The following is a 72089-nucleotide window of genomic DNA, read 5'->3' on the forward strand; positions in this document are numbered from 1 at the left end:
CATCGCACGAGGCTATCGGCAGAGGTTCGCCAGGACATGCGCATTTGGTTGGCATTTCTGGCGGATTTCAATGGTCGAATTGTTTGGAACAAACCGGCGGTGTCCTCCGAGGAGCTGGGGCTGTGGACAGATTCGGCTGGGAGCATTGGTTTTGGTGCCATATTCGGCACACAATGGTCGGCTCAAAGATGGCCGTCGTGGTGGCATGAGTGTGGACTGACAAGTAACATTGCTTTTCTGGAACTTTTCCCCATTCTGGTGGCCCTGCAAACTTGGCCCGAGGGATTCAGAGACACTCTGTGGTGTTCTGGTCTGATAACATGACCGTGGTTGAGTGTATCAATAGCCAGGCAGCACGATGCAAATGGATTCTGAGATTGCTCAAAGAAATCGTGTTATTGTGTATGCAATTGAATGTGCTATTTAAGGCAAGACATGTGCCGGGGGTAATGAACAAAGCGGCTGATGCGCTTTCTCGTTTTCATATGCAGGCCTTCTGGGGTTTTCTGCCCACAGCGGACCCGGTGGCGGCACCCTTTCCCGAAGCTCTCTGGTCTCTCGGTGCCCCGAACTACAAAACCTCGTGGGAGAGAGTTTAGCACCCAGGACGAGGAAGGCATATGAAGGGGCGTTCCGTTCCTATTGGGCCTTTTTGGGGGTTGCTAGGGGGGAGCTTTGGGGCCAGGAGGAGTTGGTAGTAAAATTTTTGCTGTCTTTACATCAGGCAGGCAAATCAGTGGCTACGGCCCAGAGGCACCGGGCCGCCATTTCCTTTATGGCAAGGGCTCATGGGATCCAGGACCCGACTGCGTCTTTCGTTGTGCAAAAAGCGCTACGTGGGTGGCAACGCCTTGAGGGTCGCAGAGTAGATGAAAGGCGCCCGATAGGTCTGGATAGGTTGGCCCTGTTATTATCTGTACTTCCTGCAACGTGTTCATCCCAGTATGAAACAGTGTTATTCCGAGCCGCTTTTGCGCTAGCATTCCATGGGGCTATGCGGGTGAGCGAACTAGTGGCGAAGAACAAGCAGGATGCCATGGGGGGACTGTGTCGAGAGCACGTTCAGGTCAGGGGGGAGACAATGACTGTCTCGTTTGTCAAGTCCAAGACCGATCAGGGTGCGGTTGGGGACTGCATAATCATACAAAGGATTCCCGGGTCTTCCATGTGCCCTGTAGTGTGCGTAGAGGAATATTTAGCGCAAAGGGTGGCATCATGGGGGGGGACCTTGTTGAGACACGCTGACGCCATCCCACTGACGAGGTTTCAGTTCCAGCGGGTGCTTGCGATGTCGATTTCGGCTGCGGGCTTGAACCCCGGCGAGTTTGGGACCCATTCCTTTCGGATAGGGGCTGCTACAGAGGCTACAGCCAGGGGTCTGAATGTAGAACAAGTAAAACGTGTGGGGCGTTGGTCCTCGAAGTAAGAGGTATGTGCGGTTGCATATGTTGTGAAGCTGTAATGATGTACTCACGCTTCTTGTTTTGTTTGGTTTTCAGTTGCGCAAGCCTGCGAGGCGGGGCGGACTGTGCAGTCGACCCGACACCGGGGGGCCAGCGGTCAGACATCACCGGCTGTGAAAAAGGAGGTGTGGGTCGTGGGCCACTCATACGTGAGGCGTGCCGCGGACGTATTCAAAGCAGGTGACATGATTCATGTGGCTGGGGAATACGGGTACAGGGTGTCCTTCTACGGAAAGGGCGGGCTCTGTATTGACCAGTTTCAATCATTTTTCGAGGGTTTGTTAGGGCGGACAAGGTCACTGCCGTCTGTAGTTATAGTACATCTTGGGGGCAACGATTTGGTGACCACTGGTAGATGACTTCTTCTTGAGGTGATGCTTTCCACTGTAAGTTGGTTAGCGAGAAGAGTTCCAGGGTGCACTATTGCATGGTCCCATATGATCCCACGGAAAGTGTGGCGGGGGCTATTTCGGTTTCTGCTCTGAATCATTCAGTAAGGAAAATTAATAATAAAGTGAGTAGATTGTTCCGTTCAAGTACACTGCATTCTGTTTCGCATGGTTGTATTAAAGGGGACAGTATGTATTTGGGGGATGGTGTTCATTTGTCCCGGATGGGGAACGAGTTACTCATAGGAGACCTGATAGCTTGGCTAAAGACTTTATGACATGACCTTTAGGCAGGAGTGTTGTGGGGGGGTCCGGATAGCCGGTCAACTATCCGGCCTGTGGCGGTAAGGTCATGATCGGTGAGCAGTAATTGGAAGATCCCTATGGGTGGGCATCACCCATTACGGATGGGAGCGCTCGGGGGAGGTGGCCATTGGCCCCTCAACGGGGAGGCGGTCCCTTCTAAGGATGGGCCGCCGAAAGGAAAGGAAAGGCGGTCAAGGCCCCTTCCTGGGTAGGAGGGGCTACAGCCCCCTCCTGGGGAATTTCCCGGGGCCAGGACATCTGCGACGGCAGATGTGGTAAGTTGTGTGGGGTTTGGGAGGGGGTTTACGCTACCTTCTAGACACCTCACACGAGTCCTCGGACGACCTTTAAATGGCGTCGAGTTTATTGGGGCCCCAGTCAAGTCAAGGGAAATTGGTAGATGCACTTGAGGTACACCTCTGTGCGGTCGCCCCTCACAAGTGAGGGGGATATTTCTGGTTTAGGGATCTGACACCGGTTACGACCTTGCCGTTGGCCCTTAAACGTTAGGATGTACAATTTCAAGTTAAATGTCTTGTAGGATGTTAGTTCGGCTAGGTGAACCTTTGTATTAGAGAATATGTTAAGGTTAGCCAAACATCGCAATGTGGAAATGAAATTGTACATAATATGAAACTGTTATTTTAATGTTTTATTTTGTTTAATATTTTTAATAAATACGGCCGGGAGGGTCACTCCCTCCCGTCTTCCAAAAGTTCAGAACCGTTTCCGGTTTCCCATCCTTGGGGATTGTGTTGAGAGGGGGTGGCGGGTATCTCAGCCATGTGGAAAGGGGCGACCATTCGGTCCCCCCGAACGTATGGTGGAGTACCACGATCCCCCCGGGAAGCCATCTTGGGCGGGAGGCGAGTCTCGGCTGGTATGCCCGAAGCGGCGTAGCCGGGGCGCGCCTTTTCCCGCCCTGGAGTGGGCTGGCCTAGACACTGACGCGGCCGGCCACGCCCTTGGGGCAGGCAGGGGCGGGTTTACGCCCGCCCTGAAGACGGATAAAAGGAGCAACAAGCCAAGGAAGCATCCTCTTGTTCCTGTGCTCTGAAGCTGCACCTCCTCGCTGCACGTGAGCTCGAGACGGAACGAAGAGCCAATTTTGACTCACCCACCAGCCCCTGAGGACAGCAAGTGGTTTTTGAATAAAGTTTTGATGTGGTAACTCTATTTCTTGCAGGTTGTGATGATTATCGTGATAACTTTGAATATGCAATAAAGAATGGTCAATTTTAGTTTGTTTTGCAAATAAAGTAATTCTGCACTAGTGTTGATCAGTAATCATGCCTTTTAATAAGTGGTAATTGTTACTGTCATGTAGTAATGTAGTCATTTAGAAATTTAGTTAGAATTGTCGTATTTATTTTGGTCGGGCGGTAAGGTCATGATCGGTGAGCAGTAATTGGAAGATCCCTATGGGTGGGCGTCACCCATTACGGATGGGAGCGCTCGGGGGAGGTGGCCATTGGCCCCTCAACGGGGAGGCGGTCCCTTCTAAGGATGGGCCGCCGAAAGGAAAGGAAAGGCGGTCAAGGCCCCTTCCTGGGTAGGAGGGGCTACAGCCCCCTCCTGGGGAATTTCCCGGGGCCAGGACATCTGCGACGGCAGATGTGGTAAGTTGTGTGGGGTTTGGGAGGGGGTTTACGCTACCTTCTAGACACCTCACACGAGTCCTCGGACGACCTTTAAATGGCGTCGAGTTTATTGGGGCCCCCGTCAAGTCAAGGGAAATTGGTAGATGCACTTGAGGTACACCTCTGTGCGGTCGCCCCTCACAAGTGAGGGGGATATTTCTGGTTTAGGGATCTGACACCGGTTACGACCTTGCCGTTGGCCCTTAAACGTTAGGATGTACAATTTCAAGTTAAATGTCTTGTAGGATGTTAGTTCGGCTAGGTGAACCTTTGTATTAGAGAATATGTTAAGGTTAGCCAAACATCGCAATGTGGAAATGAAATTGTACATAATATGAAACTGTTATTTTAATGTTTTATTTTGTTTCATATTTTTAATAAATACGGCCAGGAGGGTCACTCCCTCCCGTCTTCCAAAAGTTCAGAACCGTTTCCGGTTTCCCATCCTTGGGGATTGTGTTGAGAGGGGGTGGCGGGTATCTCAGCCATGTGGAAACAATGGGATACCATCTGAGGTGTAAGAGATTTTTTCAAAAGAACTGCTCCTGTTCCTGATGAAATTATTTAATTGAATTAGAGAAGGACCTGCTATATCATCCACCTTTACATGGTGCTCAACTATCTATGTGGCTTGGGGTGCACTATTAAAATATCTGTATTAAATGGTAAAATTCAAATGACACATGTTCTCCTTTTTTAGCCTGCATTTTTGCTATATTGGACCCGTAAATCTTTTATTTCTTCTTGCAAAATGCCCACTCTCTTTTACACATATACAACATTTCACAAACACTCAAATTCAATAAATGTGCCGGCAACATTTGATGCAAAATACTGCTTCATAAACATTGTTGCCCAGTACTGAGGTAATACATATGATTTATACATATTCGAGCAATGCCTGATCAGAGACATTTTAAGGAATGGGGAAAGTAGGCAACTGCACAGGCCCCATCCTCAGTGAGGCCCTCTGAGAAGACAACTATCTCTATATTTGATCTTTGTCTATTCTATTTCTCTGTATGAGGCTCTCTCCCTGTCTTACCCTATCTTTACGCCTCAATCTCTCTCCCCAGTCTCATCTGAAAGATTTTGGATCTCCATGCACAACGTATTTTAACTGTGTATGAAGGTTTCTGAACATTTAACATATAATTTACTACTTTTTGGCACCCTGTGGGCTTGTTACAGGAAATGGGTAAAAGAGATCAAAGATGCTCTGAACAGGGCCCTCCACAATAGGTTTTGCCCAGGGCCCCCAAAATCCCTAAGATTAAACTGTGTACTTTGGAAGTGGTCAGTACAGAGAAGAACCCATATTAGATACTACATGTATGACACACATTGAACATCAAGCACCATGGAGAAATGACAGGCCAAAGTCAACAGGTGTGATCTCCACTCAGTTACCTACCACAGGAGACCAGTTTTAAGAAATGATTGAATGAAACAGCACTTATAAAGCACACATCTACTCCGGAGAGTGTCCCGGTGCTGACAGGTAGTTTGCACACCTAACTGGATTAACTTATTTCATTTGCTGAATAGCCAGGTTTTTAGTTGCTTCCTGAAAATGGACAGTTCCGAAGTGGCCCAAAGTGCTAGCGGTAATTGATTCCAGGCTTGGGCACCATGAAAAGAGACAGATCTACCATTGGCTCTAGCCGGCGGACCCTGGGAATGGTGGCCAGATGACTAGAAGACAACTGTAATGTCCTAGGAGGGACATAGTGAGACAGCCTCCTCCTAAGGTAGATGGCACCATTTCTATGTAGGGCTTTATGTGCCAACACCAGTGCCAGAAGACCGTGGTGGATGACAATTTTGCAAATCCAAAGACCTCCAGCAGAACTACAGCCACCATGGGAGGACTATTGACTTAACCCTTTGACTGCAGGAGTTATTCTCCCGCTGTGCTGGGAGGTGTGGGATGAGCACGGCGCCACGGTGCTTGTGTGCTCATGACGAGCTGAGCTCGTCACGGCGACACCCATTTCCTTAGAACGCTCAGCACAGCAGTGGAATTATCCCCGTGTGTGAGCGTTCTAATGGCCATGACGAGCTGAGCTCGTCATGAGCATGGGAGGGGTTAAATGTTTTGCCATACTCAAATTCAGATATGTAGATTTATCTCTTTAAACTTGCTGGGGATAGACCTTTTTTACTCCTGTAAGATTGTCTGTGACATGATTGTAGTGTGCTGAACTCCACACAAATTATTTGTGAAAGGTGGCATGCTACATGCTGATTGCCCAGACAGCAATGTGTAATCTCTGGAGGGCAGAACTGAATACAGAGGTCGACACTGACAAAGACTCACCATTGATGGACTAGGAGACAGGAAATCATTCAAAATGTATTTACTTGTATGTCCTGCAATTACACTACCAACATCTGTTTTCCTGTGGTGCATGCTGCCACATAAACCGACAAATATAACCATGATAACTCAAATTAAGAGCAAATAAAAATTTCAGAGTCACATTATATTTTATGACAGGACTCTGTTCTATTTGAGGACTTACAAGAGCATTTGCACCATGCACTCCTATGTGGAGCAGCTTGATCCTCTACACTAGCATACCCCTCCTGAGTGGATGTTGAACCAGAAGATGGATATGGCTGTGCTATATGTTGTCTTAGAATCCGTGGGAGAATGGGTGGGTTCCATCACCTCCAGCACTTCAGCAATCTAGTGAAGGGCTAATGTTATACCCCCTTGTGACTTGGCTATCTGTGTGATGATGGATGCATTCTATCTAGATATGGCATGGATTGCCACCGTGAAGGTACTATTCTTGGTGAAGGTACTATTCTTGGCACCCAGTGCCCCTTATGATTTCCTCACATCAGTTAAACGTTTTGTAATGTGCATGTGCGGTAGCAAACCTTCCCCTTCCACCTTTGTAATATGATCTTGCAGTCAATGATGTGATGGTCAAAGTTGAGGTTGTCTTCCTTTTTTTAGGTGACACCATGAATATTTGGTTTTAGGGATTTTGACAAGCGAGGTGTGATTGAATGTTCATTTAGAAGCCCATTACCCTTCCAGTTTGTGATTAGTAAATGTATGGCCTTAGTTTTGTATATCCGTGATGTTGTACGGTTTACCTTTCACCCTAGAAGTAATCTTTTCTGGAAGGAAATCAAGTGCTAAGCAGAATAGAAATGTAGAGTCAATCCTAAGTCTGAATGCCATCTCTTTGTAGTAGTGCATATTAAGGCTCATAACATTATGATGTCATAATGTGGAATTAATCACTTTTGAACTACATTTTAAAGCTGTTCAAAATTCCACCAGCAAAGCAGTCAATAAGTCTAAATGAAAAGATGCTTCCATTTAATGTGTCCCATACAAGTATTCAGTCTTCAAATGCAAAGTATTATAGCCCAAATAAAAAAGGCAGGGCTGAAATATTTTGCAATGAAATTCATGTGTTTGCTATTTACATGTTTTATTTTAAAAAAAAGAGGAGCGCCTAGGACATTTAACATTATTAAAGTTTTTATATAAATAACAAAACAGTATTACATCATGTCGTTCTGGAGTTTTTGGTCCTTTTTCAGATTTCCACGCATTATTCACAGAATTTATCCTAGAGCACACTATTTTAAAAAAACGTGTTGACTGAAATCCCTTACCTCTAACCAGAGGTGCAGTGGATCGGTGATCCCATTTTCTCCGCATGAATGTTGGACCCATGGTTAATAATTAGATAGCTGAGCATAAGTGGAATTGGAAGGTGGATGTCCTGGAGTTCGATCTGCATAAAAGACTTCTTGACAATCCAACTAATTCTATGTTGGCAATAATATATGTAGATGCATATGTGATATGTCATAATAGGGAAAACATACTCTCACCCCTATCTTTAGGGCTTTCTCCCAATGCACATATGCATTCTGTGATCTCTAGAGAAAGCCAATAAATAAATGATTATATCCTATGCAAACCAGACATAGTATGTTGTCTGTTTCTATACGTGTTGCAGGTTTTTGCCAGTGTTTTTGTAATGCACTAGCCGAGGAGCATGCAGATAAGTGTGGTGAGGCTGTGGGTCCGGGTGGGGTGGGTTTTCAACCGACGACAAGAGAAAATAAATAAATAATTAATTTTCCCTTGTTCTCATCTGTCGAAATCACAATGTACTTTATAGAAAAAATGAAAGGTGAAGGAAGGCCACACATAGAGGTAAGGATATAGTATTATTGGGTTAAAGTGAAGAGAGTACAAAAGTAAAACAGACTGAGCAAAGAGAAGGAGCGACAGATGACAAGTCAAACTTAGAAAACGATTTTTTTTCTTTAACTTAAATTAGGAAATCTGATGGGTTGTGTGTAAGTTTCTTCATAGCGCCAGGCCACCGCGTTATTTCATACTTTACAAATGGCTTTAATCTGTCAATTAATCAATTAATCAATCAATCAATCATTTGACTCGATAGTTAAGACCCGGGGACTAGACTGATACAAGTACATAGTTGAAACAAGTTTATGGACACATGGATAAGCAACACAAACAAAAGGGGAGAGGGAGATGCAAGAGTTTGAAGGTCGACCATAATGGGATGAGTGAAAAGGTGCATCTGGGCCCTCTTTATCCATCCAAAGAAGCAACATTATAAATCCGGTTTATGAGAACACGCAACACGCTGTTATGTGAGCCAGTTCACGTACTTTGCAAAGGCAGCACTGGAGGAAAGAAACGTGTAAAGCACCATCTGAATCAGTACAGAAAGAAAATATTCAAAAAATTTGGATTAAGAACTGAGGATGTTCATTGAGAAGAGCAGAAAACATAAACGTTAAATGTGCTTTTGAAGACTTACATCTTAATGCCCAGTTTAAGTAACAAATGTTAGCCTGCAGCTAAAGCATGCCCTGTTTTTGAGTGTGTCAGTCCAAAAACGACCTAGCTCTTTTTAAAGACTTCCACACTCTCCTTAGAAGCCAAGCACTAATCTGATCTAAGAATCACAACCTCTTCTTAACAGAAATAAGATTACATTATGAAAAGTGCCTTCCTCCACTAGGAGTGGCTGGAGTGTTTTAATCTGTTTCTGAGAATGATGAATCACAAAATAATTTGTCATTTTCGGGAGCCAAATCCTCCTCTGTGGTTACTGAAAATGGCGTCTGGCATCATATTTGAGGTTAAGGACCACAATAGGTGCCCAGTGCTTTGCAGCATGTCCCTCCTGCATATGAACAGCATGTTACAGCATTCTGATTTGTCTTCTTTTGACCAATCATTTTGGTCCCTATCTTTTGCCAATTTAGTTTGTTACTGAGCAGCCAATCAAAATTGCTGATTTCTTAAGACTCCCGAGCTTATCTTTGAGGTTCAACAGGATGTGAGGACTCACATAGCACTTTTGAGTGCTACTGCATAGGCAGATCGGTTGGGAATTCAGGATCGTATAAGAATAGTGTGACCTAAATATTGTCTACTACAATATTGCTCCATTGATAATAAAGCATTTTGCCCGCACCTGCACAGTATGCCTCCTCACTCCCTTACCTGTGGTGGTAAAAGGTACAAGTTACTATTAGTAAATTTAGGGGCATATTTTAGGCGTAAAGCTACCAAATATATTTCTACATAGATTACGTGGAAATCTCTGCCTAGCTAGTTATACCTACAAATTGAAAAGAATAGGAAGTATATATACACACCTGACAAATATTACAACTGGCAGCACTCACACAGAGCTAACAACCTGTGCTCTGTCTTCTTACCCTTGTGCTGTGAGACGCTGTCGAGCAAGACAGCATTCACAATTGTGTTGTCTGTCATTGTGTTTGCATGTGTGTGTTTCGGGCAGGCAATATGGTATGATGTGTCTTTGAGCCTTTGTAATAATGCTAGACGTGAGCTTAGTCGTGTATTTTTAAATCCCTTCTCAATTTCCAATTTTTCATTCATGTTCATCAGATTCTTTTATATGTTTTTTAATGAAATTTGAATAGTTGTCTGCAACGTATGTAGTAATAGGATTAGTTTTTACATCATGTTGTTATTTGTATTCTTTCACGTTTTGACAATAAGATTTATTCGGTTGCCTGCAATATAAAAAACTTATATTTCCATTTTTTTCTTTAATTAATTGTAATTTTTAAGTATAAGGCTTTGTGCTGGTAGTGTATTTCCTGTCTCAATTGATTTAAGATGCCATTTTTGGTGAGTGATTTATCCAAGGCTTGACTGGAGAAGATGCAATCCTTTGGGGGCTGCCATAGTTCTGGAGGAGATATGGGTGTAAATATAGTGAACTGTAACTGACGCGCGTTTTTGCATTTGTATGTCTCTTTCTGCACCTCTGTTTAATTTGGTGAAATAGTATTACTTGTATAATTCAACACATATCGTGTCTTTGCGAATTGTACCTTTTATTTTTAGTTGCAGTAATTAAGCTAGCTAACCAACACTGTCCAAACACTAATGTGTTTAGCACAGATGGAGGGATGGTTAGATACATTTGTTACGGCGAGTATCTAAAGTATATTTGTAATACAGAACAGTTGCATTTTTCACTGTTTTGACAAAAAGTGCAGTAGTTTGTCCCCAAACCACTAACAAAAAATTTGAGGGCTAAAAGGGTCGTCTTCTGCAACAATTTCAATCCTTAGTTTACCATAGATTTTTATTTTCATAGCAATAACATTTTGCATAATCCAAGAACCTCCGTAGAAAATAGCCATGCTCCCTAATAGGCAGAAATGTCCGATTTGCATTAAAAATCACATATTTGTTTGAAACACAGCATCGACTTGGAACACAAGGGTACATTCCTTCAAATGTCATATGCAGGAAGCCCTGGAAAATCAATCGCAGCTGATTTTGCAGATCGGCTTCTGACAAATAGAAAAAAAAGTCTCTGATTAGTCTGAGAAAAAAGGCACCCTCCTTCCTGCTCCCTGTGCCCTCTCAGCTTTTCTTAAAAGGCAGTGGATGGCAGAAAGGGGGTGGACAGCGGTATGCAAATCGCGGCCTCCATAACCAAAGTAGCCTGCAAAATTAGGTGTCAGCATGCAAAGCTTATTGATGTATGAATTCGGAAAATGAAAGCCAGCAGCAGACTGACAGGGCTAAAGGTGAGACAGCCGCAGCGCGAGCGGCTGTACATCTGCGTCAAGGTGCTGCTATGTGAGAACGCTTTTCACTGGAGGGCCGCAGCCTAACAAGCTTTGCTTGGCCATAAAATGTTGAAACAATGCATTGAAGCTGCACTCGCTGTGAATACCAAATAAACAGACCTGGCCCCCTTCAAAGGTACGCGTTCATTAATAAATTCATACTCTGCGTTTTCAATAAAGGCAGAAAATGCAGTGTAAACTGGAGTTACTTAGTGACACCAGCTCATTGCTTTTTATTGTTGCTTGCAGCTACGAATCCTTCACGGTGCACTAGCAGAATTTATTACTGTCTGTCTCCGTGGCAAGTTGGCGAAGTGCACCTTTTGAAGAAAATTGACCGGCACTTCATGAATATGATGAAAAATGCCAATAACACTACAATGACTAAACTCTTGACATTAGCCGGCACAGAGCTAAGAGACAGTAATGAAAGTGTTGCAATTATATTATTGTTTGCTGTGGAAGCTTGGAAAAGAATCAGGGCCTTAAGATATTGAAGTCTGAAGCATAATTTGTACTCCTCGATTTCAAGCTGTGCTCTGGAAGCCAAGGTTCCCACTGAATTTTAAACATTTAGATTTTAAAGATCTATTTTCCTTAGGTAGTGTGCTCTCAAAAACACATCTAAAGTTGCCAGCTAAAATTCATATTGTTCAAGTCTTGTTCTCTCTCTCTCTCTCTCTCTCTCTCTCTCTCTGTCTCTCTCTCTCTGTCTCTCTCTCTCTCTCTATATATCCATACTAATATAATAAAGAGAGAGCCAAAACCTTTGAGGCGGGTAATCTCAGAAACCACAGCACCAATCATAACACCCAATACAGCGTTGGAAAGGGCAGTTGCAGCAGAAGGACATAGGCTATGCAGACGCCCACCATATACATTTAAAAGGTAAAAGAACCGTGCCAGCAGAGTAGTCCCTTGTGGGCGTGTCTGCGTTGTGCTGTGTGTGTGTGCTGGGGGCGTGACAAAAGCTGGGGGCGTGTAGTACGTTCCGCCCTTCATGCCATGTCTCATATCGTGTGCTAATCCCACCCTGCTCCCTTTAAATACCCCTGCACCCCATAATAATAACCCACCCTTACTCCTTAAAATGCCCCAACACCCTTAAACACTAATCCATATTAACCCTATAAATATAAACCTGTACCCCAAAACCCAAACCTATCCCTAAACCCTAAAAATACCCCTGTACCCCAAAACCCAAACCTAGACCTGAACCCTATAAATATCCCTGTACCTCAAACCCCAAACCTACCCCTGAACCTTAAAAATACCCCTGTACCCCAAAACCCAAACCTAGCCCTGAACCCTAAAAATACCATTGTACCCCAAAACCAAACCTACCCCTGAACCCTAAAATACCCCTGTACCCCAAAACCCAAACCTAGCCCATAACCCTTAAAATACTCCTGTACCCCAAAACCCAAACCTACCCCTGAACCCTAAAAATACCCCGTTACCCCAAAACCCAAACCTAGCCCATAACTCTAAAAATAACCATGTACCCCACAACCCAAACCTAGCCCTGAACCCTAAAAATACCCCTGTACCCCAAAACCCAAACCGAGCCCTGAACCCTTAAAATACCCCTGTGCCCCAAAACCCAAACGTACCCCTGAACTCTAAAAATACCCCTATACCTTAAAACCCAAACCTAGCCCTGAACGCTAAAAATACACCTGTACCCCAAAACCCATACCTATCCCTAAAGCCTAAAACCACCTCTGTACCCCATAACCCAAAACTATATCTGAACCCTTAAAATACCCAAGCACCCCAAAACATATACCTCAGTACATCAAAACATATACCCCTATACCTGAGGTTCCGTGACAATTATTAGTGGTGTTTTCGACTCGCACGAATATGGTCGAGTCTAGTATCTATGAACCGCAAATGACGAGTTTAGTAAGTGTGCGCAGTTTCGCTGTGCTAACTTAAACCGTTCGTTTGTTATGTGGGTTTTTTCATCTGTACCCACGGGTTCCATCTTAGATACGGCATCCATTTTGTCTCTTGCCCTCAAGTAGCCAGCGAACGGACGCTGTCCGCTTCGCGACCCTGGGACTTCCAAGATATGGCGGAAGACACATGTTCTTTGTAGGTGTCTTTATGACGAGGGGGATGCTACTGTAAGGCAGATGGCGCCGCTCGAGGCTCATCTTGCCGCACGGGCTTATTGTCTCAGCCGTGCATCTCATTAGGCACGTCCCTTTGATGCCTGTATCTCGTGCTTCTCGACACTCCCCCTTTTTACACCCTTCCCGATCTCCCTACTGTCTCCGTCTTCCTCTGCACCTGTCTTCGTTCCTGTTTCGATCTACTTTACTGCTGATTGGAATTTGCTAATGGTGGGAAGATGGGTTTTTACAGTTGGGAACCGCCAAATGTTTCCGCACTTATGTTCCGGACCTTGTGTGTTTCAAAGTGATCTAAGCGACCCCTCTGAGAGCGACTTGTGGGAACCAGGTTGTAAACTATTGTATAACATGTTATCCAATGGGTAAAAACTGTATAAAAGGAGCGATACACAAATACAAATTTGAAGCAGTCTCCCCGAACTACACTCGATGTACTTCCTGTGACTTCTGTGTTCCCTGCAGTAAATAAACCTTGACTCTTTGACGCCGAAGGAAGTGTCCCGTGTCTCTGTGACTTGTACGCCGGAGCAGGTTACCCACGAAGGTTTCAGGTGTTGTGCCCTGGCACCGCTGGGTCCAAAAGAACCCAGTCCTTCAGTTGGCGCCCAACGTGGGGCTGCATCAGTGGTACCGGTCCAAGCCCGACGATCGTGAGGAACTTCGTGTGAAATCTCCAAGGGAAGGTGCACCCCGCTTCATCGATCCTGTTGTCGAAATAAGTGGCCCGAAGACTTTTCCCGCGAAGATTCCCGCCTCCTAACGGCTGCGACGGACTGCTGCCCTGACTGTAGACCTGTTTTGGCGCCTGGCGTAGACCTTGGTATAGCGAGACGATTGACGGGCCTTCCTGAGGACGCCATTGTTCTTTGAGTTAAGTATTTGTGGGTCGCTCCCAGAGTTCTTGGTTGTAGACACTTTAGCGAGTGTCTTTGTTGTAAACACTAGTGTTTTTGTTGTACACGCTGTGTGAGTGTTTTTGTCGGTGACACTTTGCTAGCGTACTTTGTTGTTGTTGTATTTGTTTGACGACTGCAGCCGCCAAAGACCGAGGGTTTTGTCCTTACTGGGACTTGGTAAATCCCGAAATCCCGTAACCCTTGAAGTTTGTGAAACTCGGCTAGTGTGCAAGATGCCTGGTCGCAGTACTTTGTTCAGTTGCTTTAGACCTTGTGGTGCGGATTCCCTGCTGGAGGACTCGTGTCCGATACCTCCGGTTGGAACTCCTACTTATGATTTATATAGCAAACATGGGCTAGGCCCGATTGCTTTTAACGATTATTGGATAAAATATACAAAGAAAGACGGCGATCTTCGTTGGCCACCTCACGGTAGCTTCGAAGCGTCGATCTTAGATAATCTAGAAATAAAGTTGTTCGAACGTAAATCAAGGCCGGCCATGTTTGATGCCTTTCGGTTGTGGCGTAAAGAAGCCCGACAGAAAGAAATCAGACAAAATAAACGTAGTGAGCGAGATAATGTTGCTACTATAGTAAAGAAAGCTGAGCAGTTTCAGCGTGATAAGGAGGATAAGGATAAGGAAGTGTTTGAGAGGCTACAGCGTATGTCCATAGATAAATGCTATCCTGCTTTGCCTACGGAGTCGGATAAGAAGGAAGAGGCAGTTGAGGATTCTTTAATGTCCTATCTTATGAAGTCGCCACCTCCGTACGTACAGGGTATCGCAGTTCCTGTGGTCCCTGCCGTACCTGTTCTTCCACCTGTTATTCCTCCACCAGTTCCTCAACCTGCACCCGCTCTTCCGACTGTTCCTGCTCCTTTGCCTGGTTCTATTCCTACTGCTCCTCCGCTTCCACATACTCCTGTTCCCGCTACTGCTCACGCTACTGCTCCTGTGTTGTTAACCCCTGTTGTTGCTAATGTTTCTACTCCTTCTCTTGTTAGTCCTGTATCCTACTCTTCTCCCTCTACTCGTAATCGTAACTCTCCCATTGCGACAAACTTCTTTCAGTCGCTCGGACCTGTTTTTGGGTCTGCTGGTTCTGATGGTCCACAGAGACGTAGCCAGCTTCCTGGTAATAGAGAACGTGTAGCGCTATACAATATGGCGATGGGTTGGATGATAAACCCTGTTAGAAATCCACCACGTGTTGTCCTCGAAACGTTTGATCAATTCAACATACCTACTCAGAGATATGTGTTTGATGAAATGTGCAAGTTCTTACATGATCAGATAGTGGCCTTTGCGCCTGACGAGGTGCTGTCCGCCCTGTCCGAACTTCGGCTTCAGTTCGCAACTGGACTGATAGTCGACACTAATGTCCGACGTGCTATTGAGCGGTTGCTATCTCTTCGTCCCGCTCCTATTCCTCATGCATTGTTCGTTGAGGACATTGAGAAAGGAGATGGGTCTGGCCAATATCCTATGCGTGAAGTTCCGCCAGTTTGGGTACCCGCTGATAATACTAATGCTAATGCTCCAGTGGCGGCGCATTTCCAGAGAGTGTGGATACACCTCCCATGGAAACGATCGGAAGTGCTTCAGGTGAAACAAACTTTGCCCGATCCTCGCAAAAATCCTGCTGGGTATTATAAGGAATTGTCGCAGCTTGTGGATGCTACGATAATGAATCTGGCCGATATCGACATGTTGTTTGGCAATGTCGTACCGCAACCGGTATGGGCCAAGATTCGTCACCAAGATCACGCGAATGAATTAGGTGGTGATTGGGCTGCCATTACAGCGGCTGACGCTGGACAAGTGGCTGCTACTAAACCCGATCAGTTGATTGAACTTCTTCCCCAGCGAATCATTACATTAATGAAAACGCTTATGCCAGCTATGAGGGTAAATTGGGACAAGTTGTCAGCCTGTAAGCAGAAGAAAGATGAGAGTGTATCAGACTTCTTTACGAGGTTTGAGGAAACATTCGTCGATCATAGTGGACAGGATATGGGTACTGAGGGTGGACAGAGGTTGTTTGTGGATAAATTCGTATCGAACTTATTGCCCGACTTGAGCCACAAATTGAAAAATTCAGAAAGTGCGTGGGCTGTTTCTACCTCAGCTCAGATATTGGCTACGGCACAATATTACGAAAATAGAGAAAAAGAGGAAACTGACCGTGCTGATAAAAAGACGAAAGAACTAAAAACTAAAGTGTTGTTACAACAAGCATATCCGCCGCGTTCTAATCAGAATGCGCCTCAGCAGAATAGATCACAGTCGCAATCGAATCGATCGCAGCCGCGTAATGATTCCTCTTTCCAAAGATCCTCGTTAGGGTATAATCAATGTGCTTATTGTAGACAGGAGGGACACATTAAATTCAATTGTCCTGCTTTGAATGACCGTACTAGTGGTACTTCGTCTAGAGGAGGTCGTGGTGGTTCACAGAACACATCACGTGGTAGAGGTCGTGGTGCTCAGAACGACCGTTCTGACAATTCATCAAATTCTGATAACTGTTTCGATCAACGTGGATCATCGCAAGGACGATCTGCGCAGTATAATGTAGACGATTATTACGTCGATCAGGGAACTGACGATAGTAATTACTAGGACAGCCAAAGACAAGGAGAGGGAGTGGTATCAGTTCCGGTTGATCAGAGAGGGCCTTACGTCGCAGTTGCTACATCGGGCGTCGTTGAGCCTTTTCTGTTGGACACTGGTGCAGCGAAAAGTTCTATCATGCATTCGAAACTCCCTGGCGCACCTTTGTCTGGCTTAACAAATGTTTCCGTTGGATTCTCTGGCGCCCCCGTTAGCAATCCAGTTTCGTGCCCTTTGCCCCTAAAAATTGGGCCTTGTGAGCTCGAAGCTCCATTGATTTTGACCACTGGTTGTGGTGAAAATCTTTTGGGTCTGGATTTGCTTAAACGTTTGTATGCAACCTTGTATTGTTCTCCTGCGGGTGTAAAGCTTACGTTAGGAGAGAGGGTAGTCTCTCCCATGTACTTGTCTCTCGATAAGCTTCCACCGGAATTGGATTCTCTTCCTGCGTCTTTGTGGGCGACGGGTCCAAATGATGTGGGCCTACTTGATATCTCCCCTTATGTTGTTCAGTTGAAATCGAATGTGCGATTGCCACGTATTCCCCAATACCGTATCTCCCTTGATGGTGAACGAGCTTTGTTGGCGATCATCTATGATTTGATCGAGAAAGATGTCATTGAGGAGACCCGGGGAAACGTGTGCAATAGTCCTGTACTGCCCATTCTTAAACGTACTGATCCTACCAAACCGCCTGTTTATCGTTTTGTTATCGATTTACGGGAGGTAAATAAAATTGTGGTTCCTCAATTCCCTGTTGTGCCTGACATCACGGCGCTACTGACTCTGATTCCAGCTACTGCTTCGTGGTTCTCGGTGATTGATTTGAAAAATGCATTTTTTAGCATCCCGATTGCCGAAGAGAGCAGGGACCTTTTCGGTTTCTCTCTTGGTGGACGTAGCTTCCGGTTCAAACGCGCTCCTCAGGGCTACTGTGAAAGTCCATCGATTTACAGTCAAGCTTTGAAGGGTCAACTAGATGCGTTTAGGTTGCCGGTTGGTGCGGCTTTAATCCAATACGTCGACGACTTATTGGTGGCTGCTGATACTCAGGACATTTGCAAAATTGTTACGGTGTCGTTGCTGCAACATCTCTGTGAGTTAAATCACAAGGTGTCACCTTCTAAACTCCAATATTGTTGTCAAGAAGTAACCTATCTAGGTCACTTATTGTCAAAGGAGGGAAGGAGATTGACCCCAGAGAGAATTGCAGCGATTGCGCGCATGGCTGTGCCACAAACCCAAAGAGATGTGCGTGCCTTTCTAGGTATCACGTCGTACTGCAGGCAGTGGATTCCAAATTTTTCATTGCTAGCGAAACCATTGGTGGCTCTTACGTGCAAGGATGTTTCAACTCCTTTACCATGGACGGAAGAATGTCAGAAAAGTTTTTCTGAACTGCGTGATTCATTGTGTTCGGCTCCTGTGTTAGGTACCCCTGATTACAGTAAGCCGTTCACTTTATATGTTCACGAGAGGGAAGGTTGTGCTTTAAGCGTCTTAACGCAACCTTTTGGTGGTAAGCAACGTCCATGTGCATATTTTTCCTCGACCTTAGACCCAGTAGCTAGAGCATTGCCGAGTTGTTTGAGAGCAACTGCGGCAGCTGCGGTCTCCATCCGACAATCAGCAGGATTGGTCATGGATAATATGCTTACGGTGATGGTTCCGCATGCAGTCGATACTCTTTTGAACCGTACGAAAACTCAGCACTTGACGAGTGCGAGGTTGTCTGGGTACGAATTGACGCTCTTGGCAAGCCACATTCAGATAAAACGTTGTAATGTCCTAAATCCGGCAACTTTGTTACCGATTAGTGCAGAGTCAGATGCAGTAACAGAACATGACTGTTACTTGCGGACAGAAGAGGAAACAAAAGGTCGTGTGGACCTTAAAAACACCCCATTGGAAGACCCGGATGGCATCCTGTATGTGGATGGGTCATGTTTTAAAATGCCGAATGGTGATGTGACTACCGCTTATGCTGTGGTGACATTGAATACTGTTGTTGAGACTGCAAGATTGAATCAGAATTCTGCCCAAGCTGCAGAACTGATTGCTCTTACTAGAGCATGTGTATTAGCAAAAGGTAAACGTGTGAATGTGTACACCGACAGCCAGTATGCTTTCGGTGTAGCGCATAGTTTTGGACGATTGTGGCGAGAACGTGGTTTCTTGACGTCACATGGCACGAAAATACAGCATGGCCAGCTTGTGAACGATCTTTTGGATGCATTGACTTTGCCTGCTCAAGTTGCAATTGTTAAGTGTAGTGCGCATCGTAAAGTGACGGATGATGTAGGTCGTGGTAATGCGTTTGCAGATGAGATTGCTAAGGAGACTGCTCGGAACCTTAGCACTCGAATGTATGTGACGAGTTCGGTTAGGTGGCCTGCAGAATCGAGTATGTGTGAAAATACCATAGAGAGTGTGAAAACAATACAGAATGAGGCCACCGAGACTGAAAAAATGAAGTGGAAAGAAAGTACGGGAAGGTTGGATGTGAATGGTTGCTGGATTGATTTGTCAGATCAGAAAAGATGGATGTTGCCTGATGCGTATGTACTGGCCGTTGTGCAAATGGCACATGGGTTAGCACATATTAGCGCGAAAGGTATTTGCAAGTTGTTGGCTGATGTGTGGAAGAATGATGGTATTATGAAGTGTGCTGAACGTTTGGTGAAGAATTGTATGGTGTGTATAATGTACAACCCTGGCAAAGGAACCCCAACTCCCCCTGGCAGTTTTGCTCCTCCTTCGTATCCCTTTGAGGTGATCCAATTGGACTTCATCCATATGGAGCGATGCAATAACCTGAAATACGTTTTGGTTGTGGTTTGCGCATTCTCCCGATGGATTGAGGCCTATCCCCTCAAAGACAATACTGCTTTGTCTACTGCGAAAATCCTACTGAAGGAATACTTTCCTCGGTACGGAATGCCTAGAGTCGTGTGGTCAGATAACGGAAGTGAGTTTGTTGGAAGTGTGATGAAGAGTGTGTGTAAGGGCCTTGGAATTAATCAGAAATTCCATAGCGCCAATCATCCCCAGTCAGCTGGATTGGTTGAAGGGTACAATGGCACCCTTAAACTTAAATTAGCGAAGATTCAAGCTACGACTGGACTTTCGTGGCCTGATGCTTTGCCTCTAGCATTACTGTCAACTAGGGCGACTGTACACTCCCGAATAGGGCTTAGTCCCTATGAAATAGTGTTCGGCCGTCCTGCGAATGTGTGGGGGGTTCCTAGGCCAGGTGTATTCTCTGATCTTGAGTTTCCGATGTTGATTGATTACTTACATGACTTGACTGCTAAACTGAGGTTAATTCATCAACAGGTTTACGACGCCTTGCCGACGCAGACGGAGGGTCCAGGCCACCAGCTCCAGCCTGGGGATTGGGTGGTTACCCGAAATTTTTCACGCAAAAACAATCTGGACCCCCGCTTCACCGGACCTTACCAGGTGCTCCTGGCCACGAGGACTGCCGTTCGTCTTGAGGGGCGGAAGAATTGGGTACATGCTACCCATTGTAAGCGAGTCCCTATTCCTTTGCCGGCAGACCCGTGGGTAAGGAAAGGCATTGCGTCAACAGAAACAGAAACATTGCCGGCGTTTGTACCTTTTAGCGACGCACAGCTTGTTGAAGAACCCTCAGCGCAGCAGAAAGCCACTGTTGAACACTTGTCAGCAAAAGACTCAAGACCAGACCAACGAACTGATCAGCAGGACGCTGTCTCTTCAACGGATCCTTTGTTTGAAGAGCAGACACGTCCCGGGAAACATCGATATTCTTTGCGTTCTCACACTAAGGACAAATAAAATTTTTTTCTTGCCTTGTTGAAATTGATAACTGCAATATCCTCGTTTCCCATGATCAATTTTGAACACTCGTATCATTGAAAATTGTTTTGTATATATATCAAGCTTTTTTTGTATCTTTTTCCTTCCACAGCTGAGAAATATTGTGCTAAATATATACATATTGTGTATTGAGGGCCGTAGGGCCGCGCGCGTACTTCCTTCTGGACAGTAGGTCTTGACGCTAGGTTAAAGACCGTCGGTTCCTAGGAACTCCTGGGGATTGACTATTGCTGCACAGAACGAAGTGCGTCAAGAAACGTTGCGGACGGTCGTAGGGAAATGGCATTTTCGAAGCTGAATGATTTGGAGGGAGCTCAGGCGTATAGAGTCCAGCTGCAGAAACTTAGTCGTACTAAATGTTTTGTATTCCAATTGTTTGTATTGTTTTTGACTGCTTCTGCATTTTTGGCGGGTGGGGTGTATTACACTATGTCTTACTTCTTACTTCCTACCCCTACTCCTACTCCTTACCCTAACTTTACTTCTACTGTTTCTCCCCATTCCTTTCACATGCTACCGGAACACGAACAGGCTAGACGTGTAGAATTCCGCAACAATTCCTTTATTCAGCTCCTCCATCAGCATCAGTTAGTGGTTAACACTACTAATTGTTGGGTGTGTGGGTTGATGCCACATACTACGGGTAAGGGAATTCCATATCTGGTGTTACCGTATAGTTCCCAAGGGTCAGCTCGAGCATTCCAAACAATGCTTCGAAGCGCACTGGGTTTCCACCCCACGCAAGAACAACGTTCCCCCAACTCTGGTCCTACATCGTATCAGTGGGTGCTATCGATGGCAATAGAGGAAATGGAAGATGAGATCCATGATCCTTTTCTCATCCCTAAAGAAGAGGTACAAGCCTATAGGGTCCTAAGTAGAGGGGAATATAGTATGTTCAGTAATGAAAAGCAGCTTAAAAGCTCGTTTCCAATATGGGTCGTACCCCACACTGGTAATCTTTGTCTTGTGGGTCGTGGCTCGCAAGCCTCACTTGGAGTAAGTGCTTGCACTGAAAGTTACGTTCTGCCAATGTCCCCGACCCCTGTGTTTCTGGCTGCCAAGGGTACATACTTTATCTGTCATGATCGTGCATACACATGGTTGCCCGCAGACTTCATGGGCTCATGTTTCGTTGCAAATCTGTTGCCTCCGACGTTCACTGTAGATGCCGATTATCATAAGACTAGAGTTGTACGAGGCGTAATTAGCGAAGAGGATACTGCCGGTCAAGAGGCAGGAGACTTTTTCAAGGGTTTCCTCCCGTTTTGGGGACCTATGGTTAACAGTAGGAACCTGAGACATTTGACTCGAGTGGTAGAATCGACAGCTAATATTACTGCCAGTGCCCTTGGTAATATCACCACAGAACTTCAGGCGGAGAGACTTATGACATTACAAAACCGTATGGTTTTAGATGTTGTCTTGGCAGATCGCGGAGGGGTATGTAAAGTGATCCATTCGAGCTGTTGCATTTTCATCCCAGATAATGCTCCTACTGTCTATCAAGCCATCTCGAAGTTGCATAAGATCTCCGAATCCATACACGTGGATGTAGGGGATTGGACGCTACTTGGTTGGTTTTGGGGCCTGATGTCGACTTGGGGTTGGAAGATTCTGATGATCGTCGGGGTCGTGGTAGTGTTCCTGTTCACGTGTTGCCTTTGTGTGCAGTGTGGTCCTGCCTTATGTGGCCTCTGTGCTACAACGTGTATGAGACAACCATCTGTTACCAAGGGGACTCGATCGGACAGAGCTATGCTACAACGACATCTTGATGGTCTGATGAATATCGAGTATGATTCCGACTAGTGCTTGCCTACATGAGGGCAAAAGGAGCGTCTGAGGTTCCGTGACAATTATTAGTGGTGTTTTCGACTCGCACGAATATGGTCGAGTCTAGTATCTATGAACCGCAAATGACGAGTTTAGTAAGTGTGCGCAGTTTCGCTGTGCTAACTTAAACCGTTCGTTTGTTATGTGGGTTTTTTCATCTGTACCCACGGGTTCCATCTTAGATACGGCATCCATTTTGTCTCTTGCCCTCAAGTAGCCAGCGAACGGACGCTGTCCGCTTCGCGACCCTGGGACTTCCAAGATATGGCGGAAGACACATGTTCTTTGTAGGTGTCTTTATGACGAGGGGGATGCTACTGTAAGGCAGATGGCGCCGCTCGAGGCTCATCTTGCCGCACGGGCTTATTGTCTCAGCCGTGCATCTCATTAGGCACGTCCCTTTGATGCCTGTATCTCGTGCTTCTCGACACTCCCCCTTTTTACACCCTTCCCGATCTCCCTACTGTCTCCGTCTTCCTCTGCACCTGTCTTCGTTCCTGTTTCGATCTACTTTACTGCTGATTGGAATTTGCTAATGGTGGGAAGATGGGTTTTTACAGTTGGGAACCGCCAAATGTTTCCGCACTTATGTTCCGGACCTTGTGTGTTTCAAAGTGATCTAAGCGACCCCTCTGAGAGCGACTTGTGGGAACCAGGTTGTAAACTATTGTGTAACATGTTATCCAATGGGTAAAAACTGTATAAAAGGAGCGATACACAAATACAAATTTGAAGCAGTCTCCCCGAACTACACTCGATGTACTTCCTGTGACTTCTGTGTTCCCTGCAGTAAATAAACCTTGACTCTTTGACGCCGAAGGAAGTGTCCCGTGTCTCTGTGACTTGTACGCCGGAGCAGGTTACCCACGAAGGTTTCAGGTGTTGTGCCCTGGCACCGCTGGGTCCAAAAGAACCCAGTCCTTCATACCCATACTTACCTTATCCAAACATAAAATAAAACATGCTTTTACCATTCATACATTTACAACGAATTTCGTTGTAAATGTATGCATGGTAAAAGCATATAAAATGCAATGCTATGCGTTATAATGGCATTGCGGAGTCCTGGTACTTTCGTAATGAAAGTATGCAGAGTGATGGTATGCGGAAAGAAAGTTGCGGAATAATGGGTGTTTCCCCTCCCCCGGTAAGTACATTGGTGGCACGGCGGCCCTACTATGAAATTAAATTTGATTTGTAGAGCGCATGGCTGCCCGAAAGCGTCCCAGCGCTTGCTTAGGGAACCCGTCCTGGTATTCCCCAGCGAGATAACCCATTACTGGGCATCCCCAAGGTGAAAGCCAGGCATCCCGCTGCGAGGGGCCGATGTGGAGATTAAGCTAGCTATTGCCCAGAGTTACAGAGTGGGACTCCATGATTGGAATAGGCACCGAGGTGAGAATTGTCAGGTCCGGGGAAATTTGAGCCCAAGACCCGCCGAGGCGGAGAATTGAACCCTGGTCCGGGCCAGACCTCTGCATCAGGGTCTGCCGCTCCATCCACTTGAGCCACACTTCTCCCCTCTCCAGCAACATGCTCATTTTTGTTCACCACCCATTTGAAAAATGCACAGGTCTCTCTCATTGATGGCCAGCACCCACATACACTTTTAGACACACCTCCTGCCACAAGTTCTAGAATTGCGAACTTTAGAGCTGGAGAGCTAAGTTCGAATCTCAGCATCAGCTCAACATCATGTGATTCCAGGCAAATCGTTTTGTCTCCCTATGCCTACCACAAATTAATGTGTTCTTCTGTAATGTAAATTGTGCTCATGCCATGTTGTCGAGTTCGCACTATATAATATTGCAAGGAAAAATCAAGTAGGGAAACTCGAGTTCACACACTACTGATTGCACACTGTTAAGTGCATCAGCAGTGCACTGTGAATCGGAGCGTTTCACAGGCCTGTCACAGATAAGAAATGCTATCTAAATGAAATCCTACAAAACAATATACTACTGGTCGGCAGCAATTCATACCCGGACAACGTCGGGACGGGCTGCTAATATATATATATATGAGCACCAACTCGTAATCCTTCCCGCTTGAAACGCAGAATCACGGGTGCAGCCCAAACTTCAATGCAGCATTATTTTATTTTCCACACACAAATGTCAGGACAAGTTTCGGCCGTCCAAGCGGCCTTGGTCACCTGACCATGCATACAACATCACCCATTTTTAAAGTGCTGTTTTGATTTGATTTAAAATTATTTCTAGAGCGCACGTATACCAGCGGTTTCTTGGCGCTAACTCTAACTGGATCCAAAGCTAATAGGTAGAGAGGGGTGGAGGAAAATTAATCAAAAGACTTTTTGAACAGGTAAGTCTTAAGGTGCCTACGGAATTGAGGGTACTGTGTGATGGTACGAAGTTCAAAGGGAAGGGAGTTCCAAAGGGTCGGGGCAAGGGTGGCGAATTTAGATCCTCCCCACTTCTTTCTCCGGAAACGGGGAACGGTGAGGAGGGATTGAGAGGACGAGCGTAGTTCCCGAGTAGGTATGTATGGAGTAATCTCGGACGAGATAAAGGCCGGAGCCAAGCCAAGTCGGGCCAGAAAGGTCATGGTTGCAAGCTTGAATTGGACCCTGGCACCCACAGGGAGCCAATGTAAAGATTTCAAGAGGGGGGTAGAATGGTGGAATTTAGGGAGCTTAAAGACCAGGCGGGCCGCCTGGTTCTGAATCTGTTGTAGGCGCCGCAAGCTGTAGGCGGGAATGCCGGCATATAAAGCATTGCCGTAGTCCAGGCGGGACACCACCATGGCCAGGATTATAAGCTTAAGAGCAGAAAAAGTGAAGAAGCGAGACACTCTGCGAATAGTTCGCAGGGAAAGAAAGGAGGAAGATACCACAGAGCTAACCTGGGAGTGAAGGGTGAGTTGCGAATTGATTTTTATACCTAGGGTTTTAACAGAGGAGGAGGGAGCAGGGGAAGTGCCAAGAGAGGGAGGCCAGAAGAGAGAGGACCAGGGGCTGGATGAACCACCCGTCAACACCAACTCGGTCTTGTCAGGGTTGAGTTTAAGGTGGTTGTGGTTCATCCAGTCCCTGATATGGAGCATGACAGATTGAAAGTTTAGCACAGAAGAGGGGGAAGAAGATAGGTTGAAAACAAGCTGGAGGTCATCCGCATAGTTGAATACGGCGACCTCCATCTGTTGAAGGGAAAAGATAAGAGGGGCGAGATAAAGATTGAACAAGAGGGGGGAGAGGGAGGAGCCCTGGGGAACCCCGCACTGCACTCCCCGGACGTCCACCGTGAAATCACCCAGACGGACAGCGTGGGTGCGGTCACTCAGGAAGGAGGACAACCAGACCAGGGCGGTCCCCTCGATCCCCGCCGCCCTGACACGGGACAACAAGATGGTATGGTCAAACGTGTCAAAGGCGGCTGAGAGATCGAGGAGCACAAGGGCCTGATGCTGATTGGTGTCCATACCCTCCCTGAGGTTGTCCAGGACCGAGATGACAACGGACTCCGTGGAGTGAGCGGAGCGGAAACCGGCCTGGCGGGGGGCAAGGGCTCCATGCGTCTCCACAAAGGAGCTCAGAGCGCGGGTGACGTGGCGCTCGAGCACCTTAGCCAGAAATGGCAAGAGGGAGATGGGGCGGAAATTGGCAGGAACAGAAGGATCAGCCCCACGTTTTTTTAAAATGGGCACAATTACCGCTGATTTCAAAGAATTGGGAACCACGCCTTGGGCAAGGGAGCTATTAAGAAGGTGGAGGGGGGGATCCGGGCAGGCAGTGAAGATGTGGCGGAGGATATGGGCCGGGCAAGGGTCAAGAGGAGAACCAGACTTGACCAAGGGCACTAGGGCGATCAGACTTTCTCTAGTGATGGGTGGGAGGGTGGTGAGTTCGCCCTTGGGAGGGGGACAGTGAGGGTCTACAAAGAAAAGGGAGGGGGGGGAATGTTGGCCTTGATGGTGGTAATTTTGTTAATAAAATAGTTGTTCAGGGAAAGGCAGAGTTCTTCAGATGGGGCAGGCTTGAGGGTTGTTCTATCTGAGAACGCCAGGCTGTGAACGATTGTAAATATCTCCTTGGACTGGTTCTCCACGGCTAGGATTTTGGAGGAGAAGTATGATGTTTTGGCCTCCAAGATGGCTTTTTTATATTGGGTAAGAGTGTTGGTATACTCCAATTTAAGAATGGGGCAGTAGTTTCTTCTCCAAGCCCGTTCTGCGCGACGTACTTTTAGTTTAATGGTCTTAAGCTTGACGGTAAACCATCGGTTGGCGTCCTTCTCCCGTTTGGAGGTGATGCGTTTGAGCGGGGCAACGGAGTCGCGGCCAGAGGAGAGCCATTTATCTATGGCATCCACCTGGGAAGAAGTAGAGAGGCCGTGCAGGGAGGGAAGGGAAGAACTAAGAAGAGAGGAAAAACTATCTAGGTTAACTCGGCCCCACGATCGGACCCAGGTGTTTTTAGGGCAGGGGGGCTTAGTAGGGGAGTGGATGGGAAGAGAAAAAGAAATCAAGTGATGATCAGACCATGGGCAAGGTGAGATTGAGAGAGATTCCACAGGGCAATTCAGGGACCAGATCTGATCGAGCGTGTGACCTTTGATGTGGGTAGGTGATTGAACAAAGGATGTAAAGTTAAGGGAATGGAGGGTTTCAGAGAATTCCATGGAGGATGTACATTCAGCGGGGTCAGATGGCCAGAAATTGAAATCTCCAAGAAGCAGAATAGAGGAGTTATTGATTGTAATTGTGGCCAGAACATCCAAAAAGTCAGAGAGAAATTGTAGCGGGGTTTGAGGAGGACGGTAGGTGAGAAAACAGGTCAAAGGAGGGGAAGTGGAGGTGGTACGAATTACCAAATAATCGGAGGTCGCGATGTTAGGCAAGGATAAACTTTGGAAAGGTAGGTCGGTACGTGCGATGACCGCTACCCCGCCCCCGGCTTTGCCATGAGGGCGATCCGCCCTAAGGGCGTAGTACGTGGCCGGTAGGGTGGATAGTAGGGCGGGGAGGGAGTCATCGCAAAACCAAGTCTCCGTTAGGAAAAGGAGATCTGGGGCGTGCAGATCTAACAGGACCGAAAGCTCATGCGCATGGGCGACAGCCGACCGGGTGTTAAGATAGAAAACTTTAAGGGTTTTGAGGGTTGATTGGGGGACAGAGCAACAGGGCGGGAGGGGGGTCCCAATTACGGGGGGGGGAATAAGGAGGGGGGTGATGGGGGAAAGACCAAGAGAAGAGATGCAGGCGAGTATAGAGGGCATAATGGGCCAAGGTCCCTGGAGGCAACGCAGTTGGTCCGGGGAATAGATGATACGTGGGGCAGAGTGACATGCCCCAAGCCCCGGCCAGTCGCGGACGGGCGCAGACAGGCTTGCCTTAGGCGCGCCTTCGGCGCGCAATCGTCGCGCCCGCTGCGCTCGTCCGCTGCGCTTCCTCCCAAGGCACATAATTTATGCCGATTTGTCAGGTCTTAGAGGGGGCGTGGCCAACCGAGGGGGCGTGTCGCGTGGCACACCTCGCCTTCGAGACTGGCGACCCAGATCAGGTGTTCGTTGCAGCGTCAGCGCGCTGTTTAGGAAAGTGCCAGGGAGTGCGAGCAAGTTGGAGGATTAATAACAAGGTAATACACACAAATATTTTAAAAACAAGGTTCCCAAGCTCCCGGCTTTTCGCCTCAGGAGTCCAGCTGTAGTGACGCGCCGTGAGCGCCGCGCGCACTATATGTAGGTCTTAGAGGGGGCGTGGCCAATCGAGGGGGCGTGTCACGTGGCACACCTCGCCCTCGAGACTGGCGACCCAGATCAGGTGTTCGTTGCAGCGTCAGCGCGCTGTTTAGGAAAGTGCCAGGGAGTGCGAGCAAGTTGGAGGATTAATAACAAGGTAATACACACAAATATTTTAAAAACAAGGTTCCCAAGCTCCCGGCTTTTCGCCTCAGGAGTCCAGCTGTAGTGACGCGCCGTGAGCGCCGCGCGCACTATATGTAGGTCTTAGAGGGGGCGTGGCCAACCGAGGGGGCGTGTCGCGTGGCACACCTCGCCCTCGAGACTGGCGACCCAGATCAGGTGTTCGTTGCAGCGTCAGCGCGCTGTTTAGGAAAGTGCCAGGGAGTGCGAACAAGTTGGAGGATTAATAACAAGGTAATACACACAAATATTTTAAAAACAAGGTTCCCAAGCTCCCGGCTTTTCGCCTCAGGAGTCCAGCTGTAGTGACGCGCCGTGAGCGCCGCGCGCACTATATGTAGGTCTTAGAGGGGGCGTGGCCAACCGAGGGGCGTGTCGCGTGGCACACCTCGCCCTCGAGACTGGCGACCCAGATCAGGTGTTCGTTGCAGCGTCAGCGCGCTGTTTAGGAAAGTGCCAGGGAGTGCGAGCAAGTTGGAGGATTAATAACAAGGTAATACACACAAATATTTTAAAAACAAGGTTCCCAAGCTGCCGGCTTTTCGCCTCAGTGCTGGTGCATCATTTTGGTAATAAAGATAGAAGAAATATCAGTAACTGTATAAATACATTTTCTCCGATTAATTTGACAACTGAAAAGAAGTTTTATATTGTGACAGCTTAAATGCTTAAAACCTAATATTTCAGTAGTTGTCAATATTTCAAAATTTTGCCATTAAAACAAACAATGCTGCTTAAATGCTTTACATTTCATTTCTCCGAAGCAGACCTCCATGCACTATATTAATCCTTAAATCTATGTGCTCACCATGAAACTTCAAAAAAATATATGTGTGAATCTAACAAATTAAATCCATAAATGATTTAAAACAACGTCATACAGTCACTTAATTACTTTTTTACATAGTAAACATTGCATGATTTCAATTTTTATATCTTCAAATCAAACTGCAAGTAAGTCCTTGGTAAATTACCAACAACAAAGTTTGAAGAATGCATACTAGACACATCCTAATGCACCCACAATCTTCACTAATTCTGTCAAAATAAGGACAGCCCTATAATTAGATAAACATTCAATTTAAAATTCATTGAATAAAGTGCTTTGGTGCTACAGTACTACGTGCTTTAAAGTGACTTGTGCCTTTGTGCCAAATTTTAAAGTGACTAGTGCCTATACAGTACAAGCATGGAAAAAGGAATTGAAAAGATTTACATTGAGAGCGTTATTTCACATGACCTGATATCACACCATGCTAACATATTCAGTTGCTTAGAGGATATACTTAAAACAATGACCATGATTGTAAAACTAATATACACAATTCGTCACCCAGCAACACGCTTAAAACAATCGATAAAAAGAAGCATAGATAAAAACTACCAATACATCTTAAAACCAACCATCAAAAACAGCGCCCGAGGACACCTGTGCATACGGAATTAACCCTCAGATTCATTTGATGCTCCACCAGGGATTCCTTTTACAAAAAATGCAGAAATGATAGATTCTGACTTTTCATTTCGTACTCAAATCTACTACAGAAGCAATTTCAAAAGATGATGGTAAATTAGGCCAAACTCCAATTAGAGGACCCTCAATACAGTGTTTGTTTTCTCATAAGAAAGTATGAAGGTCCTCAGTTGCATTAAGACTCCCCGGCCACTTAGAGTCAAACTTAAGTATATAGCTTGTCTCCAATCTACGAAGACTTGCTTCTCTATCCCCTCCTCTCTTCATTGAAGGAATAGACTCTATGGCATAATATCGAAGAAATGTGGGGTCACTATTATGTACTGTTTGAAAATGTCTAGCAACTGGGTAGTTCTGGTCCTTATTTATAATTGCTCTCAAATGCTGTAGGATATGTTTGTGTACTGCCAGTTTGGTGCTGCCAATGTACTTCAAACAACATTCACATTCCAGGGCATACACACAATACTCAGTTTTGCATGTGAGATGCTGTTTAATTTCTCTCGTGGTGTCAGAGAAAGCTGTCCTGTAAGTTTTAGTGTTGGCACCAGACTGGCATGCAATACAGGTTAAACATTTATAGAATCCCTTTTTAGAGGACAGCCAACTTTCTTTCCTGAATCTCTCCTTGCTGTTGATGGCCAACGCATTGCCCATTCTTTTAGATTTTCGGAAGGTAATAGCTGGGTTTGAAGGCATAAGATCGCCAATCACAGTATCATCCTGGATAAAATGCCAGTTGCGCCTTATAATATTCCTCAACTCTTATTCTTACTTGGAATATGTAAAAATCAAACAAACCAGCTACGCTTTCACGGAAAAAAAACAAAGGTTACAGGGACATTATAGTTAAGCTGACATTTCACTCTTACAAAACCAGACAAAATCAGCAGTTATAGTTAGCCGAGCTAACTATAACTCGTGCCCCACCATACCCTGCTATTGACCTCACATATGACATCACTGATGACATCACTGAAGACATCTCAAATGACATCACTGATGACACCATCAAGTGACTGTGAGTATTTTTTTAAAAAGTACGACTGTTAAATATATATATACCAAAGTGTATTGATGGCTCAGTGGGTGTCTGAATGGCTGTATAGATGATTCAGTGGGTGCGTGACTGACTGTATAAATTAGTGATTAAGTGTCTCAGTGAATGTATGGGTGAGTGACTAGGTTGTGAGAATATCTGTATCAGTCTGTCAACTAGTGTCTAAGTGGCTGTATGGGTGGGTGAGTTGGTATGTGAGTGGCTGTTTGAGTGATTGAAAAGAGTTCTGAGTACCTGTTGGGTGTCAGAGTATTTGTGTGGGTAGGTGAGAGGGTGTGTGACTGCCACCATGGAAGAGTGAGGGGGTGAGACAGTGGCTGTATGGGATAATGAGTGCATAAGTGAGTGGCTGTATAGGTGACTGAGTGTGTGTATGGCTGTGTTGGTGAGTGAATAGATGTGTCAGTGGTATAGGGGTGAGTAACTACATATGTGAAAGGCAGTATAGGAGAGTGTTGTGTTATATGAATGATTGTATATTAGAGTGAGGTATTCTAATAGTGACTGTATGGCTGAGTATGTGCTTGTGTCAGTGACTGTATAGGTGAGTGAGTATGCATTAGTATCTGTATGAGTAAGTGAGTGGGTGTGTATGTGTCTGTATGGGTGAGTAAGTAGTTGTGTGATTATATGGGTGAGTGAGTGGGTGTGTGATTAGCTCTATAAGTGACTGCCAATGTGTGTGTGGCTGTATGGTGTTTGATGTTTATGTCAATGGCTGTATTAGTGAGTGAGTGAGTGAGTGGGTGTATGAGTGGCTGCATGGGCCAGTGAGTGGATATATGTGTAGACTTATGAATCATTGGTTTGGTGTGTAATTACTGGTATGGGTGTGTCAATGGTTTTGACATTGGTAGTCTGGAAGTAGGAGTGGGTGCATTAATGGTCATATTGGGGTGTGAGTAGGTGCATCAGATATTCTGTGGATCATGTCATGAGTGATTTTATCAGTGATGTCATCTGAGATGTCATCAGTGACGTCATCATTGATGTCACTAACCATGTCATGAATGATGTAATATGTGAAATATTAAGCAGTGCATTGCAGTGGCCACTAGTTATAGTTAGCTCAGCTAACTATAATGGCAGAATTTCTCTGGTTTTGTAACCTTAGTTTTTTGGTTGAATTTTTAAGGTTTTTAAAATTGTATTTTCTAACTATAACGCCCCTGTAACCTTTGTTTTCTTCAGTGAGTTTCTAAAGTTTTTTTATTGTTTTTCATAACTATAACATCCTTGTATTATTTTTCTATAATTATATATTGATTCCATGATTAGTAAATTGATTTAACTTTCCCCTTTGTATACATTTGTTGAAAAAAGTGCATCTGAAATGCATTTGCCATTTTTGCAATGATTCCTTGAGCCAAAATGATATCGGTAGCCGCGATTACGTGAATAATAATAATAATCCACATTTGTAAAGCGCGAACAATCATCCGTAAGGGCCTCTAGGCGCTGGGGTCCGTCGGGAAGATTAAGCAAGCTATTGCCCAGAGTCACATGGTGCTGGGCTAATCTGCCGCTGGCACTGGGGATCAACCGTGATCCCCAGATTCTGGAGTCAGTCGCCCTGGCCGCGGCGCCACACCTCTTCCTTGCGCCGCAATGATATCGGTAGCCGCGATTACCGTGAATATGTCTCAAAATGACAAAACAAAAGCAGACATTCACTACCTACCACCACATACACAACTTATAACTGTAAAATAGATTATAAGCAATACACTAAACACATTACTATCTAAAAGACTCTAAAATAGCATGTATAACTCCCATAATATCACTATAACACAGTGTATAACTCTCAGTGGAATATGTGACCACATGTATCACTGTATCAGTAAATCACTAATTCACTGTTTAAGTTTTTCAGTGGCACCCTAATATGGTACATCAGTCTGTCAATGGTGTGTAACAAACTGCTTGAATGTCTCAGTGCATGTATGACTGGGTACATCAGTGTCTCAATGGATCTGTGATTTGGTTGCATGAGCTCCTCGGTCGATCAGTAGATGCATGAGGGCCTTTGTGCATTTGAAAGTAATTATATGACTGTTTGACTGGATCTGTGAGGGGATACATAAGTCTCTAACCACATGTCTCAGTAGGTAGGTGGGTGCATGAGTGTCTGAGCGGGTCTGTGACTCAGTGGGTTCATGGGTTTTTGAGTGCAACTGTGAGCGAGTGTGTGAGTCTCTGAGTGTATGAGTGACTGGGTGCATAAGTCTCTGAATGGGTCTGTGAGTGGGTGTGTGAGTGACTGTATGGGTGTGTGAGTGTCCGAGTGGCTCTGTATGTGCGGGTATGATTGTCTGAGAGAATCTGTGAGTGGGTTTACGAGTATCTCAATAGATCTGTGAGTGAGAGCATAAGTCTCTGAGTGGGTACATGCATGAGTGTCTGTGACTGGGAGGGCAAGTGTCTGGGTGGGTCTGTGAGTGGATGTGTAGGTCTTTGAGTGGGTGAGCGAGTGGGTGCACATACATCTGAGTGCATCTATGAGTGGGTGTGTGAGTCTCTGAGTGTATGAGTGATTGACTGAGTGCATAACTCTGGCAGGATCTGTGACAGGTTGTGGGAGTGACAGAATGGGTGTGTGAGTGAGTTTGTGAGTGTTTGAGTGGATTTATGAGTGGGTGTATGAGTGTTTCAGTGGGTCTGTCAATGGGTGTGTGAGTGTCTCAGTGGGTCTGTGAGTTCATACATGAATATGTGAGTGGGTCTGTAAGTAGGTACATGAGTCTCTGAGTGAGTCTGTACGTGGATACACAACTCCCCAAGTGAGTTTGTAAGTGGGTGCATGAGTATCTGAGTAGGTCTGTGAGTGGGTACATGACTGCCAGGTGGGTCTGTGAGTTGGTGTAAGTGTCTGTAAGTGGGTATGAGACTGCGCATATGAGTCTCTGAGTCGGTCTGTAAGAGGGTGCATGAGTACCTGATGGGGTATGTGAGTGGGTGCATGAGTATCTGACTGGGTATATGACTGGATGTATAAGTGTGTGAGTAGGTATGTGAATGGGTATACAGGTGTCTAAGTGAGTTTGTGAGTGCATACATGAGTCTGTGGCAAGGACCAGATAGTGTGTACAAATATTTACATATTTTTTTATATTTTCACCATTATTCAGGGTGTCTCCATGATATGTGTGATGTCCCCACGATGATACATGTGGGCTATGCTGGCAACCATGTCATCATGGTGAATATCGCAAGCAATCAAAAAAAAATATTTTAGACACATAACTTGTGTCATTAATACCACCATTTCTCAGACATGGGGTCAGAGCATTTCGCCCCTGACACCTTATCTTAACTTTCACAGAAATATTCATCCCTGAGAACCGTTCCCGATCTATAACATGGCAGCTGTACCTTTCTTTTTAGGTTGCATCCAGCCAATTACAGCATTTCCGCTGGCACAATTTTGCGGTTTTCCTTGAAAAAGCTGTGATATCACCATGATCACTGTGAAAACACCACAACTTCTGTTACAGTTGCGCTCAGCTAATCAAAGTATCCACACTGGTATGCGTTTTCATGATTAACCTTGAACACTTTGCAATTTAACCGCGATCCCCAGGGCCAAATGAGGCTCGAGGATGGAGGCATGCCCCTCCTCCCCTTTAAACATTTGAGGTCCCCAGGGCTTAATAAGGCTCAGGTGGGGGCCACTTCACCCCTGCCCCTTTAAAATACATAAAACCCTGGGGGTTTGGGGTCACTAGAGCCTAGTGAGGCTGTGGGAGTGGGCGAAACACCCACTCCCCTTTTTATTATATTTGGCCCTGGGTGGTGGAATCCATAGGGTCTAAATTTCCTATAGCTTTTGGCCCAGGCCTCAGTCGCCGGGGGCCAAAGAAGGTTTGGAATAAGAGCAGTGTCGCCCTCCTCTGATTTTATATTGTATTTGGCCCCAGTGGATGTGGTCTCTGAAGCCAATAGAAGGTAAGGTAGGGGGTTGCACATCCCCTCCCCTTAATAGATATGTTTTAGCCCCCTGGAGGTGGTGTCCATGGGGTCTGAAGGCCAACCCTATGCTGTAAACTGCAAAGACTATAAGCGGTGTTGACAGCCTGCTGGGGGTTTGGTCTTAGGGCCTAGTAGCAGGCAAACACTATGATCAACCCCCACTGCATACAGCCAAAGAATGTGTGAAGAGTAGGGATGGCTGCCTGTGAGGAGCTGGAAGCAGGGTATGGCTGCAACACAGGCCCTGCGGCTAGCCCTACACCACACACAAGCATAGGCTGCACGTGGTGTGGGGTTGGCTGCCTTTGGGTGGCTGTCTGCGGGGAGTTGGACACAGGGACTGACTGCAAGCTTGGTCCAGCAGACAACCCCAAACCACAACCGACAAAAGGCTATGCACAGCATGAAGCTGGCTGCCTGCAGGTAGGGGTTGGCCCTTTGGCCAACCCCTACCTGTGCACAGCCAAAGGTCATGCATAGCATTGAGTTGGTTGTCTGTGGGTGGTTTACTGAAAGCCATGTGCGGTGGTGAGTTGACTTTATCTGTGGTAATAACATTTTACCTTACACTAAAAAAACACTAGAAATTCACTGGAAAAAACAAAGCTTAAAATAGTGTTATAGTTAGGTGAATATGCAAGTGACAACATTAGTGTTTTGAACTCTATAAAAGGACTAGGTAATCCTTAGCAATAGAATTTTGGCACAAAAGGAGCACTTACATTCACGTGGTACATGGTGAATTAATAGAACATAAAGAACTATGGGGCATATTATCAAGGGATTTATCTCCGCTTTTTTGGCTTTAAAAGCCAAGAAAGCGGAGATAAAATGATCTCCCTATTACCTAGCTGTCGCTAACACCAGTTAGCGACAGCTAGTAGGAGATAGCGACCATCTTGGGCCCCGCTTTGCATGTCAGTGATATTTATCACTAATGACATGCAAAGTGGGCGTGCCAAGATGTTAGCGGCTGGAAACAGTCGCTAACATCGCTATCTCCTATTACCAACTTTTGGAGATATTCGCGCTAAGCGCGAATATCTCCAAAAGCTAACACCTGCCCTGAGCAGTTCTTAGCCATGTTATCCAATGGGAGGTGGATAACATGGCTAAGAGCATTTGCTCGGTAATGCATGAATATCGCTGACTTTTCAGCGATATTCATGCATTTCGGCCGATTTTTATTGCTTAGGAGATAAACCTTGATAATATCAAGGCTCCTAAGCGATTAAAATTGTCGCTACACAGCGATAAAATTATTGCCGCTAAGCCAACCTAGCGATAATTATCGCTAGTTGTTGGTAATATGCCCCTATTTTTCTATTTGTATTTTTCTCCAGATCGAATATCCAGAATTTAAGGGGGTCAAAGAACAGAAGTATTTTAGATTTCTGGGACACTGCTTTATATAGCTGCAATGTGTCCGGGAGGAACATCTTTCTGGTAAATTAGTATTTTAAATATGAGTATAGAGGATCACTAGATGTGGAATTGAGCTTTAGAAGACACACCTAGCATAGAATCTAAAAACCACACCAGAAAGATAATAGAGCTGCATTGTACGGATAGAACTTTATCTAGAAATCCATGGTGGTGGAGCCAGGTTGATAACTGTGGAGGATTAAAGTATGATAGAGGAAGTAAAAAAATCATTGGGGTGCCTATGAGCATTTGCACACTTTACAAACTCCATACATACATACATATGTAAAAGATAACTTCAGCAGCTCCTGTAAGATTTGAGGTAGGTATTGTGTGCATTACAAATTGAAAGTGTAGGATAGGCCATTATGCTAAAGGTATGCAGAGTCTGACAAACTACTGGTCCTACAATAACTCCTAGTTAGATAATATTGTAGTACTGATGCTTTGTCAGAACTAAAAAAAATTTAGTTTAATGAACATGTTTTTAAATTGTTGGTTGTATTGCAAGTATATTGATTCTAAAGATGGCCAAATGTATCAGTTTGCTTTTTATTCGTTGATTCATTGTTTATTTCCTTTAGTTTCCAGTGATATATTTGTAAAGATAACTATGCATTTGACTTGATAGTTGTGCCCGTGGTTTTGTGTTCTACCTACTATTAACCCAGGGTCAACAGTAACTTCTCCTTGGCTTTAGTTTTTCAGAGATTGGCATTTGTTAAATAAATATGCTTACTGCTCTTATTTTGATTCAGATAAACATCATATTATGATCATCAAATGGCATATTCTTATTTTTTTAAAGATATGCAGTATTTATGAATCCGATATTGAGCAGCACATCACTTAGAAGTGGAAGTACACAAATGTGATATGTTTTAATCGTAGTTCTCAAATTTCGGCTTCAGTTTTTTTTCTTGAAGTTTTTATTCTAATGTTTTCACAGATACATTTACAAAAACATTTTGAAACTGTTAGTACTGGCATTGTTTGGTGTGATTTTCCCCTTCTTTTGAATTCTGAGATACTGTTTTTGACTGTATACTGAACTTCATTTTTGCGGGTTTTAGGACTGGGCAGTTTACCACTGCTTATGGAGTGGTGTGGCTCACTGGTTAGAAGCGGCAGACCCGGAAGCAGAGAACGGCCCGGGACCAGGGTTCAATTCCCGACGAGGCAGGGTCGTCGACCAGGGTCAGCGGACTCGGTAATTCTCGCCTCGGTGCCTACTCTAACCAGGGATCACACTCGGCAACTCTGTGCATTACCTTGCCTCATCTCTACAACGGCCCCCCACATTCGCCGGGGATGCCTGGTTTCACCTTGGAGATACCCAAAAGGACCATCTCACAGGGATAGCCAGGACGGATTCCCCAGCGATCTGCAGCACCACGATGCCTCAGGGCAGCAGTGCGCTTTACAAGACCACATACATTACATTACATTACATTATCAGTGCTAAAGTGCACCTGCTCTGTGTCTAAAATATAATAATATTTGTTTTCTCCATGATTGCCATATCTGGTTTACAGATTAGTCCCTAGTACAGTGCACTACATGTGTCCAGGGCCTGTAAATCAAATGCAACTAGTGGGTCTGCAGCATTGACTGTGCCACCCACACGAGTAGCCCTTGAAACCTGTCTCCGGCCTGCCACTGTGGAGCCTATGTGTGCACTTTTAAACTGCCTTGTCGACCTGCCAAGTAAACCACAGGTGGACAAGCTACAGGTTGTATGCAGGGCATCGTTAACTGTGGCCAACCCCAGCTGCATATCACTGAAGTATGTGTGCAGAGGGGATGTCCCCGCGTGGAAGGTTATGCTCAAGGTCTGGTTAAATACCAAGCATTGCCCTTCCCTCCCCCTGCCTATGCATGGCAAAAGGCTGTGCACAGGGGGATTTGATCACCCTTGGAGTTTTGGGCACAAGGACTGGCCGTAGGCCATCCACTGTGGCCTATCCTCACTGTGCTCAGCTAAAGGCTGTGTGCAGCAGGATCAGCTGACCACTGTTGGTTGGGCACAGGGCACTGCTGCATGCAGTATATGAGGAAAAGAAACTCAAATCCGCCAAAAAACAGAGGTTAAAGTGAGGCTCTTACTAGCTTTGATTACAACACGTTAACATATGTTTAAATTACTATGGAAATGCACTGAAAAATTACAAGTAAAGACAAAGTCCAATTATAGCCGGTAATTAAAACGGTAAAAACTGAAATTCCAAAGTAATGTTTAGGACCTCAATCTATAACTCGCAAAACAGACTTGCAAAACGCAAGGTCTCCCTGTTAGATCTCACAACATTTCTGTAGCCCCTGTGAACTTTTCTTTCTTCCTATATACTGTCCTTCCTAATTTTAGTTTTTGTATTTCCCGGCTGTCCTCTCAGCTTCTTTCCTCCCTGGTCACAGTTGACTCATAAAAAAAACTTCCACTACCCATGATTGCTTCAACCCTTAATCTTTAAATCCCAAGCCTAGCTTCTTCATTTTAAATACGTGTTATTAAAACTATAAAATAATATAGGAACCCCAAAAAAACATTTTACTCTGGTTTTGTAAATATCTGGGATATGGGATTCAATCTTCAGCCCTGCGTGAATGTGCTCGGTTTAAAAAAAAAAATCCGCAACATTTTCTTAGAATGTTGTGAGCAAAAGTCTTCTTCATTTTAGTAATTCATCAAAACAATGATCCACCAGCCGGGACAGTCAGGCTGCTATTTTCCATATGGGTAATACAAGCACTACGTTTGTGGTCTGTGTGCATAAATTGTGTACTCATAATACAGGTTTGATAAATATAAGAATTCTTTAAAAGTAGTGAAATAAATGAATCCACCTTAGTTTTAGAAATCGGATTTAAAAGAGATTGTTAAATCCTAGTGATTCAAAAATTCAATTGTTTGTAAACAAAAAAAATCTTGTTTTCGTCTGAGAAAACAACTGACATCGCTTCATTACGATTATGTTTTTTTTTTTGCGTAGAAGGCATCATTACTAATAATGAACGTGACGTACTTGGTGACCAGCTCTGTTGCCCGACATCTGCAGGTTTGCCAGAGGGCCATGACAGGCTTGCACTTCTGTTCAAATGAGTTAAATATATCAGGCATTATAAAGGCACTGAAACCTGCGGAATACGCCGCTGAAATGAGTTATCAAGGTATGCTCTTGGGCACAGGACTTGCAAAGCAGGTGTCATTCTAATAATGTGTGATATAGAACATGCCTGGCCTAAACCCCCCTGGATGAAATATGAAGCCCGTTTGGAGATATTTAATACCATTTTATGAGGTGCCTTCTTATAAAGAAGATGCTCGTCCTATGTGGAATGCTTAAGGTATTTCGCCACAGGCGCTGGAAGGCATTTGATCTAAGTACATTTTTTATTATTTCATAAGCCTTTACTTTGTAGTATTTCTGTTTCTACATTGTTTTGGTGCAGGCAGCACTAACCTTACACCCTCTGATGTTCGACTGATAACAACTGCTATTTTTGGTATAGACAGGTTTTTTCGCTGAATCAGTCTCGTTGCACGTGGGATGCCTGTCAGACTGACGATTTTGCTACTGAAATGAGAAGATTTATTAAAGTATTATTTAAAAAAATGTCTATTGTCACGACGCGTGGGTGGTTTAACTGTATAAATACGATTCAAAAAGTGAAAGACTAATCGTGCCCAAATTAGTTATCACAGTGGCTGACAATGTAAGCAGTCAATGCCTTCTTTTAACTGAAATACAGATTTGCTATTGGCAAAAGGCAAAAAAAAAAACAATTACATGCTATATAATTAAAATTTTATGAGGTTTGGGTTGCAATAGTTTGTAGCGATTAGTTAGTACATTGAGGGCCATATTTATCAAGGGTTGTGTCGCTTTTGCACCACACAACGGGTGAAAAAGCGACGTAATCCTTGAGATGCGATTTATCAAGCCACGAAGGGCCACCTTAAACTACATCTCCCACCCACTTAATCTCATCAACAATGAACTCTTGACAAACTTTAAGTTCTACATTTCTCATGTGTCTTTTGGGATGGTAAAGTCCTAGTCAAGATGGACGTGTACCCTTGCCATGAGTACCCAACTGTACTGTTGTTTGGATCTCTAATGCTGATTTTTGCTGTCATAGATCATGCGTGTGTGCCATGACAAAGGCCTGTCTAGCAGATTGTGGTCTTATTGGTGCAGGAGGGGTGTCCAAAGTGCTACCCTCACAAGTGGTGGAAGGCTACAGCCTTCATCTGGAGTTAAACAGCACACACGCGGTGGTGGCAGCATACCCTGTAGTGATCAGTAGAAGTGAACTTGTGTCAAATGAGTGGTGCTTACAGTCTCATTCACTTTTTAAAGTTCCGTTGGTGTGTACTGAACCCACTCCTCAGCCTACATCAGTTGGATGTGAAGTGCTGTGCAGCACAGGAGTGGTGACTCTGCACTGATGTATGTGTACCAGTGATAAGGAAGTGCTGTGCAGTGCGTGCATGGTGAGTGCATTCATCGGTGTATGAGTACCAGAGATGAATATATTCCATGAAGGATGTAGTGTTGGGCAACATGTGCATGGTGAAAGTGTATGCTGGGTGTGGGTGTGCCTGCAAGTGGCAAAATCAGAAAGACTACAGTGCTGGACAGTGCACACAAAGTAAATGTTTGTGTTGAGTGTATATCAGCCTGTGGTTGCACGATACATGGAGGTAACAGTGCTGGACAGTGTGTGAGCGGTTTTCATGCACAGAGTACAATTGTGCCTGAAATGGTACATTGCATGATGGATCCTGGTTTCCATTTCAGGAGACTCAGGCCTAAATGATGGTTATATGAGGAGGTAAAGAAATCCCACTAGATAGATTTGTGTATTGCTGCATTCCTGTGAGATGGGTGGGGCACATTGGGTAGGGGTGAGCAAGACTGCCCTTGCACTCCTCAAAGGGCACTCTTTGATTCAGTGAGAGATCACAGAAAAGGGGCAAGACCCTAAATCACATTTGGCATCTGATAATTGATTAAAAGAAGGGGCATTTGAGACCTCAAATATTACCATCTGCCAAGTAACCAGATTGACTTCATGAGGAGGTGAAGCTCTGCAAATCTTCTGCCTGTAACCAGGACTAGGGACCAAGGACTTCTAGTCTTCCTGGTGGGTGAGAGGACATCCCCCAGGGATACCACAACCACCCTCCCTGGAGCATGGAGCACCTTTGCCTTCCTGCTTCCCAAAACCAGTTATCCCTGTGAGGAAGAAGAGAGCATTGGAGGGAGTAAGGCCCAATGGGAAGTCCACCCAAGTGGATACCCAGAGTGATATGTGCACTGATCAGGTCATTGCCCATGTGTAGAACTGAGTTGGTGACCCCTAATGCCAGCAGAGGCCCACCGTGAAGAAAGCTGTGGAACATTTTTGCCTTGCAGTAAAGGTGGAAGCCAGCATGGCGCAGTTGTAGGAATCCCAGGTGCAAGGAAGGGCCACCATGGAAAAGACAGGCTAGTGGAGATGGGCCGAAGCCTGCGCAACATTGCTGTGGTGACTCTGTGTGCAATGAGGGCCACCCTCATTGCACAAAGACTACTGTGTGGTAAGGCCTGAAGCCTTGTGTGGCAGCTGTATGCCAACCCTGTGTGCTAAGAAGGGCTTCAAGGAGAACTTGCGCTGTGTTGATCGGGCAGGAGCCCATAAACTGTGAGCATCAGTGAACCATAGGTCAGTGACAGCAATGTGGACTCTGACTGCCCTTACCCGACCCAATAGAATGAGTGAGTATGCCATGGGAGCATCTCCACCTCAGCCTGAGGTCGAAGACAGGAGGATCAAAATTAACTTCCCCCTTTCAGAGGAAAACCTCAGAACACTGCCTAAGTGCAACCGCGAGGAACAAAGAGAGAGAGAGCATGCATCTGTGAGCAGCTGACTCACTTTAATGGGACTAGAGCTGCTGTGAGCTCATATGGACAGGATGCGCTCCAAGACTCTGTGCACTTCGCACCTACCTATCGAACCTTGGGGGACTCGCTCCTGAAAAGTGCTGCTGCACTAAAACACTTTTGACTTGACTTTAAGAGTCAGACAGCCTAATTCATGAAGCTGAATTTGGCTCGCAAAGGGCCAGATTCTGAGAATCTGGCCCTTTGCGAGTGAGATTTTTGCATTTGGGATTCATCATCCCAAATGCAAAAATCGGTAATTGCGTTTTCGCAAATTTGCGATGGATTACATTTAAGGAATCTCTATTTGAGATTCCTTAAATGCAATTCATCATCCATTTAAAAATTGCGAAATCGCGATTTCGGGCCGCTATTTACCGCGAGGTCAAACCTCGTGGTAAATAGCGATAACTCAGAAAAATGCTTTTAAAAGCATTTTTCTGAATTGCATGTTGCACACACACATGTCCTGTGGACATGTGTGTGCGCAATCCCTGTTCATATTAGCATTTAAGGGGTGCTACAGGGTGTCCTTTGGACACCCCTGGCACCCTTTCAATCGCTATCTTATTTGCGATTAGCTAATTGCTAATCGCAAATAAGGAATACTCCCCATTCATTCCTATGGGCCTTTTGGCCCATAGGAATGAATGGGGAGTTATTCCTTATTTGCGATTAGCAATTTGCTAATCGCAAATAAGAAATTAGTAGGAATCGCATTTTGTTTGCATATTCCTACATGAATCCCGTTTTGCGAGTCCTTAATAGCGATTCGCTATGAATCGCTATTAGGGGCTCGAAAAACGGGAGTATGATGAATCAGGCTGAGAGTAATCTCTTGAGAAATGGACAGCTGGTTGAGCTTTCATTGGATGTGGCCAACAGTGAATGACCCCTAATGCACTGCAAGGAAGAATGGGAAATGACATTGTTAGTGAAACACTAGACCCCTGACCTTAAGTGGAAATTTATTATTGTTTGTAAATGTTGTATTCCTCTTTTGAATGAGTAGAATTACAAATAAATGTACCTATCTTTTTAGTACAATTGAATATTTGGCTGGACATTGTTTTGTTTTATTACTGTATTACTGCTGCACAATTTTAGGTTGTGTATTCAAGACCTCTTATATGTACTTTAGTATATATATATATATATATAAATATTACCTACTGGCGGTCGCCAGTAGGTATATATAGTTAGGATTTTTTTGAATAGGGATTTCTGAAAATTCTATGTTGAATAACTTTGGTGTTGATGGACGGAATTGGCTGAAATTTTCGGGAAAATGGCACATTTTGTTTCTGAGCGTCCCCTGAAAATTTGGGGGGGGGTTTCAACAAGCGGGGGCCAAGAAAAAAGGGGGTCCCAAAACGTGTTTTTAACATTGAGTTTTCCATAGGGCGGTTGGACTCACTTTTAGCTCGAACGGCTGAATGGATTTCAATGAAACTTGGCAAAATTGTAGAGACTGTTTGCCCGATGTGCCTTTGCTAGGTCTCAAGATATGTGTTCCAGTGGATTTTGAGAAATTAACTTTAAAAAAAAAATATATATCTGTGACAGCGTCCCGGTTAGCGCCCCGGTTCGCGTATCAGACGCGTAACGGAACTTCGCGAGGAGAAGCGGATTGGCTCTCCGGTGACTCTCAACATTCTAAACAGTCTGGAGCGGCCGCCATCTTGTCTCTCAGTAGGATCGAGAGACAAGAGGTGGAAATAAACGAAGGGGGAAATGAATGAAAGGGGCAAGGTAGACCCCTCCTGACCCCCTAGGATTGATGTGGGGGCTTTTTTCGATTTTTCGCGGTGGAAGTGCTACCCGGTACTTGAACCGGGTAGCTCATCGGTAGCGTAACGGGAGTCCGCCATCTGGTGTTTCGGACGAATTTAGTCACAAGATGGAGGATAAACAATGTTGGGAATGGGTATAAGGGGGCACGGGACACATATCCTGACCCCCTAGGTTTTCTGAGGGTGGCTGAGGAGGCCCATATATGTAAAAAAAAAAAACTTTTTTAAAAAAAATTTCGCACGGTTAGCGCCCGGTCCGCGCACCAGGTAGCGTTCTGGAAAGCGTAACAAGGGGAAAACCAAGGGAAATAGTAAAACAATATTTTAGAGTGCTTTGATGTAGGGTAGCTCTGAATAGAGCTGTTGTGTTGTGTGGGTGATGTAAGTACCAACATGTAGGTACCAATGAAGAGTCTAAAATTCAATGTACACCGTCTCCTCTGTAGATATTTTGTATGTTCTAATATGGGTTATTTAAATGTAAATGTGTGGAAAAGCACTTCATGCTTTAAAGCAATTGTATTTTTCAACTGATTGTTCTTTCCTCTTAGTCCTCCTCTTTGTTTTTTTTCCCCACACTCTTCTTCAGCATGATAGTTGATAAATTCTTTCCCTCAAAAAATTTATATACATAAAAAAATTATATTAAATACATATAAAATATATTTTTCCTTTAAAAGAAGAATACATTTTACAGCTTTTGATATTTGCTAATAAAAAACCATTGAAATTCACTGAAAAAACCATAGGTTATAGACCATATGTAGTTAGGAATTAGCATTTACAAAACCTTGAAAATTCACTGAAAAAACCATAGGTTATAGACCATATATAGTTAGGAATTAGCATTTACAAAACCTTATTTTACTCACACAAAACCATTGAAAGTCGCATATATAGTTAGTTGCACTAACTATATATCGCGCACCCGCAATCCACTGCTGATCATGTCACATATTACATCATTCATGACATGGTCAGTGACATCACTGATGACATCACTGATGACATCTCAAATGACATCACTGATGACATCACTGATGACAACATCCAGTGACTGTATGTTTCTGTAAAGTTAAAATATGTCTTACATATTGAAGAATGAGTGGATGTATAAGTGTCTGGATGAAGGATTTAGTAGGTGCATGACTGACTGTATGAATGAGTGATTAAATGTGTCTCACTGAGTGCATGGGTTAGTGACTAAACTGCCTTAATTTGTGCATCATTATGTCTGTTGTTCTGTAAACTGCTGCATGTGTTGATCAGTAGCTATATGAGTAACTATATGGGTTATTAATTGGTTGCCCAAGTATTTGTATGGGAGACTGAGTGTGTGTGTGGGTGGCTGGGAGGTGTATGACTCTGTGCATAGATGTGTGAGCAGTTGATTCACTAGATGTATGGGTTCAAAAGTGCATGTGGAAACAGCTGTATGGGCGGTTGACTGTGTGCATGAGTGTATTGGTGAGTGAATGGATATCTCAGTGCTACATGTCAAAGTAAGTACATATGTAAAACACAGTACATGTGAGAGTTGACATATATAAATAACTGTGCATAAGAGCCAGTGAATGTGTGAGTGGCTGTATGGATCATTGTGAACTTGTATCAGGGATGGTATAAGAGAGTAAATATGTGTTAGTATATGTTTGAATAAGTAAGGTGTGTATAACTGTATAGTTGAGGAAATGGAGGTGTGATTGATTCTTTGCATGACTGACTAGGTGTGTGAGTAACTCCATGGATGAGTGACAGTCTGTTAGTGTCTGTTTACACTGATTGTATCTAAGGTTATATTAGAGTCTGAAGAGGTTCATCGTATTATCACATGAATGATGTCATCAGTGATGTGATCAGTAATGTCAAATGAGATGTCATCAGTGATGTCATCAGTGATGTCATTTGAGATGTCATCAGTGATGTCATCAGTGATGTCATTTGAGATGTCACCAGTGTTGTCATCAGTGATGTCATTTGAGATGTCATCAGTGATGTCATCCGTGATGTCACTGACCATGTCATGAATGATGTAATATGTGACATGATCAGCAGTGGATTGCGGGTGCGCGATATATAGTTAGTGCAACTAACTATATATGCGAATTTCAATGGTTTTGTGTGAGTAAAATAAGGTTTTGTAAATGCTAATTCCTAACTATATATGGTCTATAACCTATGGTTTTTTCAGTGAATTTTCAAGGTTTTGTAAATGCTAATTCCTAACTATGGGGATCATTATGATGGCGGATTCCCCGCATACTCCGGGCCGGCGGAAGCCACCGCCGGCCCGGAGTATGCGGGGAATCCGCCGAGGAGGCCTGAAAGACCCACCGCCAAATTAGGATGGCTGGTGGGTCTCGCAATCTGTCCACCACTTTTCCGCCGCGGTCGGAAGGCGACCACGGCGGAAAAGCACTAACATGGCTGGCGGTGTCGATCAGACACCGCAGCCATATTAGGATGTAGGGAAAGTAATGCTTTTCCGCGGCGGCTTTTCCGCCGTGGAAAAGCATACGGACATTCACTTTGGGGGTCCGTTGTGGGCCCCCTGGGTGAAGGTTGCGTGGGGGGTGCACATGGGGGGTACCTATGGTACTCCCCTGCCTTTGCGTGCACGAAGCGGCAGGCACCGCGCGGTGCCTCCCGCTTTGTGCATGCAAATGCACTGCTTTCATTTTTTACATTGCGGCGGGTGCTGCACCCGCCGCAATGTAAAACATACAGGATGTGACCGCCAGGGAGGCGGTCACATCCTAATTGCCATGGAGGGACCACCGCTGCCCATGCGGACGGTCCCTCCTACTCAGGGGTGGCAGACAGACGCAAGTCCGTCCGCCATCCTAATCGACCCCTTAATATGGTCTATAACCTATGGTTTTTTCAGTGAATATATATACGCGTTCGTGGATAGACGAACACGGAGTGAAACCAAGATCGTTGATAAACAGAACACATTGGAAGATATAGGAAGACTCCTGTTTATGGACATTTTTCTAAAGGAATAGGGGTCTTATACTTCATCATTTGAAGTAAGGAGGAGAGAGACTATTTCAAACTACGAGCTTTCATAAATACTGAGATTACGCCCTGAGGAAGTCGTTGTGTAAATAATATACGAGACGAAACACGTGTTGGCTGAATAAATCCAATGACATCTGTACATGGAATGTGGAGAAGTTATATTTGAAGAGAAGTAAAAATAAAGACTCATGATCTGAAGGACTTTGATATATCATTTTGGATTACCCACCTGGGACTGCTTTGGATATATTGGAAATACTATTGCATTTTTTGGTATTAAATTGCATAGATTGTGAGTGCTCAGGAAAACCAATTTGTTTAGTAGACCTACTGGTAGGTTGTGTGGGGTGTTGAAACTCGCTTTGCTTTTTTAAAATCGGTAAGGTTTTCTGTGTGAGTATCATTTTACTCTTCTCTACTTGGGTTTTCCATGAAAATTTTGAGTCAAGCGAAACTCCCAAGTAGGTAAAGTTCTGTACTAATTCTAGTTTTTGAGCATTTAAAAACAGGTTCCCCCTGAAAGTTTTATGAGGGTTCATGGCCATACATTTGGTCTTATTCGTGGTAATCTCTAGGCCCTTGTTGTTGCAATATGATTGGAATTAATTTAAAAGGGATTGCAGACCTCTGGGAGTTTGAGAAATTAATATTGTATCATCTGCAAATAAGAGGGCAGAAACTCTTTCTCTGTTCAACTTGGGGGAATCATTATTACAGCCCTCTAAGTGAGACGGGATATCATTGATGAACAGTGAGAATAGCGTAGGAGCAAGCACACATCCTTGGCGAACTCCACTCTCAATCGGGATAGCTTTTGTTAGTTCGCCATTTTCGTCCCCATCGCACTTTTGCAAAATTGTTTGCGTGCAACCTTATGATCTGTTGGAGCAAACAGGCTGGTAATAGTGTTTAGGCAATATTTTCTTCTGAGTCTTGTCTTTGGGCATTTGCATTCACTTCAAGTAAATCCACAGATGTTAACTCTTGCATATTATTTCATTGATGCAAGGCATTAGAATCGTAACAAAACTTTTGGAAACTGATGCGTTAGTTTGCCCTTTTAAAATCATACTTCCCCTGATCATTGCACCTCTGCTGTCGAAGAAGAAGACTGTGTGACTCAAAAAACATAGGCATTGTCCACCTGTACATTTTAATTTCTACTTCTCCAGTAAGAGATAACTCAAGAAGGAGACTTTAAATTCCAAAGCATCGAAATCAATTTTGGGTGATGCAAAAAAGACCCCAAGCAACTTGTAAAAATGCTGTCATTAAGACTGTGTATTTTATGCATATTACCAAAAGGTAAATTGAAATTTGGGTTTTCCTTACTAGTCAGGCCAAAAGGTTATTCTTAAACAAGAAAAACATAATAAATATTGTGTATTGAATATACTTTAGGTTGTAGTATCTTTGGTGTTCTTAACTTTCATGACCATACAGGTCTCTTTCTTAAGCACTTAAGGACTGATTAGGATGGCGGGTGGGCTTTAGTCCGCCTGCCACCCTACCGGAAATGGGACCGCCCAACATAGGTTTGATGTTGTACCCGCTGCAAGACAAAAAGAGGCCAATGGACATATCCCTGCACCATAGGTGTCCCCTCAAACCACAGCTCAGGGCCAGTGGGGAGTGGGGCCTGCTACAGGCCACCAATGCCCCTTTCCACCTGCTGGTAATGGCGGGTTAACCACCACTGACAGACAGGCGGAAAGGGATATCATAATCCCTACAACCATTCTAGGGATAGCTGGTAGTCTGATAGGCAATCAGAATCAATCTGACTGTCAGACCTATGGCTGTCATCTGACCCCAACGCATCTGCCCGCCATTGTTATATGACATGCGGTAAATTTGCTTACGATGGCGGGAGACCACCACTGACAGCCTGTTGGTGACAGTCTCCCCACCTTCATAATCAGGCCCATTGTATTAGATGTAGATGTTGTGGTGTTTTGTTCTTTACCAGGCTGAAACGTCTATAATAAATCCTTTCATCTTTTACCTCTACTACCTTGGCTTTGTGTCTCTATTTCTCCTTCATTTGGTCCTCCGATGGATCTTGCTCATCGCATTGAGGGGTGATTGAATCTGGGGTGTCAACATTTGCTAGCCAATGTGGACCAGGAACAGTAACCAACTTGCAGATTTGTAATCAAATTCAGATATATTACTCTCAGAACCATACTGTAAATGTACATGGTGGCAAAAGGAAGCCTGAATCTCCTGAAGAAATTCAAACTGGCAAGAATCACACAGACTAACAACTCTGCTATCGCTATAAATAACAGCCACAACAGAACCTGTTGTTCTGTAAATCATTTCTGACTATTTCTGACATACATTAGAATTGAAATATCCCAGGCCCAGTCCCTGTAAAAAGAATGGTTATGTAATTTAAGAAAGTCAGAAATTTAAAGAGTTTCAATTGAGTTTTGTAATAATTAGTAATAATAATCAATGCATCATACATTATTTAAAAAGTACATTCATGTCTTGAATAAGCAAATTACAGGTGTAGTTTAGAGCTACACCTTTATTCAAAGTCTAAAGGTAAAGTTCTCAAAATTCATAGTTAAGTATAGATCAGGGAAAGAGTCTTAAATTTACAAGTTCAAATGGGAAATCTATACAGAACATCACGAGATATGGTTTCGCCAGGAGACAAGGAAAGTCTGCTAAGGAAGAAGTTCCTGCCATTTGTACAGGCAAGAAGGAGTCAGTAAAATTCTCGACATAGGCAAAGAGTCTGGTCAGAAAGCCAACTGACCAGACAGAAAGCAAGAAGTAGTCGCATCAAGACTCCATCCACAAAAAGAAAAAGAAGACATTTTCCTCCGGGGGTCATTCAATATTATAGTTCATCAGTCCTGATGTAACACCCACTGTGTTACACCCTTACTTTTAGACATCCATGAGGTAATCTTCTGCTAACAAGGTACAAAAGTAGCAACAATAAGAAATTACCTCACACCAAGCATGGGAAATGACCATCCATCTCAGGCACACAGGTTAGGTCACAAAAGGCCAATCAACACTGGACCTGACTCAAGTACTTGTCTCAAATGTCCGGTTCTCATAGGAGTATCAATAGTTCGAATACAATATGTATCAATTCTCCTTGCATCTCATGGGAAAGTACAGGAGTGTTACATAAGTGAGAGCTAGAATAAAATACCTCCTCAAAAACATCATGAGAAAGTGTAACACTAAAGAACAAAGTGATGTTAATGCACAATGAAAGAAAATTTAGCATAATTGATGTACAAGTATCTCTATAAACATAACCATGTGTAAAGTCATTGATGAATTTATCAAAGCAGTCCATTGTCGTACATTGTCTCATGAAATGGTACACTAGCAAGTATAGCCTAATGCTATGTTGAAAAACATAGACACATAACATATGTACATACATTTATGAACCATAATCGTCGTAGACATTTTTTAGACTCTACAAATTTAAAGATCACGTCAAGAAAGTTTAAGGTTTCTATCTACTTGGATAACAGTTTTGGACCAACTTTCCAAAATTCAATAGTGCATTTCAGAGCGACTAAAAGAATAGCTTTGCAAGCCTTTCACATTAATATTCAAAGTGTGAATCATTATTGTTGTGACGAATCCTAATAATGCTTCATAACTATATCTTCCATACATCGATTCATATTAATTAATTCATATCGAAAATTTCAGTTTGAAAAGTAAATGAATTGCTACCTCAGAGTGTTTAGCATGATTCAGACTTATACGGAAATCAACAGTTAAACATATATATATATATATATATCATATAATTTGCTAACATTTAAATTAGACATATATTTGGTGCCAGATCTCCGTGCAGGGCATTATGATCAATCCCCATTTCAACAGAAAAGATTGTTTAACCCAAAGTAATGGCACAAAAGCAATACATTTTCTCAGAAAAAAAACCTCGTTGTGAGAAAAATAATCTGTAATTTGAAAATGTTATTTATCATTGTAAAATTACAATAAATCCATTACCAAGCAAGTTGATTAATGGGAAAATTAAGCCTACTGGTTTACACATTTAGTTAAAAAACCTGTCTGGTGGAAAATCTCTCCCATAGAAACAAGAGATGAATCACCTTGTTTTCAGAAATGCAACACCTTTCACAAAGTGTGAAAAACATGAAAAGTATTTTTCTTGCTTTAGTTGCCAATGGAATTCAGCAGATAATCCATTGCTAGATGGGAAGGTTGAAATGCATGGGGCATATTTATGAGAACACTGTGCCACTATTGAACCACTCTAAGTGGTACATGCATGACGCACGGATCACATAAAGATTTATGGAGCGACACTAAGCCACCCTCGGTGGCGGCTTATGGGCCAGTGGTATCTACAAACTTTAAAATGGAACCATACTTAGCTGTACTGTATAATGCGCAGGAAAGATTTTATATGACCAGGTTTCGCTTGAACTTACTACACCATCTATTGGCAGTTCCTGCTGGTTACACATCTACGGTAGAGGCGAAGGGCACCTGCGGCTGCGACTCTAGGTTTTCGCAGGACACCCTCCATTTTGTTTTATTATGCCCTTTCTTCTCAGAGCCTAGAAAGAAATTCTTAGTTGGGATTTTGAAAAACCGTAAATTTAAGCACGCCAAAGATGCCATTTTATTTTTGCAAAAGGCATCAGATCCTCATACATTGCTAAGTGTTATTAGCTTTATTAAATCTGCTATAAAATTGAGGAATATCAAGGAAATAACCGTACATTCCACCTGAACGCAGTCTGAAACCCCCATTTCCTGAAAACGACATACTGTACTTTTTTATATATATGAAATTTTTAATATTTTTTAACTGTTTTTTAAATTGTATGTATGTATTTGTTATGCACTTTAATGGTATCTTTTTAAGTACCGAATAAAGAATTTTGAATTGAATTGAATTGAGTGACCTCATAAAACATCACTAAGGAGACACCGCTCAAATCGCTACATCACCTTACTCTGGAAACAGGAGGTATTCCATGGGCATTGTGTTGGGTTTACCCAAACAACATCCATGGAATTTGACACTGCCCCTGATTTACAAAGTGATGTAAACCTGGGGATGTGCCAAATCTGTTTGCCTCCCGAGGAGAGGAGTAATGAGGAGAAATTTTTATTTCTCCTAGTTTTTTGTTTTTTATATGTGTGCTGCATTCTGCAGCACACTTAGAAAGAGGAACACACCTTGTAAGATTGTTTTTGTGGAGGAATGGGCCCCTTCCTGTAGAAAAACAATCAAGCCTGCAACGGGTGCACCCTTGCACTATGGTGCAAAGGTGCCTTTTCGGGCGCCAGGCTTCCCAAAGGGCAACAGCATGGGGGAAGGGCAAGAATGCACTGTATTGCTTAATTGGAGTGCATTACTGGCCTTTCACTTTGGGGTAGAGCAGTGCAGCAAGGTGCCTTGCTTTGCTGCCCTATGCCAAAATGCCATACATGAGGAACCAAGTTCATTAATACTGGGGCAATCAGTCAATATTTCCCTTAAACTCCACCCACTTACCAGGTAATTGCTCTGAAAGTAGGGTCCTACTGCACTTATGAAAGTACAAGATGTGCTCAATTAACGTTTGACTCATGTTACCAGTTAAGAGACAATTTCTAGATGTAGAAACTGCTGTGGTACTGCAATCGAGTAACCAAAAAAGCTGTGTTGCTTTTCTTGGAAGTCCACAATTCAAATAGCCAAACACTTGGGGGAGCTCCATTTTCAAAATGTAAATGGTCTTCCTGATTTCACGAGCAGTGTCATGTACACTTTGCACTGATGCAAGACAATAGGGTATGTCTATTTACAAATATTTTTCTGCTTTTGCAATCGAAATAGAGCAAACGTTTTTTTTCACTTCAGCAAAACATAGGGCAACCATTGTTCACACTATTTTTGCAGTGGAGAAATAGGTTTTTTGTTGACTTCTCAAATGCGAAATACGGAATACATTAGAGTCAGAATCTTGTTTTGCATCCAAATAGCAATGAAAAAATGGCAAGATTAGTTTGTTGTATTTTTGTTCATAAATGAGTTATTTATGGGGTAAATATCCCTACTATTCATTTAAACTGTGTGTAGGCAACACATGTGTTGTACATAGTTTCACAGGCTAGTTTGTCCATCAGTGGCGGCTCGCAGTGGGAGTGCTGCGTGGAGGCGGGGCAGGGGTAGGACAGGGTGAAGGGGTAGTGGAGTCGGACATTTGACAGCCACGAGTAAAGTAAGTCAATAAATAATTACAACTATTTACCTTGCGTTCGCTGCATGGTAAATAGTTTCATCTATTTAGTAACTTACTTTACTTGTGGCCATCATATGTCTGACACCGCTACCCCTCCACCCTGCTCCTCCCCAGCCCCACCACCCCGCAGCACTCCCACTGGGAGCCGCCACTGCAGATACGGATGGACTTCGTTGCCAATGCAGCAAATCCAATGTTATGCAAACAAAGCAGTAGTTGGAGAATTGCAGAAATGCATAATTCCAGTGGCCCTGATTATAGCCTAAGTTACTTGTAATGAGCGGCGGCTCCTCGAGAGAGCGCTACGGGGCAGTGGGGCAGGGGGAGGAGAAGGGTGGGAGGTAGTAAACTCCGGAATGCGTCAGAACGGAATTGTGTAGATAAATAAATAAAGCGAATTACACTGAGCGCTGCATCGCCAAATCGGCGTTACAGCGCGCAATGTAAATCATGTTATTTATTTATTTATATACTGCATTTTGCCACATTCTGGAGTTTACTACCCCCACCCTACCCCTACCCCGCCCTGCCCCACTGCCCGCAGCACTCCCTCTAGGAGCCGCCACTGCTTGTGATCCAGGGAATGGATATCCGCCATATTTGACAGAGTATCCATCCGCCAAACTCAACATAAAGCTCTTAAGTTTGACTAAAAAACAAAGGATATCTACAGTTAGAATTGTGCATCATGTCTCCTCTCCAACATATTTAACTGCAGGTTTTAATAAGTGCAAACGTGTATTTCTGTCACCAAACCGGATTCAATCAACTAGGGCAACTTTATTTTAATTTTGCAATTTTCAAATACAAACTGTATGCACATTGCCCAATGTGACAAACCAACTCCTTCATTAAAGAATACATTTAGCGGACAATTAGTTTTTCTTTTAACTATACATTAAACTTCACAAAGATGACTAAATTATATCTGCTAAACCATAAGCACACTCAGCTTACCAGTGACGACCGTGTCTGTTTAGATGTAGATCTGCTGGAACCGGTTAATACCCCGCTAAAATAGCCCATTACCCTTGCACATTCTATAAACAGAAATCAAAAGTCCTAAATGCATTGCGACAGAAAAGCCATTCCACCTATGAGCATTCGAAACACACAAAAATACATCTCCCAGGCAATAAATGTTTAATAATTCAGGAGTTAAGTCATAAGCGTTCTGAAACTTAAGTATAAAAATGCCCTTGACAATATTTCAGAGTAGGAAAATTTCTTAAAATATTTAGCAGTCTCATTAAAGGAAACGACTTATTGCGTATATTAGTTACACTCCTGCTTGTTAATATGACTACGCACGCCAACACCCATTCTTATGCATGTAAGGAAAATTCCATTTGCATATAGAGTTGGTCGCAATTTGCCCTTTTTATTTATGCCCCCATCATCTGTGTAGACATACGGAGCTCAGCGTTTAAACAAACGAGCCTCTTAATGTGCGGTGTTAACATTTCCTCGTTCCTCCCACCTTGTGATTTGCCAATGCCATCATCAAGACAGGTTCATTCGAAGCCACATGTACAGTGCCTGCCTCTGAAAGACTTAATGAACCTTACATTGGTGGAATACTTCACATTGTAATGCCTATTACATATTCATCGGCAGGATAGAAGATTTCCTTTACCTCCGAGCTCCCTGGTCGAGTTCACAGTAAAATACTGTCAAAAGTCACAAAAGAGACTTTCACTGCAAATTGTGACTCTTGATAGCAAAATGTAATGGGGAGGTTTAAAGTACAGGAACCGCTGCTTTATGGGTCCCCTGGGAACCGTTCTGACAGACAAATGGATGGATAATACATTTTTGACATAATGGCATGAAAAAAGTTTATGCCAGAAGGAACTGAATTCAAGTTATTACTTTCAAGAAATTTTGAAGTTTGCAACTCTCTGGACCATTAGCATTGCCTGCGCGTGCTTTTATTGTTACTGAATATATGCATAGCAGGTTTTTAACCAGAGTGCTTGTCAACTGATTTACAGGCTCGCTAACAAACCTACGACAACGGCGTCCTAATATCTCCTCAGAAATACACAAAGTGATGCCACGCAGGCATCATTTGTCATGTGTCTCTCATAATCTTCCTCACTTAAAATGTACACTAAATTGGTCTTATCGTGAGCCAGGAAGAAAATTACTGCAAAAAAAAGTCATACGATTTTGCTTGGAGAAATGCCATTTTTAAAGATAAAAAAAATGTTTTTCTCTTGACGGGGCTGATACACATCTATCAAATCTTTGCTTCTGTAATGGAGATATTGGTTATTCATAATGGCTCAAAAATCAAATAAAGTTACAAACATATAAAGAGAAAGCGACAAATGCATATTGGCTTGGAGAAGTATGTACTTATAAATTCGTTTTTTTGCTTCTAGACACTAGAATAACAATTTATCAAACCATCCATACTGCAATCCAGAAATTGTTTTTGTGTCAGTGCAAATGTCAAATCAATTTGCAAAATAATTACACCTGTGGCTTTCAAAGTTTCATAACCATCTGCAACTTCTGCTGCTTTTTGTGCAAAGGGCACACAACTTTATTTAGATTAAATTCAGATCTATTTTATTATTTTTTGGAACAAGGTATTAGGCATCATATTATACCTAGGGATTTAGCAGCAGGTTATATTCCATCGGGATATAAAAACTCCTTCCAACTTATCTGATTTGACTCGGCCACAGGTGTGATGGGTGTGCTACACATCATTTTAGAACTAATGTCGTTAAGTCGTGGAGTGGTTAATTAAGAAGAAATTTCAAGTAATGGAGCTCTGTAGATGTAATATGATCTGTATTACAATTGAGTTGAGTGTAAGGACAAGTCAAGACTTGTAAGGGGGAAGCATCATGATGCGTCGCTTTTCCCATAGCAATGGTTCCAAATTGTAAATTCTATTCTATTTATTTATTTTGTATGGCTTTCATAGAGAGCCTCTATCATGTATTTTTCTTTCTAAATTTCATAACCTACTTCTATGACGTAGCTACTCTCTACCCACTGTTGCTCCATCATAAAGGCCTTCCAGACCAGGGTCACATGACTCTCACAGAACCTGTAAGAGCATAGGTGTTGCCTGCTTTTACTGAAAAGAAAAAGCACAGTTGCAGAAGGCAGAAAGAAAGCAGGGAAGGTGGTTGAGGATGGCAGGTAAGGTTATTTTTTTCAAAAGAGGCAGGGAGAAGAGGCCGTGTTTTGTATGGTTGTCCTATTACTCCTCTGCCCCTGTGTAGCAGTTATAAGCATGGGCAGATGGTTTTGGTGGCCATACGTAACATAAAGGTATAGATGGGTAAAACGTGAATTATGGAGATGTTTTTCACCAAGGGTTTCTGAGTGACATCATAAACAGATAGGGATTTGCTCTCTTTGCCTATTTGATGTCACTCAGAAATCCTCAGTGACAAAAATTCCCCATAATTCTCTTTTACTCATCTATAATCCTATATGTTTTAAGAAAATATGTGTTACCCAAAAGGGTGCAGGTTGTTAAATTTGCACTCTATGGAATTAGGCTGTATATGCTGTGTGACAGTACGACTGTATATGTCTCTAATTTCAGGGTGTACACCGGTAAGGAATCCAGGATTAACCCTCCTAGTTGTCCATCCACTTTTGGAGTGACTGCGAAAATTGTGTGTGAACTTGGAAGAGGACTTTTTAACAAAGGTCACCATTTATATGTAGATAACTTCTACACTGGTCTGCGGTTGTTCATGGAATTTGGCCAAAGTGGACACTGTTGCTTGTGGCACGATCCGCTCTAACCGTAAAGGTTTCCCAAAATAACTTGTTTGTCTAAAGCTTGTGTGAGGACAGTGCAGTGCGTTGCAAGGAACTTCTAGCTGTGAATTTTTCAGACAGGAGAAATGTCTACATGCTGACTACCATCCATGATGAAAGCACTTCACCTGTGACTGTTTGGGGTTAGGTTGCTGATGCGCGCAAAGCTGTGTGCATTTTAGACTATAATAGGCACATGGGTGGAGTTGATAGAGTAGATCAGAGGTTGGAACCTTACGCTGCTCTTCATAAGGCTTATATTTGGTATAAGAAGTTGGCTATCCATCTTTTCCACTTGGCAACCTTTAATGCTTTTGTTGTATTCAAGGATACTTGTCCCGAGTCAAAGATGACTTTTGCTAAGTTTCAGTAGTCTGTAATAGGCAGCCTTATTCTATTGTAACAGGTAAGTGTTCCTAGAGTTGGAGTGGTAGAGGATGTGGCTGGAGTGAAAGATCGCCACTTTCCTGATCACATTCCTCCCACACCCTCCAAAGACTTTCCCAGCATGAGATGTAGAGTCTGTTCGCGAAGAGGTACGCAGAAGGAGACTCGTATGTACGGCCAGAGTGTCCTTCTAACCCTGGGCTGTGTGTGCCTGCTTCTTTTAGAATGTACCACATGCAAAATAATTTTTGGGAGCATCCGTGACTGGTAAGGTGAACTGCCTAGTCTCTATTGTTTTATGTTTTTCTTCCAGTTTCAAGGTTGGCATTTGTGCAATGTATTTAGTTTCAGATTTTGTGTTAGCAGATTTGTATATATTTGCAATTTGTTTGTGTTTTCTTTGTTGTATAAAAAAAATCCTAAATGTGATGGCGGTGTATGTAGGCTGGCACTTGGCTGGTGGTGTGTGTGGACTGGTGCTTGGCTGGCAGTATAGGTGGACTTGCACTTGGCTGGCGGTATGGGTGGACTGGCCGTTGGCTGGAGGTGTGCGTGGACTGGTGCTTGGCTGGCGGTGTGTGTGGACTGGCTCTTGGCTGGCGGTATGTGTGGACTGGCACTTGGCTGGCAGTGTGGATGGACTTGCACTTGGCGGGCGGTGTGTGTGGACTGGGATTCTGCTGGCGGTGTGCGTGGACTGGTGCTTGGCTGGCGGTGTGGGAGTAGTGACTTGCTGCTGGACACTACACACACTGCTAGCCAAATGCTACTCCATGCAATCTGTATGCTGGTGTGGTTGCTGTGTGAGCAATATGGGCGTGTGAAAGTGATGGGCCCTTGAATGACGCTGTCTGCTGGTGTGAGTGTTATAATGTGCTGGGCCCGCGGCTGTCGATGTGAATGATTTTGTAAGTGTCACACGTATGAAAGGTGTATGAATGGTATGTAAAGAGGTTGGGGCCTTGTCGTGGCTTTACAGCTCACGAGCCGTGAGTCAATGGTTCAGTTTCTCGTCCTTTTCAATTATTAACAGTTCATTCAACAGTATATACTGAACCATCACTCACCCTCATGCCAAATCTAACCGGTATGTATGTGCTCGAGGAATAGGTGGCTGTGCAGTAATATTTGTCTTTTTTGTCTTCCTTACCCCAGCATTTCTCCAAGTATCCCAATAGAAATGGTACCTTACTCGTGTGGGTGGGCAGGGAAGGGCCAAAACCTATTGAGGCGACATCAACATTTCCTATCACAAACCAACCTGATTTTGCAATGGGGGTTCCATGAGTTTTTGGCTCGACAACCATCTAGGCAAACCTATTAAACACACACATTTTTTTAAACTAAACACCCAAGGCATACCAGCGAGGTATGGCTTGCGTGGGTCCCCCAACGTTTTCCTACCCCGAATCCCCTGCAAACCTTGGATTTAGCTGAAAAAAAATCCCCTTTTTCTCAAATTTCTGTGTGGGAAAGTTCTGGAATGTGCTTGGATTCACAAATTACCTACCACCCAGCGTTTCCCCAGGTCTCCAGATAAAAATATTGCCTCACTCACTTGGGTGGGTCAAGTACCCTCTACAGGCAAGGGCCTAAAACGTATTGAGTAGACATCAAAATGACCTATCATAAAACAATCTAGTTTTGCAAGGGGGGGGGGTCACCTGGGTTTTCGGCCCCGGGCTCGGTGGACATCTTCGGAAACTACCAAACCCACACATTTCTGAAAACTAGATACCTGGGGGTATCAGTGCTCTCTCCCTAAAAGTGACATGTGTAATTGACATCCCCAAATGACAGAGACCATACATCCCTTGTAAGGTTCTGGTAGCTGGTACTGTGGTGCTCAGTGCACAGATGACAGAAGGGTACTTAGGGCCTATAGCACTGGTTGTACCACCCTGAGTGACCCAGGTAAACAAAGGACAGCAGGCCTGCCATTGCAGACTACAAGAAGAGTGTTCACTGCTCCATTTCAACTTTGTCATTACCATTTGTGACAAGGTCACTCCACTGCTCTTAAGTATATGTCAGTCACACGTGGAGAAGTGTTTTGTGTCTAGGAGGCAGGGTATAGTATATAACAAATGTAGAAATGCAAATGCAAGCTTATATCTATAGTGCATAGTACTCTTGTTAGAGTCTAGATAGAGAGAGTGACAATGTCCAAATTGGACTATTGTAACTCTTTCTACGCTCTAATATGAGCACTCAGCACAAACTTCAAGTGGTACAGAATGCTCTGGCCAGAATAACTCTTGACATTCCCAGGTGCCAATCCGCTACCAGGGGGCTGGAGGTCTTACGCTGGCGCCCCATCGGAAAGCGTATTTTGTTTAAAGCACTCTGCATAGTGCATAAGGCCCTTTTTCTCCCCAGCCCATCAAGAATTAAAGATATGTTCCACTAGCACTCTTCAGGTACAAACCTTAGATCAGCACATCAAAACGTACTCACAGTGCCTAGAACCCAAAAAAAATATGGTGTGGCAGATCATTCTCAATTGCTGCAAGCATATTTGGGAACTCGTTTCCACAAGCCTGAGGGCTATTCCTCAGTTGTTGCCCTTTAGGAAAGCACTCAGGACCTGGCTTTATGCTATATAAACAGTTCTTCCATGATGTATCTAGAGCCAGGTCGTGGTTCTAGATGGCTGGCTACAGTGCCTTGACGCCTTTGGGTAAATGTAGTGCTCTACAAATTAAAAATCAAAGTCAACCAAAAAAATTAAATATAGTAACTTAACCATAAAAGTAAACTGTAAGTAATAGTCGGTCCATAGGATACCATGGGACCTGCCGCCAGGCACCCCTGGTTTGCTAGCTCCATTATGTTACCACCTAAAAAATGCAAGTTTGCTGTCAAACAAAATACCTTCCATCCCCTGACACAAATCTGGTGCCAGAAGCTGGCATGCACCAAAGTGGCTACCTATTGGATGTCCACCTGGGTCCATATTATGGAAAGTGCCTTGGAGGGGGCAATGTGCATGTGCTCCTGCTTTGCGTTCTCCCAGGGCACTTTGGCATTATTGAAAGGACCACAGACGATTATGCAGCCCTTTCTATAATACAGATAGCGCTGGCATACTTATAGCACCAGAGCTTTCAGCAGAGTGTGTTCCCTCATTTGCATGGGAGCGTGGCCCCATGCAAATTAGGGAATTCCTTTGCCTCTGCTCCCATGCCATATTATAGCCATGGGTGCAGAGGCAAAGACACTGTCAGGAGGCGCACTGTAGGTGCTCCACCTGATAGCAGTCCTCTGGAAGGGAAAAAGTGGGTCATATGGACCCCCAGACATCCCCTTGCAGGCGGGTGCAGTCACTTACTACCCACATTTATAATCCCCCTTAAAATTGTAGTCAGGTTGCCACCTACACAGTGAAACAAGGAGCAGCTGCTTCAAAACCCCTAGATATTTCACTTGAATGTGCTGCTCCCATCTGGGCTGTCCCCCTGACAAGGACACAACCCTCCCCTTGCCCCAGGCATGCTTGGAGCGTGGCAAGGTGGGAGATTAGGTATGCAGGAGGTGTATACATCCAGGAAGGCTGGCCATACCTCCATGGTGAGCAGCCTGATCTGTACGCCTAAAGTGTATTTCCGCTACCTTTTTAGGAGGGCAGAAATATTGGGCTCTGGTTGAAAAGGTGACCTACATCACTGGATGTGGTTACTTCAGGAGTACATTAGCTGTAAGGGACCAATTGACCATTGGCTCCTAGATCCCACACTCCTGACTCCCCTACATCCAGAATTTAAAGGTGTCCTGTCTTCATAACCTCAGTTCTTATCAACTCACTTTAAAGAAGGACACCAAGAACACTGTTTTCACCAACAACAAGGCTTGCACAAACAAAGGGAAGGATACGCTGAACCTGTGGCAACACTGCTTGGAACTGTGTGATCGACTTTGACCTTGGCAAAAACTTGGCACTACCTGGCAGAGGGATCTCTGTAGAAGCTAAAAGCACCCTCAGATTTTCCTGGATTTGTGGGACCAGTCTCTTGCACAGTGCAGGAAAAATGAAGCTCTACATCTAAAGAATCACTGGCCATTGAGCCCTCCTAGGGATCACCTAAATATAAATGGTGAAGTGACTTCTGGGAGTTGTAGTCTGGCTTTCATCGTAGTTTCAAGCTGCTACTGCACTCCCCTGGATCACAAGATGTCGAAGTTCCTTTTTGTTACTTTTACTGCTACCAAGGCTTCTTTGCTACCAATCAAGTAACTGACACCTAAACTGGACACTGCATTAAGAGAGCACTCCAAACACCTGCGACCGACATCAGCAATGACTCCTATCTTTCTATTTGCATATCCTTTGAGGTGGTGTTGTCTCTATGCTAAAAGCATTTTGGGTGCGAGTCCCAGTTAAAACCCACTTATAGCCAGAACAACCATGCAACCGGACTCCACGGGCCAGGTAAAATTAAATTGACTGTTAGGCCCTAGCCCTGGGACCCCAGAGACCTCTATGCTGTGAGGGTATGCCACAACCTGACCCCTAAGTGACCGATTATCACTAGCAGATTTTCCTTTTGAGTGCAATGTTACATTTCTGCACTATTTAATGCATTTATTTTCGAATGTTTTGAAAATCCGTGACTCTGGTTTTATGCATTTTAAAAAGCTTGTTGTAGTGACTACAATTATATAAAAATAAGCTCTATTTTTCTCGATTGTTGTTGGATTTTTCTCAAGTCTTGCTAATTACTTATGAATCCTAATGGTACTGTAAAATACTTAAGACATCTTCCTCCCGTAATGCCTGAATGGTCTTTGCCACACTACCAGGACTGAGCTAAGGATTAATATTGCGAATCTAAGTATCACCTTTGAGTCATTGTCATATTATACCACGTAATATTCCGCTTTCCTACAACCACATTACTTTTTCTCAATGGACTAATGGCCTGTTATGGAGGCAAGGGTGTTGCTATCAGTGGTGCAGCCAGGGCCCAGAAGGGCAAGGGTGCCAAATCGGGCCCTACATCGGCTGTTGTAATTTTTCATCCAGCCACTCAGACTGTTTTCTGGGCTCTTAATGGGGCCTGGGTTGGTGGTTCCTCTTGAGGGGAGTTAGAGCAGAAGTGGGAAGTTCATTGATCACAGGTTTGAGATGGGTACAGAATAGGGCTTTAGGCTACCTCAATGCATGAGCCACTGTCTTGGTAATTAGAGTGGGCAGAGTACTGCCTGGGAGTCTCTGCTGCACATGTCTTGAATTACCATTTCAATCAGACCTCATATGCAACAAGTTTCAATGAAAAGCATGTGATCCACCAGAAGTGAGCAGGTATAATGCAGCTGTTGCGATGTATAGTGAGACCTGTTTTGTGTGCATTGCACAGCACCATCAGTTGCAGTGCTTATTTGTAAAAGAATAGGTGATGGTGCCCAAAGCTCTGCTCAGAAGCCCTCGCCCAGTAAATTCAAATATCAGCATGCCAGGCACCATGCTGCAGTCTCAAATCCACGTAATTCCTCTTTATTCTACTACCAGGCACCCCTCTATTGATTATCTCCTCCGTTCAAGTTTGCACTTTCTCCCTTTGCGATGGATTTTCCATCTTTCTCTTCCACCTTCTTCCTTCATTGCGTGTGTTCCCCTCTCTTGCTCTTGCTCAATGTCTGATAAGAAAAAAAGATAAGTTGGTCCTCAAAAAAGAGTGCTGAATCCCCCAAAAGCAACCTCCAGCTCAAATTAAGCACTGATCAGTTATAGGAGAAGGTAGACTATGACTGAGGCACATTAATCAACTTTGCTCGCTGAACCATGCCTACTCTAGGCCAAGAGTTGCACTTACAGACTTGACACAAGTAGTGCGTCATGAATTCATTCACTGAATTCTACTTGCGTCCCTGATGCCTCACAACTCAACAGCATCTGTGTCCTAGTAAGTGAGTTAAAGGTAAAGCTTTTTATTTTATTGTCCAAGGCAAAGCTACACACAAGCAGGTCATCTGGGATTTAATGGGGTTGCAATCACCACCATGCACGGTTTCCTCTGATCAGGCTCCGAGGGGACAGAGTCCCTACACTGTAGAAGGAGTAGGTTGTTATGCTTCACCACTGGATCACATTACAACACCCCCCTGATCTCCATTTCCTTACTTATGTTATATATATATATATATATATATATATATATATATATATATATATATATATATATATATATATATATATATATATATATATATATATATATATATATATATATATATATATATATATATATATATATATATTTTAAACACACTCCTGGCCTCAATCCATCCACCGAAAAACCAGAGTCGTAGCCCAATTATAGTACGGTGCTGTCAGTTTATTCAGCAGAGAAAAACACCCAACGCGTTTCGAGATCAGCCGATCTCTTGCTCACGGGTGGAGCTCACCGGTACCAACATTCATTTAAAGTGACATACTTTTTTAGAAGTGCAACACGTGATCATAGACATAAAGAAAATATACAAGTTAATGCTATGTCTGCGAGATGAAAACAATGTTTCATGTAAACATTTGTATCGTTTCAAATACAGAAACTGAAAACAAACGGGAGCCACATTTCATTGAGCAGTCATATTTTGACAGTCATTAAAGTTTTTAAACAATGTTCCGTTTAGCAAAGGAAAATTCGACTCTTTGCTTTCTATTGTTAATTGAGCCAGTTATCTCCTGGTATCCAATTGCGATATTCGTGTTAAATTCACACAAATACACATGATTATAGTTCAATTAGTAGTGCAGCCCAAGTGGGCGAGTGTCGTATAGGTCTGTTAATCTCTTGAGGTGACTTCCAATTTAGCCCAAGTGGGCAAAATCAACCAAATAATTTGTGTTCCTGTAAAAGAAAGAAAAGACATAGCTATCTGTGACAGTACTAACATTACAGATCAGTGTATTATTAAAACCAATTAAAATTAAAATTCACTTACCTAAGAAGCAGCATCATATCTTACATCAAATGAACTACATATCAAGTCTGGAGGTGGATTGCTAGCTATTCCCCCAAATTGTGTCCTGCAGGCTGCAAAGTATTGTACATTATAATATACTTAGATTCGAGTTTTCTCAGCTCCAGCCACCTGTTACCTCCCCTCTCATTGCTTTCAACGCTGTCCAGAACATAAAATTTCATCAAATTTGGATTTTTGTTGTGTATGTCAGCAAAATGCCTAGCTACAGGATATTGCTGGTTCACATTCCTGATTGCTCTCTGATGTTCTAAAATTCTGAGTTTAGCCTGTTTCGTTGTACACCCTATGTAAAATTTATTACAGGGGCATTCAAGGGCATAGATAACATACTCGGTTGTGCAACTGAAATGTTTAGTAATCTTATGGGCACACCGTTCCTTGGACAATTGGATTGATTTACAGTTGTTGCTGTATTTACAGGCTTTACACCTGCGACATGGGTAAAAGCCTTGAATGGTATTAGTTTTCTGGCTTTCTTTTATCAGTGTAGTGCTCAGTGTATCTTTAAGGGATTTTGTCTTTCTAAATGTCAACGAGGGAATATCATGGATAGCCTCTTTCACATCTTTATCAAGCTTGAGTGTATCCCAATACTTAGATAGACATTTACGTAGTTTCCAGGATTGACTGTTATAGGTAGTTATAAAACGTACCTTTTCATCAATATTGTGTTGTTTGGGGATTAGCAGCTCACTCCTGTCCATGGCATTGACCTTACTGAGCGCCTGCTGTATTACTTTTTGACTGTATCCCCTTTAAGAAAACTGCTTGGCCATTACTTGGCTCCCTCTAGAAAAACTTTCCACTGTACTACAGTTTCTTTTGGCCCTGATTAGTTCGGCTATTGGTATACTACGTATAAGGCTATTGGGATGACTGCTCCCTGCATGTAGCAGGCTATTTCCAGCTGTGGACTTTCGAAATAGAGCACTTTTCAAGTTTCCATCCTCAATTTCTAGCCTTATGTCCAAAAATTCCAATTGTTCTTTACTGATTACACTAGTGAATTTTAGGTTATGAGAATTTTCATTCAGGATAGATTCAAATTCATGTATCTGGTCAAGGGTGCCGTTCCAAATACAAAAAATATCGTCGATATATCTTTTCCAGAGGATGACGTGGGTACTGAAGTGGGAGATCTTATTCACCACTAGCTCCTCCCACCAGCCCAGATACAAACATGCTAGGCTGGGGGCAAAGCAAGTACCCATCGCCACCCCCCTGATAGTGTAAACTTTCATCTACCATGTTTCAGTTGTTGTTTACCATTCACCCTATGTTTGTATCAGACCATGCAACCTGTCAGGAAATGGAGATATGATGTTTGTGTTGCCTTCCTGAGACAGAGCAGAGCTAAGGTTTGGAGTGCATCTTGACTTCGACTCCATTCATAGCACATGACAACAGCACATGTGAAGCTCATAGCAACATAATGTTCAGATTACTTCCTCACACATTGTAACTGGTGGTCTGCTCTAACCCTTCTGAAATAGTTTCTCCACTTGTTTCCGGTGATGGCTAGAATTGACTTCTAGAGGCACATGAATGTATGTTCTCAGGAACTTTTTAAAGTGAGATGGGTTTCTGTATAATTGTTATTGTGTTTTAGTTTATGTCACCTTGTATTCTTGTATCAGAACTGTTCTGGTACCTGAACTGTAAGTTTGTTTTTCTAATGAAAATAGTACTGCAAGTACTAGAACACTTTGCAAAATAAACACAAAAATATTTTACTTGAAGATGTGCCAACTGACCTGCCCTTACACACAAGCCACCTCTCATAGTGGCATACTCACCTTACTCGATATCTATACTACTATTATAAAAGAAGAACTTTGAGGCTTTGAGGCGAGTAAACTCGGGAACCACAGTGCCAATCCACAAACCCGATACATTGTTGGAATCCTCAGGGTGTGCAGATGGACATAGGCTATATAAATTTAAAAAATATGGTATATTTTAAAAATTTACATTTAAAAAACAAGTAGTCTCCTTGAAGTAGTGCCGGCTGCGACCTACGTACTGACGTCGTCCAGGAGCGCGAGTAGGAGCGGCGTCCAGGAACGCAAGGAGGAGCGGCGGACATGGCACGGGGGAGGAGCACTGATGAGCTGCACACAGGCGGTGAGCAGCAGCAGACCGGCGGAGCGGTGAGGAGTACTGAACTGAGGAGCGGCGGCTGAGCGGTGGACATGGCGCGGGGAAGGTGCACTGATGAGCGGCACACAGGCGGTGAGCAGCAGCGGACCGGCGGAGCGACGAGGAGCACTGAACTGAGGAGCGGCGGCTGAGGTAAGGCTCCGGGGAACAATGTCGGGGCAGGCGGGGGTCGGAGCACGCGGGGGATGGGGAGTTACAACAAAAAAGCTCCGGGGGACAATGTCGGGGCAGGCGGGGGTTGGGACAGGCGGGGGACTCTCTGGCATAATTGTGCTCAAGCTCCCGACTCCCGCCGGCTGCTCCATACTCTGTGAACTCCTACTCTGATCCCTGCAACCTCTGCTCATCCTCGCCTCCCTGCAAACAGAGCACCAGAACCCCACTTACCCAGAAAGCTCCCCAGTGCCTCAGGCGCTGCTGCTGGCCACCACTGCAACACTGGGCCTCTGGCATAATTGTGTGAGGTAAGCCTCTGGAGGACAATGTCAGGGCAGGCGGGGGTCAGGGCAGCCGGGGGACGGGGCGGACAGGGGCCCGGGCTGCTGGCCAATGTCGGGGCAGGCGGGGGTCGGGGAAGCCTGATTGCTCCCGGACAAGGTCGGGACGGGCTGCTAGTTCCATATAAGCCACTAAGGAAACCCAAAGGCCATTTCAGATAAACCAGCCTCCTAGTGTGCAATCTGCCAGGCCATGTGATGGATCAGTGACTTAATATCGATCCAACAAATATCGAAATAAAAAAATATTGAAAATTTGATACCAATAACAAAAACATTGATTCCGCATACTTTTAATTTTTTATTTTTAGAGTTTTATATAGCACAAACTAAACCTGAGGCATCGGGTATCAGAGCGCTTTACATGAGCACCAGTTTCTTTACAGATTAACACATTCATTTTTTTGTAGGCATGGGGAGATTAAGTGATATACCCGGAACAGAATCACAGGATGTTGATCGTCATTGCCAAGACTCAAATCCGAGGTCCCCAGGTCCGAGGTCTACCGCTCTAGCCATAAGGCTGCATTCTCTCCCCTAAACTTAACTATAAAAAACACAAATATCAAGAACAGAAATATCTCTGTTAAAAATATTGATTTTTACAAATATTGAAACCAAAAATATTGGAAGCAAAAATATCATTACCTTTAAATAAACTTAGAATATGTAAATAATGTTGATCCACACAATATTGAGTACGACATTATCACAAAAATAAGTAAATAACAACACTTCTCACATAAAACAAGTACTTTAAATAAACCTGAAACTTGTTATACACATATTTAATTTAAATAATAATATATCACATCAACAAAATATGCACCATTCACCACAAAAATGTACATGTCTAAAATATAAAAAATAAAAAACCCCAAAATCACCATTAACTAAAAACAAGTAAACACCAAAGTAAATATTAATAAATATACGTATATACATTATTTTATAAACAAAAATATGGAACTATATATTACTCTTAGTAAAATAAAAATTAGCGTTTACCATAGAAGGATGCAACAAAATTCAAACTATAGTAAACCAGCCAATAAGATTAAACTATAAACAACTTTCACCAATAAAATCAAACAACTAAATAAAAGGCACACTAATTAGAACAACTAAATACTTCAAAATTGACAAATGCTGCAAGAAGAGGAAACTCTGCTAGATTCTTTCTGCAAACCATTAAAGAAGAAAAATATATATCTTAACAAATACAAAGTAGGTAACACTTCTATTTACACTAAAATGTAACTCTAAACAAAATTAGCGAAAATATATAAACACTTTCTAACTTTTATGTTTTTTACTCAGACCTCCTAAAAGAAAAAATCTACAACTTGAAAATCAAAAAAAATGATCAGAGAATATCAAATATCAGAAAGCAACAAAAAAATAAAGAAGTAGGTAATAAATCCACTCAAGTGACTCAAAGTCATCATAATCTCTGCCCCTTCATTACAAAACGTTTTTAGTTGGCTAGACTACCTGGCTTTCCTAACATTTTTAAATGAGAAAGTGCCCAAAGTGATATTTTTGATATAAAATACAGCTAACCGAACTGTAATGTTTTTTGCGGTTGCATCTATATTGTTAAAAATAATAATAAGTGCATTGTGAACCTCGCTTTAGCAGATACAGTGTGGTTGAGTTCTTATAACGTATTTCTATCTGCAACTCAGCAGACACAAGCTCATAATAAATGCTAAACATGATGGATTGATGGAAGCTGGAAAGAAGGATTGTAGGTTAAACTAATAGATGGACAAAATGGTATATGAGTGATAGCATGCATGTGTGGGTGAAAGGGTGGTTGAAAGGGTATATATTTGGTTGATGGTATGCCTGGGTGGGTGGATGGTTGCAAAATTGATCATGTAGGTTAAAGGATGAGTGAAAGTGTAGATGGGTGAAAGGATGAATGGATGGGTAAATGGATGGATCAGGTGAAAGGATGGTTCATAGAGTGGACAGGTGAAAGGATGAATGAATGGATGGGTGGATATCAGGATGGATGGATTGGAATGGTGAAAGACTGGATGAGAGAATGCAAAGCTTAAATGGTGGATATCAAAGGATGAATAGAACAATGAAAAGATGAATGGATAATTTCTTCAATGAAGGAACAAGGGAGCTCTTCTATTTTGCTTGCTTGGTTTTTATCAAAGCTTTGGCTCAAAAGTGGGGGGTATTTACATTTTTCGTCCACTCCCTGGACTCACTGTATTTGTTAACCAAGGCAGATTTATCCCACCCATCATCATCCATTACCCCCCTGCCCACGGCATTTCACCACCCATGATCTAAGTGAAGCATGGTTTAATTCGGCACTACAGTGTTGGCTGTGCAGTGTTCATCTGCTTCAGTTAATGCAGTATTTACAAAGTTTTCTACGCATTGCAAAGCAGAAACAAGGTGTGTTTCCATTCCCTCCCATGGCCCAGTCAGTTACCTCCTAGTACTTTACTCCTTTATTTTTTCCTAAGTTGTTTCCAACCGTGCTCAAAAAATTTAAAAATCCATTCTTGGCATCTGCCACATTTTTCTGGCCAAGTGATTCATATATGTCCAGGCTTCCCTAATGGATATATGCCTTTTCAAATTTGGCCCTTTCGACATTCATTAACTACAGTGGCCGAATAAGCCAAAGCTTAATCACATGATGATGATCAGTGTCACCGCACTATTCACTAAAAAAACATTTACCTATCCGGCCTAATCTCGCTAATTAACCCTTTAATAGAGAATAAGTTAACTTTCCTTACTGTACTGTCAAGCAAATGTATTTGTTGGAAATGAATTGTGGTAGAGGATGGGGCCAGTTAGTAAAGTGGGACTATGTCCCTGATTTCAAGTTTTACAGATGGAATACTCTATGATGAACATGCCAAATACAATCTATACATCCAGTTCATTTCCCTGTACTGTAGAGCATTATTTTTCCCACCGTCTGCTTAGGCAGACAGGGTATCTGCATTTTATATGTGACGTTATATAATATTGTCCATTACAGCTGTGCCAGATGCAGAATGCAGAGAGTAGCAAACTACCTGACACACTAACAAGCAGGCCTCCATTAATTTAGCACAGGAATACTTGTACACTGTAGTGCATAATGCCTTAAGTGTCTATTTAGTGTTTTACTAGGAAATACTTTAAAACAAAAGAAAAACAGTTTTTTTAAAATTTGGTGTGCTGCTATTATGTATTAATTCCTTTCAGACAGTCATTGCTTTTATGTGAGGCATGCGTGGGTAAAGAATGGCCCTGTGACTCATAATCACATCAAATTACAATGGCCCTGGTGGACCAGCAATGTACTGCTACTGTGCCATTCGGCGTTTAAAAAATCAAAAGGTTCTGTGGCTGCCTACTCTCAGTCAAAGAAGTAGAGTTCATCCTCAAACTCAGGTGGTTTGACCAGAAGTTGGTCATCATGATCCAACACACTTGAGTCTGACCAATCACCCTCATCCTCCTACTGTGTTTTTTCAGGAACAATATAATTGGGTTGTATGAAGTTTTGGTTCATCTTGATCATGGTCAATCTTTCTACCTTTGTAGAGAGAGACTGGTCCTTCTTGATAACTGCACCAGATGCACTGAACATATGCTCAGCAGACACACTAGCTACTGGACAGGTCAGATACTTTATTGCCAGTTTGCTGAGCTCTGGCCATTGGTACATCTCCCCACAAGGTAAAAAACATGGGTATGCTCCTGGACAATAAACTATCCTACGAAGCACAAGCTAATAAGTTGTCATGATCAATTTAGTACATCTTGAAAATGATCAGGAAACTATTACCTTTCATTCCTCTGGCATCTTGCAAAACAGTGGTCACAATGCTGGCTTTGTCAAGATTAGATTACGGAAACGCGCATTATGCAGGAATCCAGTCCCAGCATCTGGCAAAACTCCAGCGCCTTCAAAATGCGGCAGCACGGTTGGTGCTAGATATTCCCACACATGAGCCAATAGCTCACAGATTGAGATCTCTGCATTGGCTCCCTATCAAAAATAGAATATAATTCAAATCCTTGTGCCTGGCCTGCAAAGCCCTCCATGGGATAGGCTCGTAGTTCCTAAAAACATACCTGAAAAGTTATCAGCCATCTAGGTCATTGAGATCGAGCAATCTAAATCTGATCCAGGTCCCAAGATTCATACAGGTCAGGTGGGGGGAAGAAGCTTCCTGCTGTATGCAGCTAAGGCATGGACTCTGCTCCCAACCAAAATTAAAAACAGTCCATCGCTGCTCTCCATCCAGAAGGAGTTAAAGACATGGCTCTTCTTCTCTGGCTAATATACCAATTGTTCAGCAGCTCGGTCCCGTACTTCACTCAGCGCCAAGACGCCCATGGGCATTTGTTGCGCTTTATAAATCCTCAAATCAAATCAATCAAATCAATATCAATAAACCAATGAGTTTTCATCCATATAAACCTCTCTTGGGTAATCCAGATTGTCCTTTAACATTTCTGAATGGTCATTGATGCTTCCACTTGCTGGACCTCTTTTGCCTTACCCTTTGCAGTGGACTTATGACCTGCAAATTGAAACCAACCCAATGCAGAGGTTCTGGCAGAGTGTTGCATTCCTGTTGTTGGTGTTGTTGGTGCCACCAGTGTTATCAGTGTTATTGTTGCTGGTGTTGGCTGCTGTGAGACAACAGGACTGCCCCCTCTGGAAGTTGATGGTGGTACCCCAGAACTTGAGCCAGGGTGTGGGACTCAAATTCCCAGCTGTTCTTCTTCCAGGTCTCTGGCTCTCTGAACAATCCACATCTTATATTTTTAAATATCTCTTTCTGAAAAAGGAATGAAAGTGGGCATCACTTTATTGGACAATGGATCAAGTATGTGGCACAGGTGTACTCTTTGGACAACGTAATATCTCTTTGTAGCCTTGTATTATCAGCCAAGCAAAAGATTATGCTCTGAACAAAATAATGTGCATCTTCGTTTACAACTGCAAAGCTTTAAGCCACCATTTTTAACTGGTCCTGTAGCAGATGCAACAATGGAATAGCTAGGCCCATTGTTATGTTCTCCTTGCTGACTTCCCATGTGAAGACCTCACAAGGAAGTAGCATATCTATCAGGCATTTGTCTAGGCCCCCATTTGTCCATCATAATGGACATTTTTTCTC

The sequence above is a fragment of the Lissotriton vulgaris genome, chromosome 6, assembly GCF_964263255.1.
Source record: "Lissotriton vulgaris chromosome 6, aLisVul1.2, whole genome shotgun sequence".
Lineage (NCBI taxonomy): Eukaryota > Metazoa > Chordata > Amphibia > Caudata > Salamandridae > Lissotriton > Lissotriton vulgaris.